Raw genomic sequence first — 72,089 nt, 5'->3', positions numbered from 1 at the left:
GGCCAGGACGTTCCTGATTGCCACACCTGATATCTCTTTCCGGTAGCTTGTGCACACCAGCTGAGGCCGCCTTTCATCAGCGCTCTGCACCACACCAAACCAGCTTGAATCACAGTGGTTACTGAGCTACTGATAAATGTTGCGCAGCGCCCAAGTAGCACGGATCACATAACTGGCACTGTGGATGTCACACTCAAGGCCCTTCAGCACAATTCTAAAGCGTGCCTTGACGCGTCCAACAGCATTTTCAACAACACGTCTGGCACTCTTCTGCCGGTAGTTAAACGTCTGTAAGGGGGACCCAGAGGAGCCTGGAAGAGGAACAGCTTTATCAGGTGCGTCTGCAAGGAGAAAGCTTGAAAACCAAGATGAATTGTGCGAAGAACTTTAAGTAGCCTACACTTTGCGATTTACTTATTTAGCGTGATCTGAAATTTGCTCATTAATTGTGAGCATAAAAAATGCACGCTTCGTCTGGATCCCAGCACAGTGGATATTTGTCAGCTTCCCCATCTACTAACTCAGTTACACTCATGGTAGAAGAAAATCATTTAGTAGTAGTAGTTCCATTAACTTAACGAAAGTGATCCCGCAAGTCCTCTCATTAGATGTCTTCATGTTTGACGAAAACATTCCAAAAGGTGAATTTAAGTTTTGCCGCTTTAACTTCGCTTCCCAGGTACCTGAGTCCACCCACATGTACTTCCGCCACTTGCGCTTGAATTTAAGTTTGCCGCCTTAAATTCGCTTCCCAGGTACTTGAGTCCACCCACATGTACTTCCGCCACTTCCGCTTCCACCACTTTAATTTTTCCGCGCAAACCGCTGACCACTGAGGCGACTGAGCAGAAGAGCCGATCAACTCACCTACCTTCGAAGAGCTCCAGCTTGTGCGCTCCGGTTGAGTCTTCTCGATCGCACTCGTTCTCATTTGGAATGCCCAGTAAGTGGCAGAAATACCGGCGGCTGAACTGGAAGGTCAGCGAATTTTTACCGCGACACTTCCTCCGCCGCCGAGGGCGACCTTGTGCCTACCTCGACGGCAAGCGAAGACAGTGAAATCGATGCCAACAATGCAGACACACGCAAAAGGCCCGAAGAATTCTCTGAGGCATCCGCAGGACGAATCGGCGTTTCTGAATGCTCTCAATTGCCAGCCGATTCTGATGAGGGTGCCGAATATTTGTGTTCGTCCTAGAAGTATCCGTCTACAGAGCAAGAAAGCACAGAAGCAAGCCTCTCAATGACAGATGCTGCATGAGAGCTAGCGGACCAATATAACTCGGAAGTATTCATTCGCCCATTCAGCAGTTAATGAGCTCTGTCTGCTTTTGCGTTGCCTTGTCCATCCGCTACCTCGTGACGCTCACACGTTACCGACGACTGAGCGAAAAGCCGCTGTTCTTACTGACTACGTGCATTTTTGGCTAAGAAGTCAGATGACTGAAAGAGTGAAAAACGGTCTTCGCGATGTTGCTAGTACTAAGGTTGACCTCCACGTGAACATCGACGGATTACCGATATTCAAGAGCTCTTCGCTGGACTTCTGGGTTTTGCGGTTTTCAGTGGCGAATGCAGTTGACAGCCGACCATTTGTTGTCTCTATTGTTGCAAAAAAGAAGCCTAAAAATATTGAACAGTTTTGGCGCTTATCTCTATAAGAATGAAAAGTATGGAAGCTTCTGGTGTCATCATCAAAGGTGTATGTCACAGTGTTGCACTTGCTGCAGTAATCTGTGATGCACTAGCCTGTTCGTATGTCAAATGTACCAAGGGACACACTGGTTATTAAGGTTGTGACCACTGCACACGGAAAGGAGAAAGAAATGAGCGCAGACAAACATTCCCCATGTGTGCTGCTTTCAGGAATCGAATTGCAGAGATGATTTTTTCCACACAATGGCCGACGTTGGCCACCACCACGCTGAAAGTCCACTTTTGGAGTTGCATGTGGACGTGGTGAAACACTTTCTGGTGGATTACATGCACACGGTGTTCTTTGGAGTGGTCCGTAAGTTCCTGCACAAGTGGACGCTGGACCATTGCCGCATCGTCTCTGCGCACAGAAGCAGAGCATTATGAGTGCAAGACTCCAGCAAGCAAGTCTGCCGTCAGAATTTGCTTGGCAGCCTAGAGGCCTTGATGAATTGGACTGATGGAAGGCAGTGGAGTTTAGGTCCTTCCTTCTCTACACTGGCCCTGTGGTGCTACGCGGATTGCTGGACGACAACCAATACAAACTTCCTGTGCCTTCATGTGACGATGTGCATTCTGCTAAGTGATGTTCTTGCGACAGAGATGAACAAGTTTGCCTCAAATCTCCTAAAGTATTTTTCACAGCAGTGTGGGGTTCTTTATGAACCTGAGTTTCTGATCTACAATGTACACATGCTGTGTCTCATTGCGGATGAAGCCTTAATTTATGGTCCGCTGGACAATGTTAGTGCTTTCCCATTTGAGAACTGTTTGGGGTAAGTTAAACGGTTGTTGCGCACCAGCAGAAAGCCACTTGTACAGGTGAGCCGCAGATTGTCCGCGTTGGCTTATTCACCGAGAGAACTCCCACCGACTGTGCGATCGACAGATGTATCATCCTTGAAAGGTGGTGTAGAGAAGGACTCGTGTTACTTACTAAGCAATGGCAGTAGTGTCAGTGTGACAGAGGTGACTCTGAAGTTTCTTTTTGGCCATGAGTTTCTTCATGCAAGCAACTTCACAGCTCCGCTTCCATCAGAACAGCTCAAGATTTTCCGCATAGAGAATGCTTCAGATGAGATAAGGATGTGGCCTGTGGTTTCATTCCGCTTGAAATGTCTGAAAGTTATGGGGAAGGCTGGGTCTATTTTGTTTCCTCTCCTTCATCATAATTAACAGCTAAGACTATATTACAGTTTATCTTGAGCATTGTGTTCAATCTTCATAGTCAGCAGAAGTCTATCATTGTAGAAGTGTATTCTCAGCGTTGTTTTTCCGCTCCATTATCATATTTAGCAGAAGTGTATCTTGGCTTAGTGTATCATAGCTTATAGCCGTGTACTTTGAGCGTTGTTATATCATAGCTGTATTATCTGAGTGTTTTGCTCAACTGGCTGTTGGGGGTTGCAGGCAGCAAAAATAGCATTTATTGTTCTGTTCAAAGACAATAGCTACTTTTGTGTATCTCCTTGAGTTGTAGTGATAATGATGGAGTACACATGTTACCTATGCTCTTTCGGTTCCAGACATGTGCTTTATGTCCTTCTAATGTCTATGGAACTGAGGACGTCTTCTGGTTAGTGTTCACAGATATGCCACCTCGGTCTGGCCTACATAGGTGTGGTTGACGTGAACATACTATACTGATGGTTTGTAGAGAAAAAAAAACCTCAACTTCAGACAGGACGCAAGACCACTTCTCCGTCTTGCGTCCTGTCTGAAGTTGCGGTTTCTTTTTCCTCTACATCATGTCTGACCAAGTGGCTCAAAACTTCCCCCTGTGAAACATGGGTCAGCTGCATAGCAAACTGAGGGGCGACACGCTGTGTAATGTGGGTTGTCTTCTTAGTGTTAACCGCGGTTGCAGGCCGACGCGCGTGGCACGTTGCTTCGCTCGAATTGCAGCACAACCGATGCATTGTTGGTGTAGCTATGAAAATCTATGAAGGTTTCACGTGCCAGGAATAAACGCCCTCCTCTCTTAGGGTTGTTATCTCCTTCTCCAGAGCTTCGGTGAGCACAACCCTAATAAATCTTGCTTCTGCTTTTATTTGCAGCATCAGTTTGCACAACATCGGTGTTCAATACCCCTTATCAGGGTTGTCAGTGCTCCTTGTGTTACTACTTTACTGTGATAGTGCCTTCTTATCTAGTACAAGTGATGTTGCATGATTTCCCCTCTTTCACTTTATGTGCTACGTGAATGAAGTGAATGAAGTGCTTTGGTGGTGCGCGTTGCCCCGTTTGGTACCCGGTGTTTTGTGCTTATTGCAAGCTCTGTGTTCTTTGCCTGTGCACTATGTCAGGGTCGTCACTGTGTCATTCGCCACTTAACCTTGTCGGTGGAACAGCCGGGTGTACGATTGCGCCATGAAGCTTGAATAGTCAGACCGGCATAGAGTCACGGAGGATGGCTAGCGCTTCTTTCGTAGTCATGGTGTCACCTTAATACCCCGGCATGTTTGGAACTGATGACACGAATATTGATGACTCGCTCTGCTCATATGTGCCAGTCATCAAGTATAACATTTGGGACCCTACTCCCATGACTGCGATAGTCATCTTTTACCTTACCGGCACTGCCAGGGTGTAATACGAAACACACGAGAATGAGCTCATGAGCCGGGACACCTGTGAGGAAAAACTACGCATATTATTTGCAAGACCTGATGCTTGGAAGGCAACTTCGAAACAACAGCTTTCGTCACGCGCCCAGTCCGCCATAGAGGGCTACATACCTATATTCTGGATGTCCTGGCGCTTCGCCACAAAGTGGACGTTGCCTTGACTAAATCAGACAACGTGGTCTGCAATGGCATTGTGGATGATGCTTTTCATTTGCTTGTCTGCAAGGACTGCACTATCATTGACACCATCAAGGAGTGCCATCGCTTCGAGCAAATTGAAAGCTGCTGTATTCCGCAGCTCTTTTCTCGGCTTCCTAACACAGCAGCAACCACTTCCTCTAAGAACCAGCAGCTACCACCAAGTCCACTCTCTGAAATGCCTGCCCTCGCAGACGCAGTCCCAAGGATTGTGTGACGTGAATTAGAGGCCTTTGTGCCTATCCCAGCCATATGCCTCTGCCTATCGTGTTGCTCATCCAGGCATTCGTGTAGCAAGAAGTTGCCAAATGGAACCTCAATCCGGCAGTGTGTGTGCTCTTGGTAGCCCAGCTGGCACTGAGGCCCACCCAAACATTCTATCCATTAAACGTTTTAACGCGACAACGTTAAGGGCACCGTGTCGCAGAAAAACATGTGTCGTCGGCTGTGAGCGAAAATTTCCGGAAGCAAATTCGTAAATAAAAATGGTTCGCACGCAGTGCCATCATGCGGCAGAACACAGAAGACCCCCTCCTCGCAATGTACGGCACTGCCCCGAAAGATGGCTCGACCATCACTCGCTTCTCCCCTTCATCTCTTTTGAGGGCATTAGGGACGTGCGGGGACCGGGGCGAGGATTCCCCACTACCCTTGCGTTGAGTAAGTTTCTCGCTCTCTTCCCTTCCAACTTCCAGCGTGTGTCACTCGAACCCTCGTGTTTATGCGACGCGGATCCTCTTTCCGCTCACAGCACGATTCCTAGGTGCCGCGTCCGATGCGGGACGCCTATGACGTGATCACTGCGTCGTAGCGCGTCTGGTGGGAAAGCGTCCCCTGCGATGTGTGCCCTGCTGCTGGCGAGTAGTCATGCGTCTGCGTGGTGCTCCCAAGCGGGATAGAGGACGATCCCATCGGGGTGTCGGCCCCGTGAATGTGTCCGCCTTCATAACGCGTTGCGACCCGGTTGTCCGGGCCGATCACGACGTTTGGCTCTCGTAGATCATTTCTCCCTCCGAGGTACCGTGTGTAATTTATATCTAGTAGTTTCCTTTACATTTGGCAATAATGCTACAACTCTAAACTTTAAAACTTTTGGGGTTCGAATAACAGCGGAAAAATCACACGGGGACAAATCTGTTTAACGATAACAAAAACATTGGCTGTATTCAAGACGCATTACACACGTCTTCTTCCGACGACAGTTCTTTTCCCACTGGCCCCGTCCACACGCTTTTTCACCCTCAATGTCCACGAGGCACTCTTTCTCTCTCACCCGCACGTGCACATGGTTTGGTGGTCGCATCCCCACCCCCACACTTGCGCCGTGTTTGACATCTGGAGTTCATTCGGGAAGGAGACCGTTTGCGGGCGTGTAGAGCTGAAGCGCCGTCTGTCGCCGACCGCGCTGCTCTCCCCTATGTCGCTGCCAATTAAAGGCGCCGGGCTGTTGGCGGTCTTTTGTCCGTCGTTCGGGTGTCTCCAAGGGCGCCCAGGTTTCTGTTGCCGTCTGTTCCTGCTTTGTGGCACTTTACCCAAGCTTGGCGCTTCTTTCGGGGAACTGCTGTTTCTGCTTCTTTCTTTCCTTGTTTCTTTACATCCTCCCCCCGCCCCCCCCCCCCTAAAAAAAAGAGTATAAACTCATTTTATGTTCGTTTCTAATGGATACCCTACAGGAAATCCTACCGAGAGCCATAGCGGAAACGTAGTGGATGGTTAGTGGCTATAGAGGAAGCAGAGTGTATTCTTGGTGGCTATAGAGGAAGCAGAGTGGATTCTTGGTGGCTTTAGATGAATCAGAGTGGATTCTTGGTGGCTATATTGGCAAAATAGTGGTACGGTCATGGATTCTGGCGCTATATTGACCACCATGATGCTGGTATAGGCGGCCATGGCAGTTTCCAGCAGAAGCTAGGGGTCAACATAATGGATTTCGTCCTTGATGCTGGCTTCGTGGCAACGTGGTGGCAGCAACTGCTGGAGAAACTTCATTCATGGCGGATGTTGGCATAATACTGGGAGTGTAGACTGCTAGCTGTGACCGATAGTGTCATGTGTTCGTCGATCATGAGAGACAACCTGCGTGGTTTGCAGAGGGCTGACGCACCCGGATGTCGAAGCGCAAAGCGCGGTCCACTCGGTGACTTCGGAAAGCTTACCCCCGAATGCAGAAATCTAAGTGTCGCGCTTGGACTTCACTACAAGAAGTCGGCTTTGAGCACCGCGGCGACCTCAAAGCGATCAAGACTGATTTCGCTTTTCGTAGAGGCAACGAGCACGGCAGGCACATACTGGTCGAGAGGACCGCTGGCACGCCCGTCTTGGCACAGAGCGAAGAGGCGAGGACTATACGAACTTATATGCGCTCCCTGGGTGCACGCTATCGTGCACCCAGAGCACGCTATCATACGAAAGCGGCCGGCCGACCAGACCCCGAGAGCCTCGGGGGCGGTCTCCAGGCAGTTAGAACACGTTTCAAGCAATCTTTGCGGCCAAAGTGCGGGCGGACTCTTAAATAACACTACCGCAGCGACGGCTAAGTCCACGAGTTCGGCTCGTGCACGGCAGCGAACGGCGCGATGCCGGGTGTGCCGCGATGCCGTGGGTGCATGGCTAGCGTGGATTTGACGGCGAAAACGAAACAGGAACCTTCAATTTTAATTCAATAAATTAAATTAGGCTTGTTTTATAGCGACACCAAAATTTTTAATTTTAAGAAAGCAGCAGCAACACAGCGTCGGTTTTCGAGCAAGGTGAACAAATATTCTGCTCAAAGGTAGAATTATTACGCTCCGCTAAGCCTATCAATTCGCTTGCAATACCACCAAGAAAAGCAGGAGCCGCGCGAAAGCCTCACCGCATGCATAACCGCACCTTCACCAACGCGAAGCACCTTAAAAGGTCTCAAACACGGCTTTTGCGCAGCAGTGAATCCCTTTTGAGCTGTATGTCCTCTTTTAAGGCTGTCTACACCGTGCTTTTATTGCTCAATCAACTGTTGAATAATCGTTCGAAGATAATTTCAATGGGTGAAGACCATTAAATGTATGTATGCAAAGCTTTTCTAGTGCGGTACCGTGTAATGTACTATATCGGCAGGAAAACGTGTATATGTATGGACCATGAAAACAACTCCAAATTATTTGCTCTGGTATACAGCCTAACACTAAGAAAATGAACGCGAAATGTGTGGTCTGGCACGCTTATACCCTGTATGGCAAACAATATTGCATTTCCAGGTTTTGGGAAGTAAAACTTTTCAGAATAATTCATTCGATATGCGGTCCATTTTTTTTTCTTGATAACACCTCAGAGAACAGCTGTCAGAACTTGGCGCTGTTGTGAATTTGAGGTGGTCCCGTAACGCTCGCCACCCGTTTTGTGACAGAGCGTCGCCAGCTCTCAGTCGGTAGCGAAGACTCCGAGTCAGGCGTCGGTGAGATCAACGAAGAACAACGAACAAATATACATTATGTACAGAGCATTATACAGGACGAGATCGGCACAAGGGCCGAGAGCTAGCAGCAAAAGCGACAGTTCTCGCACGGTGACGTCCGGCGAGGCTCCAACGCGTCACACATCACGCTCCACTCGGGAGCGGCACACTCGGCACGAGCTCGGAAGATCGGAGTCCGGAGTCCTCTCCAGGCAGCAGCGTTGGGGCTTATATAGCCCCGAGAAACGGTCGTCACACAAACGGACCAATAAAAATCCAGCACTTGACAGCCGTCCGAGAGGTCCAACCAGCGACCGCGCTGGCCACCCGCTTCAAGTTTGCCGCGCGCGGTGACTCCCAGGGGGAAAGGGAACCGGCGCCTGGCTGTCTAGCAATGTTGCAACACGTTTGGACATGTTGCTCGCGGATGCTTCTCCATAAGGCGCTGCTGTCTAGCGGCGCAGCATCAAAGCTTGTCCAGGGAGTGTTAGGGCGCGGTTGTCTTGCGGCGCAGCACCGGGCTAGTCCAAGGGGCCTGTCCAAAGGCGTTCGCAGGAGAATTTGTGCAACTTGTAAATGTGGAAACCGGGCTGGTTGTCCGGGCACAACACAGCGCCCTGAAGTGACGAAAATTTGTTAGAAAAGTGAGCTGCTATACACTGTTATTTATTGCACTACCGTGTGTACATCTGCTATTATAAACAATCGACAAATTTCGAATTTATCTGGAGCATGCATGTATAAAGACAGGGACACATTTGCTTCAGAAATATATTCTGTAATACACCATATATAAAGCAAATGAAACAGTAAACATATAATCATGCAGGACAGTTTGCACACAGTCTGTCTACTTGAAATGCAAAAACAAAAATATACTTTATGTTCACAGTATTTACAGATTTCACTAGTTACTATACAGATCTCAAGAGAAAAGAAAAAATGACATGAAGTGACGAGACAGCAGGACAGAATTTCAGCCGAATCCACATTAAGGTATTGCTTTTTTGTTGTGTACTTTCTACAAATAAGCACCAAGTAGCATAAGTGAATCCTGCTCCACTAGGATATATATAACTATTATTGTACATTCAGTGGCACAAACACATGCCAGTACATCTCCGCAGATGTTTTCAACCTGTATCAAAATCATCATTTATTGTCCCTTAAGGGTCTTTAGGTGGGGCACTACATAATGCGGAGCAAAAAAAGCAAGAGGACATTATGGTTACATAGCAAAAGAAGGAGAGCAAATTATTATAGGGCAATGCAAAAGGGTGAAGCAAACATACCTATGTACACTGTGGCCGCGCAGCAATACAAGCAACATCGAAAAGGGTGATCATAATATGAATAGGGGTGCAAGAAGTAACTTATAAAAAGATGTTAATAAGAAGTGCACTTGGGATGCATAAGGAGTAATAGGCAATGTGTGTTAATTACAGCTATTGACAAGTATGGTTGAACAGTAGATTCGAGAATTTATTCAGATCGGACTCAGTTGCCATGGGCTCTGACAGGTAACTGCTACTTCCAACGTTCTATGACTGATTGCAAAAAAGATTTATGGTAGGCATTAGTGGAACCATGTAAATGCTGCAAACTTAAATTGTTCAAAAGACGACGCGAAGTTCTATTTGGTGGAAGTAGGAATGTTTTGTGCAAGTGAGGGAAATTGTTGCCCACACCTCCACCACGTATGTGTAGGGTAGGACTTCACGAACCAGGTTTATTCCAACCCGCAAATAGCCCAAGTGATGACGATGAGTATACACAGGTGAGGAAGATGAAGTGGCATACAGATAGGGGAGATGGATGAAACTGCAGTCAGTGCTCACTCTATATCTTATGGAAAAGACAAAGTTTGGCAACTGTGTGATGAAAAGACAGTGGAGGTAAGCCGAGCGACAATTTTGTGCCTGAAACACTGATGCTGTGGTCATAACATCACACTATAATCCGGGCTGCACAGCTTTGCACTGATTCTAATGTGTAAATAAGATAAGTTTGGTGCAGGTTCCAAATAGGTGAGGCACATGTTCCAATTTTGAGCAAATGAACGTTTTGTAGGTGAGTTTGCGGAGTGATTTTGATTGATTTCGGTTGAGTGATTTTGAACTTTCAGTGACTACGTGAGGATATTCTCAGACCATGTAATTCTGGTAGCCTTGTTATTCGTAGGTACCGGTATGACTCTATTTGTGTTAGTGCTATTAGCTTAAGGAATTACGATAATTTAGATTATTACATTTGCGGCCTTTATGAGGTTGATGCTCTAAGCATGTGATCAGACGCTTGAACCCAGTTGCTGCTAGCCTCAATCCCTTTCTATCCTATTTGGCAAGTCGCAAATGAATGTCTTTTCTTGCTGCAAAAATTCAATGAAAAGGCAGCAGTCAACCACTTCCTCCGGCAGTACCACATTAAGTGCTCTGCCAGATGAGACAAAGCACTCTTTGATGTGCGGTGGTGCAGCATCCCTGTCTGCAATGATTATTGGGCTGCACATCAAGACGCAAATTTTGGCCTCTAGTAATCCTGCGAGGCATCGGTAGCAATAAGAACATGAGAGGGAAAGGACCTTAGGTTGTCCTGAAATAGACCCTGAAGAAGCGGGAAGGGCTGCAGCTTCACATTCGATGGGGAAATGTCATCGAATTCAATCTAGACAGATGATGAGTTGTTATAAAATTGGCGGACATCTGTGAAATGAATATTTATGGGATCAAGGAGGGACTGCACGTAACTTATCTGCGGGGTATGAAATTGAGACCAGGCAGCACTAAAAAAGGCTCAAGGTTGACTAAGAAATATTATACTGGAAGCGTTAAGAGGTGAGTCACACAATTTTAAAAATGTTTGAACTGTTAAAAGGCGAAACCTAGGTGATAACGATGGCATTCGCGCCTCAAGGTGCAGAACAGCATTGGCGACATATATTGGAAGCCGAAGACAAAGGCGCAACGCCTCACGCTCCAACAGCCCAAGAGGGCAAAGTTTATCGGCAGGAGCTCCTGAGAATAAAACACGCCCGAACTCCAAAATTGGGCGCACGTACATTTTATAAATCATCAGAAGTGTATGCCTTCTCATGCCTGAGCTAGCACTACAAAGCCTACGCAGGATGCCAATGGCCCGAACTCCTTTTGCAGAAAGTTGCTCAATGTGTGGCCGCCAGGAAAGAGTAGAGTCGTATATTACTCCGAGATACTTCACCGTCTGAACTTGAGGTATTATGTTATTTCTATAGACCAGGCAGATATTTAAAGGAACAGAAGCTGGAAATACTAACAATGCGCATTTCTTCACATTAAGGGACAGATGAATTCTTCCTAACCAGTTGTCAAGAACATTAAGGTAATTTTGCAGGGTTCTATAAAGAGTGTGAATGTCACCTGCTGATGCAAAAAATGCAATATCGTCAGCGTACACATGTTTTCTCATTTTGAATGCATGGAATTGAGCTTCGGAAAATGTTAAAAAGAACAGGTGAGAGAACTGATCCTTGCGGTACACCTCTTGTCTGAGGAAATCTCCTTGAGAAAACACCATTTTGGCAGCAGTAAAATTCTCTATTTTCCAAGAAAACAGAAATCCAGGCTACAAAATAGCTTGGGAAGTTCAGTTCCTGTAATCTTAGTAACAGAGTCGAGTGCTCAACGCTGTCGTATGCTTGACTGACATCCAAGGTGACAAGCGCAGCAAGCTTTTTTCTATTGCGAGCTAATTTAATACGACTCTCAAGGTCAGTATGAGCACACCAAATTGAACAACCCGGCCTGAAATCAATTTGACATGGATTCAATACAGCATTTTCTGAAATGAATGACATGACACGGCTGAGAACGACCCTTTCCACCACTTTCACTACGTTCGATGTTAACGAAATAGGGCGTATATTGTCTAAAGTCAAGCCCTCCCCTTGCTTTTTAAGCAATGGAACTATTTCAGCAAGACGCCACTCATGCGGTATCCAAGGACCTTTAATAGAATGGTTAATTAGAGCCAACAGGTCTGCAGGAGATTCATTGAACAAAACTTTGATCATAGATGAAGTGACCTTATCGGGGCCAGGAGCCGCTGGGGATAAGCGCAGAACAATTTGCGACAGCTCAGGCATAGAGACCTCAGTGAAATCACTTGAGGTGCATGTGAATATAGTAGGAGAAGGTAAAGCAGATGTAAAGCGAAGCTCTAGGCCACACCCAATATCCTCTAAGGCCTTTGCGATGTCAACAGGGGACTGAACGAGGGATTCAATGTTGGCACCTGGTTGAATCACCTTGTTGCGCCTCATGAAATTAAGCAAAGCTCGTTTATTTCCTGATTTAGAAAGAAAATCGTAATGATTTGTATTATACTCCTCCTTTGCGCGGGCGAAGGTGGGCTTTAATATTGCTGCAACATATTTATAATCCAACCAATTTTTTGGGCATTGATTGATGAGACGTTTCTTCCAAGCTGCTTTCCGACGTCTATATGCACGCGTGCACTCAGCATTCCACCAATTGTTCGCGATTGCACCCTTGGTTCTCTTAACCAAAAATTCAGACTTTTGCCTTGCATGGTCCAGTACGGAACATCGATGTGCAGCCTTGCTTTCGGCACTCGTCTGAGCGCAAGTGTCTGAAGTGATTTGGAGGGCTGATTTTAGCGTCTCTTTAAAGCAACTGTAATTTATTAACGTGCGCTGATGTCGCTCAGGAAGAGTTAATTTACACGCAAACTTGAAACTAATCGGTAGATGATCACTGTTTGTTGCATTGTCAACAGGCGCCCAAGACATAACAGAGACTCCTGCGGAGGAAAAAGTTAAATCCAAGGCAGAGCGGCATTGGCTCCGAACAAACGTAGGCAATCCGGAATTGTTGCAAATCAAGTTGTTGTCAGAAGCCCAATCAAATAGTCCAGAACCAAAGCTGCCTGTTTTAAACCCCCACGTCACATGGTGCGAATTGAAGTCTCCAAGTAATAGAACCTGAGATCTGCTACTAGAAATGAGTGAGTCAAGGGGCCGAGTGTCACGCACACCAGACGGGAAATATGCAATAGCTACCGTAAAGGGCTCTTGACCTGGGACGCTGAGGTCAACCGCAAGGGTTTCACATTCATTGTCCGCATATTGGAAAGAAATGCATGCCCTGTGGCAAAACTTTGCAGAGATGAGCACTAACAACCCTCCCCCTCGTGATGACCGGCCAAGCCGGAACGGACGGTAACTCCTGAGGTGATAATTGAAATTTGAAGTTAGCCATGTTTCCTGTAAAGCAACTAAATCTGGTAGAAGCTTATTGCATAGGCAGTTTAAATCTGTTGAAGCTGAGAATATAGATCGACAAATCCACTGTAGTACACTTAAGAACCCTATCTAGGCGGGAGTGCCGCAGCCGCGACTGCCGTTTCTAGAATCCTGGTCTTAGCATTATGACTTGCGTTACTTTTCTTTGTCTTTGACTGGCGGCAAGATGGGCCTGCAATATTCAGAGGAGACCCACTTCGTTTCTGGGCGCGGAGATCAGACTCCATATCCATACAGTCCACAGAGGATGCGTCCATAACGCTGGTCGAAGGAGAGGCCTGAGAGGTCTTTTGTTGCTCACATTGTTTTTGGCCCTGTGGAGCGGAATCGATTACTACAGAAGGCGGGGTAGCTTCCGAAGCCAAAGAAGACAAGAGCGGAGTGCTGGACGCCTGCAGAAGATTGGTCATCTGAACAGCTATGACCTGCGAAATGTACGTGGACACGGTTTCTATAATGCGATCCATTGCATTTGCCACAGCTTTCTCAGCTGCCGCTGTAATAGCCTGGGACCAACTAGAATCCATTATGGGTGGGCATTTGGCTGCCACTCTAGAGTAGCCTGAGGCTCTCTCCTTGACTGCGGCAAAAGCCTCTCTCCGCGTGCATCTGCGCTTGTCTATAACCTCGAGCACCTGAACTTCTTGTGCTCGTGCAGGACAGTCAGGTGTACCAGCAGGGTGAGCACCGCTACACAAACATTTCTCTTGCTGTTCAGGACATTCCTCTCTGCAATGGCGTTCCCCACAGGCACATCAGCGTAAGGCCGATTTGCATGCTTTGCCGCTGTGGCCAAATCGCCAGCAGTTTGGACACTGTAGGGGCCGAGAGTTAAAGGCATCTACTCAAAAAACCAATGGCCACACCTTAATCTCTGACAGGCAAAATATTCCTGCAAATGTGGCAATGACGGACTCCGTAGGAATTTTTACTCCGTCAGCCATCCTGCTGCATCGATGGACAGCAATCACTCCTGCAGGAGAGAGGTTCTCAAGCGTTTCCGCAGGGCTCAATCGAGAGTCGACCCCTCGGACCAAGCCCTTGGAACATGCTAGATGAGGCGGAATGAATGCAATCACCGTGTGGTTGGCGAATGTCGTACACTTTAGCAGGCCTTCAATACAGTCTTTGTCCGGCCACCTGCGCAAAATACCACATCTGCCGAACTGCCGGACATCGGTAATGTGCATAAAGTGCTTCTATGTGGACTGAAGGGCCGCCTGCACTGCCTCCGGGTTGTTCAGTCGGATAGCGCCTCCATCGGAAGGCACTAAAGCGACCGGAATGCTCGAAACACCGCTGCGGAAAAACAGATCAATTGGGAGCTGGTCTTGAGGAAGAGATGCCGACGAAGGGGAAAACCCCTGGCCGGGAGAAGAAGTAGACATTAAACTCTCGTTCCTCGCCCGATCACCCCAGAACAGGAGCAAGCAGGCACAGACAAAAAGAAGGAAAATTTGGGAAGCTAGCGCAACACCGCCAGGTACTTAGCCGCTGCCCCGAAGCCTGGGTTGCTGGGCCCCGTCACACGAGCACGACGGCATGGAGAGAAAGCCTGGAGGCGCTGGAGGAGGTAAGGTAGCCGCCGCCGTCCGTTGGAAGCTTCGCCGGAAGGCACTTAGAATCTTCGCTCGTGAAACTTCGTCTTCCTCGTTGCACACGTGTTGTTCGTGGTGTTGCTTATACTGTTCGTCGTTAAACACATGCTGTTCGTCGTTTTGCAAATTGCGAGCTGCAGCGCTGACAGCATTGCTTTACGCGTCGGTATTTCTGGCCACCTGCTACAGCAACAATGTAGTTAATTGAAGTTCTAGATTTTTTTCATATTTCTTTACCACGCTTCACTGTGTACTAGCAGCATCGGTGAAGTAGAATACACAGTGCAGCCTGGGAAAGATATATGAGAGAAATAAATCTAGAAATTCACTAAATACGATATTCCTAGAATGACAATAGTTCAACCATAATGCACTGTCGTGGCCTAAGTTGCAAAGCTGCAACTAGCAGGATTAAGTTTAGCAACATTGCGAATGTGAATTGCGTTCGTTAATTCGACCAGTACCTGTGCATATGCATTAGATACTTATATATGAAATTTTGACTTCCATTGAGAATCTGTACAGTAAAGCTTAATCCACTTAGACAAATGCTGTGATACAACCTTCAAATGTTTTTAGCAACACATTTATTAGCTTACATCATTTTATTTGTCCATGCAGCTGAGACGGACAGGCACTTCAACTGGGTCGCCTGGTGTCCCATGGATCTTCAACTGGCAGCTCCAGTTTCCTCGGCTGCCTTCCCATCAACGATGATCGGCGAGTCAAGGAAAGTTTAGAGGTAATTTGTGATTTATAAAATTGCGTGTTATCTGTCGTTCAGATCACTTCAAAATTTTATTGCTGCTAATTTCTCAGTGTGGAACTTATACTCATTATAAAATGCTGGTCAACAACAGATAATAAAAAAACTCAAGCAGTTGTATAAACCACGCCCACAAACTTGGGCACTGGCCTCCACGTCTACATTTTTGCCTTATGCTGTTGTTCTTTGTAATGAAGCGTGAACCAACTAGATAAGCAACTCCCACTGCTCGTCCATATATAGTTGTTTTTTTTTCCAGCAATTCTACATATCGGTAGTTAGGTGTTTGCCTCCCTATATGTTACTATGCTAGAGTAAATTCCGCTTTGCTGTAAAGGAAGTTCAGTGCGCATTGCTAGTTTAGGTTACGTCCTTTTTCTTCAGGTGTGAATCATATGTCCAAAGGGACACAGACACACTACAGATGGATACGACTTAAGTCTCTGTAAGACGAAATTATGGCACGCACCAGAATTTTGGTACCTTGATTTGCGTGATATATTAATATTGCGAGTGCTGTATGACAATTCATCTTTCACACCTGTGCACATGCAGTATCACTTTCATCCTTCTCTCTTGTAGATACCCATCGTCATCGATTGATTTCATCAGAAACTGGGCTTGATTACAGTGGAGTATAGCAGCAACCTGTGGACCATAAGCTGTTATTGTGAACTGATGTTTCTCTGCAGGGACACTGAAGGGAAGTAGCAAAGTAGATAATAAATTTCTATATGATATCTGTAATGATCAAGTAATTCAATAAAACAATGTGGTGGGCTAGTTGGTTATTCATACTTGGAACCAACGACAGCGTAAAAAAGGACAAGCACAGAAGAGAAGCGTTCTTTGTGTCATGTCCTCTTCTGTGGTTGCCCTTTTTCGCGCTGTCTTCGTTGGAAGTACATAAGTAATATCTGTATTGTATTGCGTTTTTGTCTATACGCTCTTTGTGAATGCTTTCTGTATTTATTGTCATTTCACATAAAATGCACTCAATTCCAGGTTCAGTGCTGTCTATTGGCTCTTTCTGTATCATCCCATTTTTCATTCCATTTTTAAGCCTTGAATGACGAACCAACTGACCCAGCAATCCTTCCTTTGGAATCATTTTGACGTTGATCAGGGCTTACCATTGGACAGATTAAGGGGGCGGGGGGTAGGTAGAGCAAACTACTCCCATAAACACTGGTATTAATGGCAATGGGGAGCGGAAATGGCACTTGCGTCTTCAAATCGGAGCGCCTTGTCTTGCCAGAGTTCGCACCTCACCTCCCACGTACTTTTGTTCAACTCAACCTCATCAGCTGTGTTTACCCTTGGTCAAGCATGCCGCACATGCTTGCACATGTTTAAAATATTGCTTGTTATTGACTTTGATCAGCTTGGTATACTTACTGTCTTGTTCAGCTGTTCATTCATTCATTTATTTATTTGTACTTACTGGGAGCCATAAATTTGGCCCCAAGCAGGAGGGGCACACAATTATAAAAGCCATAAAACCATTAGCTGCAACAACCACAAGTCATATAAAGGGCATAAATTCCAACATTCATCACAACACCAACACTAGGAGCCGTACAAAAATCCTACAACTCCTTCACAATATATTTCGATTCACATAAACCCAAAGGAAGGCGATTGCACTCCGCAACAGTATTCAGGAAAAAACTGAACTGAACCCATTGGTTCATGTGAAACTTGGTGCTACGGAATGCTGATGTACATGTCGGGATCTTCATATATCTATTTAGTTATGTTCAGGAAAACAATAGTTCGAACCGCTGCCTTCTTTCCAGTTTGGCCATCACAAGTTTGTATTTTTGTATTATACTGTGCAAGCAGATGATCGCATTATATTAGGACACATCTAACCTCTGTTCTGAGATGGTAACATGCTGTCTTGTATGTTTCATTATGTGCAGCTGCCAGTTGTCAATGAGGCACCAGACGGCTCAGAAGCGCTCCTGTCATGGGAGGACAGCCTGACTGAAGGAAGCAGCAGAGACGACCTCTCACATATTGCGGCCAGCTCCCCCATTTGCAGTGCCAGTGCTGCTGTACCTGTACTGCAAAGCACAGGCAACACAAGCAGCGACACAAGCAGAGCCAGTGCTGGCGAAAGCAGCAGTGCCGGTGCTGGCGCACGCGCCAAAAGAAGGGTACCCGAAAAGAGCCGCCACAAGCGACAAGGATCTGCTAAAGAGTAGCTAGCTGTCCTCCTTAAAGGAGAAAGCGAGGCAGCAGCAAAGGCAGACCGCAAGGCACACAAAGTACGCAAGAAAACGGTCGCCTCCAGAACGAAGTGAATGCCATTATTGCAAGCATGGTGCAACTGCCTGCAAACTTTCCAGGCAACAAAGAAAATAATGACTCGCTCAGTAAAGAGTGATCAGAAGAGCTGGAAGTTATTTGATTTTCCATGATATTACAGCATGTGATGAGATGAACTCAGATCTTTTGCTGCTGAAAGTTTTGTATTGTGTTTTAAACAGTGAATTGTGTAGAGCAGGCCGGCTACCGCGGAAGCTTGCAATATTAGTTATTAACAGAGCACATTCATACACTACAGGGACAAAAGTCTGTTGCAAGTATATTGCTGCTGCTCTCGCAGTAACACTCCACCTGCTTCTCCACTCAGAACCACTGTCTTTTGCATGTTCACCAAGAACGGATTGCTGCAAGGCAGATAATTTTCTTGCAACATAACTGGTTTTTGGTGGGCAAGTGATAGAACAGTGGGGAATTTTGACAGCAGCAAAATAGTAATGACATGAAATTGTTCACAGAAGGTGTACTTTGGTTTAACTAGTTGGAATGGGAATGTAATGAAATTTATCACGCTTCGAGTCTTTCAAAGCTCTAACCATTGGGCCACATTTACATCACATTTTGTGTTTGCTTTGTGTGTAGATGGTGTGTGCAAAAATATGAATCTTCCACCTGTGACCGACATGATTTCGGTACCTTCATGAGCAAAAGGAAAAAAAAAATTTCTCGCAACTGTTGCTTGATCTTCGACTTGGCATGAAATGTTCACTCTAATATGATTGTAAGCACCAGTAGCTTTTTTGGTCAGAAGCATCCGCTACCACTGGGCTAGCATCAGGTGCATGCAACAACCTAGCAAAAAATTATGGTGATAGTCAGGGGGCCCCTATGGGAAATTTCTATACAGTGAATGCACTTCATTCACTATACTGCTTTCAGAATAACGTAGAATGGCGCAAAGGAACAAACACAGGAAGACGCAGAGACAGCAAGAGCGCCGTTGCTGTGTCTCCCTGTGTTTGTTCCTTTGCGCCATTCAACTTTTTGATGAACCAACTAGCCCAACAGCAAGTACTTCTGCTTTCAGAAGTATGAGTGCAAGACCAGAAGCTTGTACTGCTTGACAAGTTACCAACAATTTGCTGATTGGCAATGTGGCAAGGCGATGGCCTGTTATACACGAAAATATAAGCAAACAGCAAATGATAGAGTAGCAGGCAATACGCAGACCTTGTGACACAAACACAACTATGAGAAGGGTAGTACAATGGAAAAGATTCAGCAACGTAAACAGCAGTGCCAAACAAGAATGAATCATATAGAAATGGAAGGCTAATGCTGGCATTTTGCTATTGTCTGCGAGAAAAACTGTTTGAAGAAAGATATTTGTTTACAGGAAGGAATGAAATCTTCATTATTAGTTCATTAGAGATGGTTGCATGTAGGCGAAGGTTTGTCGTAAGGAGTACTAGTAGTTGGCACGAACCACATCGTTTTGTAGCGTAACAAGAACCAATAATTAGCGTTAGCTCTATAATGCATGTGTATTTTCTGAAAGCCTGCCCACGACGGCGGCTTTTCGATGGAGGTGTAAAGCAAGACACTCGGGTAGTGTGCAATGTCAGTGCATGTTAACGAACCCCAGGTGGTCGAAAATTCTGCAGCCCTCCACTACGGCATCACTCATAGCCCAAGTCACTTTGGAACGTTAAACCCCACAAACCAAACCAAACATATTTATTTACGCGCATGTAGGTTTCGAAAACTACACTAGTTGTAACCCTCATAACCTTCGCCCCAGTAGGGAGTATGCATCATGCGTATGCAATGCTAGCCATTTAAGGTTAGTCGAACCCAGAGTCAGGTCCTTCAATAATGTTTGTGTAGCTCTGTTCAGGGCTGTTCCCTCTTGGCAGCGGTGTTCTTGTTAGCTGCTCTTGAGATTCCCAACGACTGGATTCTAGCTCAAGGTAAGGTGCTTGGCCAGGACGTTCCTGATTGCCACACCTGATATCTCTTTCCGGTAGCTTGTGCACACCAGCTGAGGCCGCCTTTCATCAGCGCTCTGCACCACACCAAACCAGCTTGAATCACAGTGGTTACTGAGCTACTGATAAATGTTGCGCAGCGCCCAAGTAGCACGGATCACATAACTGGCACTGTGGATGTCACACTCAAGGCCCTTCAGCACAATTCTAAAGCGTGCCTTGACGCGTCCAACAGCATTTTCAACAACACGTCTGGCACTCTTCTGCCGGTAGTTAAACGTCTGTAAGGGGGACCCAGAGGAGCCTGGAAGAGGAACAGCTTTATCAGGTGCGTCTGCAAGGAGAAAGCTTGAAAACCAAGATGAATTGTGCGAAGAACTTTAAGTAGCCTACACTTTGCGATTTACTTATTTAGCGTGATCTGAAATTTGCTCATTAATTGTGAGCATAAAAAATGCACGCTTCGTCTGGATCCCAGCACAGTGGATATTTGTCAGCTTCCTCATCTACTAACTCAGTTACACTCATGGTAGAAGAAAATCATTTAGTAGTAGTAGTTCCATTAACTTAACGAAAGTGATCCCGCAAGTCCTCTCATTAGATGTCTTCATGTTTGACGAAAACATTCCAAAAGGTGAATTTAAGTTTTGCCGCTTTAACTTCGCTTCCCAGGTACCTGAGTCCACCCACATGTACTTCCGCCACTTGCGCTTGAATTTAAGTTTGCCGCCTTAAATTCGCTTCCCAGGTACTTGAGTCCACCCACATGTACTTCCGCCACTTCCGCTTCCACCACTTTAATTTTTCCGCGCAAACCGCTGACCACTGAGGCGACTGAGCAGAAGAGCCGATCAACTCACCTACCTTCGAAGAGCTCCAGCTTGTGCGCTCCGGTTGAGTCTTCTCGATCGCACTCGTTCTCATTTGGAATGCCCAGTAAGTGGCAGAAATACCGGCGGCTGAACTGGAAGGTCAGCGAATTTTTACCGCGACACTTCCTCCGCCGCCGAGGGCGACCTTGTGCCTACCTCGACGGCAAGCGAAGACAGTGAAATCGATGCCAACAATGCAGACACACGCAAAAGGCCCGAAGAATTCTCTGAGGCATCCGCAGGACGAATCGGCGTTTCTGAATGCTCTCAATTGCCAGCCGATTCTGATGAGGGTGCCGAATATTTGTGTTCGTCCTAGAAGGATCCGTCTACAGAGCAAGAAAGCACAGAAGCAAGCCTCTCAATGACAGATGCTGCATGAGAGCTAGCGGACCAATATAACTCGGAAGTATTCATTCGCCCATTCAGCAGTTAATTACCTCTGTCTGCTTTTGCGTTGCCTTGTCCATCCGCTACCTCGTGACGCTCACACGTTACCGACGACTGAGCGAAAAGCCGCTGTTCTTACTGACTACGTGCATTTTTGGCTAAGAAGTCAGATGACTGAAAGAGTGAAAAACGGTCTTCGCGATGTTGCTAGTACTAAGGTTGACCTCCACGTGAACATCGACGGATTACCGATATTCAAGAGCTCTTCGCTGGACTTCTGGGTTTTGCGGTTTTCAGTGGCGAATGCAGTTGACAGCCGACCATTTGTTGTCTCTATTGTTGCAAAAAAGAAGCCTAAAAATATTGAACAGTTTTGGCGCTTATCTCTATAAGAATGAAAAGTATGGAGGCTTCTGGTGTCATCATCAAAGGTGTATGTCACAGTGTTGCACTTGCTGCAGTAATCTGTGATGCACTAGCCTGTTCGTATGTCAAATGTACCAAGGGACACACTGGTTATTAAGGTTGTGACCACTGCACACGGAAAGGAGAAAGAAATGAGCGCAGACAAACATTCCCCATGTGTGCTGCTTTCAGGAATCGAATTGCAGAGATGATTTTTTCCACACAATGGCCGACGTTGGCCACCACCACGCTGAAAGTCCACTTTTGGAGTTGCATGTGGACGTGGTGAAACACTTTCTGGTGGATTACATGCACACGGTGTTCTTTGGAGTGGTCCGTAAGTTCCTGCACAAGTGGACGCTGGACCATTGCCGCATCGTCTCTGCGCACAGAAGCAGAGCATTATGAGTGCAAGACTCCAGCAAGCAAGTCTGCCGTCAGAATTTGCTTGGCAGCCTAGAGGCCTTGATGAATTGGACTGATGGAAGGCAGTGGAGTTTAGGTCCTTCCTTCTCTACACTGGCCCTGTGGTGCTACGCGGATTGCTGGACGACAACCAATACAAACTTCCTGTGCCTTCATGTGACGATGTGCATTCTGCTAAGTGATGTTCTTGCGACAGAGATGAACAAGTTTGCCTCAAATCTCCTAAAGTATTTTTCACAGCAGTGTGGGGTTCTTTATGAACCTGAGTTTCTGATCTACAATGTACACATGCTGTGTCTCATTGCGGATGAAGCCTTAATTTATGGTCCGCTGGACAATGTTAGTGCTTTCCCATTTGAGAACTGTTTGGGGTAAGTTAAACGGTTGTTGCGCACCAGCAGAAAGCCACTTGTACAGGTGAGCCGCAGATTGTCCGCGTTGGCTTATTCACCGAGAGAACTCCCACCGACTGTGCGATCGACAGATGTATCATCCTTGAAAGGTGGTGTAGAGAAGGACTCGTGTTACTTACTAAGCAATGGCAGCAGTGTCAGTGTGACAGAGGTGACTCTGAAGTTTCTTTTTGGCCATGAGTTTCTTCATGCAAGCAACTTCACAGCTCCGCTTCCATCAGAACAGCTCAAGATTTTCCGCATAGAGAATGCTTCAGATGAGATAAGGATGTGGCCTGTGGTTTCATTCCGCTTGAAATGTCTGAAAGTTATGGGGAAGGCTGGGTCTATTTTGTTTCCTCTCCTTCATCATAATTAACAGCTAAGACTATATTACAGTTTATCTTGAGCATTGTGTTCAATCTTCATAGTCAGAAGAAGTCTATCATTGTAGAAGTGTATTCTCAGCGTTGTTTTTCCGCTCCATTATCATATTTAGCAGAAGTGTATCTTGGCTTAGTGTATCATAGCTTATAGCCGTGTACTTTGAGCGTTGTTATATCATAGCTGTATTATCTGAGTGTTTTGCTCAACTGGCTGTTGGGGGTTGCAGGCAGCAAAAATAGCATTTATTGTTCTGTTCAAAGACAATAGCTACTTTTGTGTATCTCCTTGAGTTGTAGTGATAATGATGGAGTACACATGTTACCTATGCTCTTTCGGTTCCAGACATGTGCTTTATGTCCTTCTAATGTCTATGGAACTGAGGACGTCTTCTGGTTAGTGTTCACAGATATGCCACCTCGGTCTGGCCTACATAGGTGTGGTTGACGTGAACATACTATACTGATGGTTTGTAGAGAAAAAAAAACCTCAACTTCAGACAGGACGCAAGACCACTTCTCCGTCTTGCGTCCTGTCTGAAGTTGCGGTTTCTTTTTCCTCTACATCATGTCTGACCAAGTGGCTCAAAACTTCCCCCTGTGAAACATGGGTCAGCTGCATAGCAAACTGAGGGGCGACACGCTGTGTAATGTGGGTTGTCTTCTTAGTGTTAACCGCGGTTGCAGGCCGACGCGCGTGGCACGTTGCTTCGCTCGAATTGCAGCACAACCGATGCATTGTTGGTGTAGCTATGAAAATCTATGAAGGTTTCACGTGCCAGGAATAAACGCCCTCCTCTCTTAGGGTTGTTATCTCCTTCTCCAGAGCTTCGGTGAGCACAACCCTAATAAATCTTGCTTCTGCTTTTATTTGCAGCATCAGTTTGCACAACATCGGTGTTCAATACCCCTTATCACGGTTGTCAGTGCTCCTTGTGTTACTACTTTACTGTGATAGTGCCTTCTTATCTAGTACAAGTGATGTTGCATGATTTCCCCTCTTTCACTTTATGTGCTACGTGAATGAAGTGAATGAAGTGCTTTGGTGGTGCGCGTTGCCCCGTTTGGTACCCGGTGTTTTGTGCTTATTGCAAGCTCTGTGTTCTTTGCCTGTGCACTATGTCAGGGTCGTCACTGTGTCATTCGCCACTTAACCTTGTCGGTGGAACAGCCGGGTGTACGATTGCGCCATGAAGCTTGAATAGTCAGACCGGCATAGAGTCACGGAGGATGGCTAGCGCTTCTTTCGTAGTCATGGTGTCACCTTAATACCCCGGCATGTTTGGAACTGATGACACGAATATTGATGACTCGCTCTGCTCATATGTGCCAGTCATCAAGTATAACATTTGGGACCCTACTCCCATGACTGCGATAGTCATCTTTTACCTTACCGGCACTGCCAGGGTGTAATACGAAACACACGAGAATGAGCTCATGAGCCGGGACACCTGTGAGGAAAAACTACGCATATTATTTGCAAGACCTGATGCTTGGAAGGCAACTTCGAAACAACAGCTTTCGTCACGCGCCCAGTCCACCATAGAGGGCTACATACCTATATTCTGGATGTCCTGGCGCTTCGCCACAAAGTGGACGTTGGCTTGACTAAATCAGACAACGCGGTCTGCAATGGCATTGTGGATGATGCTTTTCATTTGCTTGTCTGCAAGGACTGCACTATCATTGACATCATCAAGGAGTGCCATCGCTTCGAGCAAATTGAAAGCTGCTGTATTCCGCAGCTGTTTTCTCGGCTTCCTAACACAGCAGCAACCACTTCCTCTAAGAACCAGCAGCTACCACCAAGTCCACTCTCTGAAATGCCTGCCCTCGCAGACGCAGTCCCAAGGATTGTGTGACGTGAATTAGAGGCCTTTGTGCCTATCCCAGTCATATGCCTCTGCCTATCGTGTTGCTCATCCAGGCATTCGTGTAGCAAGAAGTTGCCAAATGGAACCTCAATCCGGCAGTGTGTGTGCTCTTGGTAGCCCAGCTGGCACTGAGGCCCACCCAAACATTCTATCCATTAAACCTTTTAACGCGACAACGTTAAGGGCACCGTGTCGCAGAAAAACATGTGTCGTCGGCTGTGAGCGAAAATTTCCGGAAGCAAATTCGTAAATAAAAATGGTTCGCACGCAGTGCCATCATGCGGCAGAACACAGAAGACCCCCTCCTCGCAATGTACGGCACTGCCCCGAAAGATGGCTCGACCATCACTCGCTTCTCCCCTTCATCTCTTTTGAGGGCATTGGGGACGTGCGGGGACCGGGGCGAGGATTCCCCACTACCCTTGCGTTGAGTAAGTTTCTCGCTCTCTTCCCTTCCAACTTCCAGCGTGTGTCACTCGAACCCTCGTGTTTATGCGACGCGGATCCTCTTTCCGCTCACAGCACGATTCCTAGGTGCCGCGTCCGATGCGGGACGCCTATGACGTGATCACTGCGTCGTAGCGCGTCTGGTGGGAAAGCGTCCCCTGCGATGTGTGCCCTGCTGCTGGCGAGTAGTCATGCGTCTGCGTGGTGCTCCCAAGCGGGATAGAGGACGATCCCATCGGGGTGTCGGCCCCGTGAATGTGTCCGCCTTCATAACGCGTTGCGACCCGGTTGTCCGGGCCGATCACGACGTTTGGCTCTCGTAGATCGTTTCTCCCTCCGAGGTACCGTGTGTAATTTATATCTAGTAGTTTCCTTTACATTTGGCAATAATGCTACAACTCTAAACTTTAAAACTTTTGGGGTTCGAATAACAGCGGAAAAATCACACGGGGACAAATCTGTTTAACGATAACAAAAACATTGGCTGTATTCAAGACGCATTACACACGTCTTCTTCCGACGACAGTTCTTTTCCCACTGGCCCCGTCCACACGCTTTTTCACCCTCAATGTCCACGAGGCACTCTTTCTCTCTCACCCGCACGTGCACATGGTTTGGTGGTCGCATCCCCACCCCCACACTTGCGCCGTGTTTGACATCTGGAGTTCATTCGGGAAGGAGACCGTTTGCGGGCGTGTAGAGCTGAAGCGCCGTCTGTCGCCGACCGCGCTGCTCTCCCCTATGTCGCTGCCAATTAAAGGCGCCGGGCTGTTGGCGGTCTTTTGTCCGTCGTTCGGGTGTCTCCAAGGGCGCCCAGGTTTCTGTTGCCGTCTGTTCCTGCTTTGTGGCACTTTACCCAAGCTTGGCGCTTCTTTCGGGGAACTGCTGTTTCTGCTTCTTTCTTTCCTTGTTTCTTTACATCCTCCCCCCGCCCCCCCCCCCTAAAAAAAAGAGTATAAACTCATTTTATGTTCGTTTCTAATGGATACCCTACAGGAAATCCTACCGAGAGCCATAGCGGAAACGTAGTGGATGGTTAGTGGCTATAGAGGAAGCAGAGTGTATTCTTGGTGGCTATAGAGGAAGCAGAGTGGATTCTTGGTGGCTTTAGATGAATCAGAGTGGATTCTTGGTGGCTATATTGGCAAAATAGTGGTACGGTCATGGATTCTGGCGCTATATTGACCACCATGATGCTGGTATAGGCGGCCATGGCAGTTTCCAGCAGAAGCTAGGGGTCAACATAATGGATTTCGTCCTTGATGCTGGCTTCGTGGCAACGTGGTGGCAGCAACTGCTGGAGAAACTTCATTCATGGCGGATGTTGGCATAATACTGGGAGTGTAGACTGCTAGCTGTGAGCGATAGTGTCATGTGTTCGTCGATCATGCGAGGCAACCTGCGTGGTTTGCAGAGGGCTGACGCACCCGGATGTCGAAGCGCAAAGCGCGGTCCACTCGGTGACTTCGGAAAGCTTACCCCCGAATGCAGAAATCTAAGTGTCGCGCTTGGACTTCACTACAAGAAGTCCGCTTTGAGCACCGCGGCGACCTCAAAGCGATCAAGACTGATTTCGCTTTTCGTAGAGGCAACGAGCACGGCAGGCACATACTGGTCGAGAGGACCGCTGGCACGCCCGTCTTGGCACAGAGCGAAGAGGCGAGGACTATACGAACTTATATGCGCTCCCTGGGTGCACGCTATCGTGCACCCAGAGCACGCTATCATACGAAAGCGGCCGGCCGACCAGACCCCGAGAGCCTCGGGGGCTGTCTCCAGGCAGTTAGAACACGTTTCAAGCAATCTTTGCGGCCAAAGTGCGGGCGGACTCTTAAATAACACTACCGCAGCGACGGCTAAGTCCACGAGTTCGGCTCGTGCACGGCAGCGAACGGCGCGATGCCGGGTGTGCCGCGATGCCGTGGGTGCATGGCTAGCGTGGATTTGACGGCGAAAACGAAACAGGAACCTTCAATTTTAATTCAATAAATTAAATTAGGCTTGTTTTATAGCGACACCAAAATTTTTAATTTTAAGAAAGCAGCAGCAACACAGCGTCGGTTTTCGAGCAAGGTGAACAAATATTCTGCTCAAAGGTAGAATTATTACGCTCCGCTAAGCCTATCAATTCGCTTGCAATACCACCAAGAAAAGCAGGAGCCGCGCGAAAGCCTCACCGCATGCATAACTGCACCTTCACCAACGCGAAGCACCTTAAAAGGTCTCAAACACGGCTTTTGCGCAGCAGTGAATCCCCTTTGAGCTGTATGTCTGCTTTTAAGGCTGTCTACACCGTGCTTTTATTGCTCAATCAACTGTTGAATAATCGTTTGAAGATAATTTCAATGGGTGAAGACCATTAAATGTATGTATGCAAAGCTTTTCTAGTGCGGTACCGTGTAATGTACTATATCGGCAGGAAAACGTGTATATGTATGGACCATGAAAACAACTCCAAATTATTTGCTCTGGTATACAGCCTAACACTAAGAAAATGAACGCGAAATGTGTGGTCTGGCACGCTTATACCCTGTATGGCAAACAATATTGCATTTCCAGGTTTTGGGAAGTAAAACTTTTCAGAATAATTCATTCGATATGCGGTCCATTTTTTTTTCTTGATAACACCTCAGAGAACAGCTGTCAGAACTTGGCGCTGTTGTGAATTTGAGGTGGTCCCGTAACGCTCGCCACCCGTTTTGTGACAGAGCGTCGCCAGCTCTCAGTCGGTAGCGAAGACTCCGAGTCAGGCGTCGGTGAGATCAACGAAGAACAACGAACAAATATACATTATGTACAGAGCATTATACAGGACGAGATCGGCACAAGGGCCGAGAGCTAGCAGCAAAAGCGACAGTTCTCGCACGGTGACGTCCGGCGAGGCTCCAACGCGTCACACATCACGCTCCACTCGGGAGCGGCACACTCGGCACGAGCTCGGAAGATCGGAGTCCGGAGTCCTCTCCAGGCAGCAGCGTTGGGGCTTATATAGCCCCGAGAAACGGTCGTCACACAAACGGACCAATAAAAATCCAGCACTTGACAGCCGTCCGAGAGGTCCAACCAGCGACCGCGCTGGCCACCCGCTTCAAGTTTGCCGCGCGCGGTGACTCCCAGGGGGAAAGGGAACCGGCGCCTGGCTGTCTAGCAATGTTGCAACACGTTTGGACATGTTGCTCGCGGATGCTTCTCCATAAGGCGCTGCTGTCTAGCGGCGCAGCATCAAAGCTTGTCCAGGGAGTGTTAGGGCGCGGTTGTCTTGCGGCGCAGCACCGGGCTAGTCCAAGGGGCCTGTCCAAAGGCGTTCGCAGGAAAATTTGTGCAACTTGTAAATGTGGAAACCGGGCTGGTTGTCCGGGCACAACACAGCGCCCTGAAGTGACGAAAATTTGTTAGAAAAGTGAGCTGCTATACACTGTTATTTATTGCACTACCGTGTGTACATCTGCTATTATAAACAATCGACAAATTTCGAATTTATCTGGAGCATGCATGTATAAAGACAGGGACACATTTGCTTCAGAAATATATTCTGTAATACACCATATATAAAGCAAATGAAACAGTAAACATATAATCATGCAGGACAGTTTGCACACAGTCTGTCTACTTGAAATGCAAAAACAAAAATATACTTTATGTTCACAGTATTTACAGATTTCACTAGTTACTATACAGATCTCAAGAGAAAAGAAAAAATGACATGAAGTGACGAGACAGCAGGACAGAATTTCAGCCGAATCCACATTAAGGTATTGCTTTTTTGTTGTGTACTTTCTACAAATAAGCACCAAGTAGCATAAGTGAATCCTGCTCCACTAGGATATATATAACTATTATTGTACATTCAGTGGCACAAACACATGCCAGTACATCTCCGCAGATGTTTTCAACCTGTATCAAAATCATCATTTATTGTCCCTTAAGGGTCTTTAGGTGGGGCACTACATAATGCGGAGCAAAAAAAGCAAGAGGACATTATGGTTACATAGCAAAAGAAGGCGAGCAAATTATTATAGGGCAATGCAAAAGGGTGAAGCAAACATACCTATGTACACTGTGGCCGCGCAGCAATACAAGCAACATCGAAAAGGGTGATCATAATATGAATAGGGGTGCAAGAAGTAACTTATAAAAAGATGTTAATAAGAAGTGCACTTGGGATGCATAAGGAGTAATAGGCAATGTGTGTTAATTACAGCTATTGACAAGTATGGTTGAACAGTAGATTCGAGAATTTATTCAGATCGGACTCAGTTGCCATGGGCTCTGACAGGTAACTGCTACTTCCATCGTTCTATGGCTGATGACAAGAAAGATTTATGGTAGGCATTAGTGGAACCATGTAAATGCTGCAAATATAAATTGTTGAAAAGACGACGCGATGTTCTATTTGGTGGAAGTAGGAATGTTTTGTGCAAGTGAGGGAAATCGTAGCCCACACCTCCACCACGTATGTGTAGGGCAGGACTTCACGAACCAGGTTTATTCCAACCCGCAAACAGCCCAAGTGATGACGATGAGTATACAGAGGTGAGGAAGATGAAGTGGCATACAGATAGGGGAGATGGTTGAAACTGCAGTCAGTGCTCACTCTATAGCTTATGGAAAAGACAAAGTTTGGCAACTGTGTGATGAAAAGACAGTGGAGGTAAGCCGAGCGACAATTTTGTGCCTGAAACACTGATGCTGTGGTCATAACATCACACTATAATCCGGGCTGCACAGCTTTGCACTGATTTTAATGTGTAAATAAGATAAGTTTGGTGCAGGTTCCCAATAGGTGAGGCACATGTTCCAATTTTGAGCAAATGAACGTTTTGTAGGTGAGTTTGCGGAGTGATTTTGATTGATTTCGGTTGAGTGATTTTGAACTTTCAGTGACTACGTGAGGATATTCTCAGACCATGTAATTCTGGTAGCCTTGTTATTCGTAGGTACCGGTATGACTCTATTTGTGTTAGTGCTATTAGCTTAAGGAATTACGATAATTTAGATTATTACATTTGCGGCCTTTATGAGGTTGATGCTCTAAGCATGTGATCAGACGCTTGAACCCAGTTGCTGCTAGCCTCAATCCCTTTCTATCCTATTTGGCAAGTCGCAAATGAATGTCTTTTCTTGCTGCAAAAATTCAATGAAAAGGCAGCAGTCAACCACTTCCTCCGGCAGTACCACATTAAGTGCTCTGCCAGATGAGACAAATCACTCTTTGATGTGCGGTGGTGCAGCATCCCTGTCTGCAATGATTATTGGGCTGCACATCAAGACGCAAATTTTGGCCTCTAGTAATAATATTTTTTCGATGCGCTCGTACGAGCCACTGCATGTTTTGATGAATGTTGAGTCAGAACGGGATGGTCGCTTGTATGCAGTGCTATGAAAGACCTGCTTTGCTTGTACAAAGCGCTCGTACTGAAGTGCTGTGAATGCACTCGTGCCTAAGCGATTATTCACAGCATCCTGCTCTTCAGCGCTTAGAGCAACGTCTTTTCCCTTGCCTAAAAGGCACAACTTGCCAACATGCGTAGCCTTCTGTAAAAGGGGATACCCAAAGGTCTCCATGCAAAACTCTTTCTCGTGGAGACACAGAAAGCTGCTGCTCATCACCTTGTGCAGTTGTTGATGCATAATAATGTGTTAAACAATTTGCTGAGGGATGCCATTTGCAGCGGACACCTGCCGAACTATGTGTCCATTTCCACCTTCAAAAACGAAAGCAGAATGTGCCCACAGTGGCCCAAGTGACCGAGCACGATTTGCCAAATGAAGAAGCACATGAATATTAAATGTCAAGCTGGCAACCCCATATAATCTCTTGCACTGAATGACGAAGCTCTCCAGAAGCAGCTCTGAAAATCAAAAGTAACAAATATTAGGGGAAGTTTAGAGCCATAAAAATTTTCTCCACAAACACAGTCAAGTTATTCTCAATCCACCTCATTGCAATATTTTTTTTCTTCAAGTTTACTATGCGAAGGTTCATTGAAAACAAGCAGTTCCATATTCAGGAACATGAACTCTCTCTTCCAGAAAGAACACACCATAAGATTGCATGACACAAGCTCACAAGCAAAAGCTGCACACGGCTACGCCAACATAATTCGTCTTTAAAGGGGGCTCCTACCTCTAATTTGGCCCTGTATTACAGAGAAAGCAAACTTAACAATTCTAACCCGTTGGACAAAAATGCATGTGTACCTGTGTTCAATAGTACAAACATTCTGTATAGACATTCCAATCAACTAAAAAGGGAATTATCAGAGGCATATCATATTCACAAAAACTCTGACATATGCGTCAGCACACCATGTGTTGTAATCCATGATTGTGAAATTCGGTATCTTAATTCAACACAGTGATTCGTTTTGTCATTTTGGGAGTAGGGGCATGCGCTGCTGGCTGCCTTGCGTGAGCTATTTAACCTTGTGTTTTTTCCCATAAACTTCAGTTGATAGTAGCGCTTGTCCTTCGTGTCTTTCTCTTTGGGTCTCCTGTCGCAGCTCTTTCGAAATTTTTCAAAGATGTACCAACTAGCTCAATTGTCTGTGTTACTGCAAAAGAATCATTACCCAATTTACCACATCACAACTTTTAACAGGTAAGCAATGGACAATGTTTCAGGAGTGTTGTAGTTAACTATAAGAACAAATAGCACAAAAACAGAACTATATATCTAACATGACGAATACTATGACATCGGAGAATATGAAAGGCACTCTATAAAAGAGGAAAAGGGGTTACAAGATGGCAGGAGTTATTTTTGAAGTTTATGCACCAACCAGTTTGTGCCTTCTGTGAATATTTTAGAACCACAGTTCACAAAATTAACTATTCTTAAAGGGAAGCTGAAAAGGTTTTCAAATCGCATCAAACGCTGTGGTTGGGAAGAAAGGACCTTGAAAATCATGTGTGTAATTTTTTTCCCGATTCTATCAGCAAACAGAGCTGCAATCGCTTCTTAAAAACCCGCCGCCGGCACGCCCTCGTCGCTTCCGGAAGAGCCGGGTGGGGGACGGCAGAGAGGGAGAACTGGCGGAAGTGACGCCATTCACGTAGAGTCGGCCGGCCGGCTGCGCTTGCTTCGCTGCGGCCCGCGCTTTGGCGAACCACAGATCAACGCAATCTTCTGCCAGTGTCGTTTACTTTCTCTCGTTCGGCCGTTCCGTGTAATGCTTGAAGCCTGTATATTAACCAGTTTTGTTATGGTACTTCTTTCGAACAGCGCTCAGCCCACAGCTTGGCAGAATCCGTCGGTTGTTCTCCGTCAGCCTCTTGCACGTTAAGCAGACAATCTGGTGGTACGCAACATGCCGAAACTGCCTGCACAGAATATGTGCAGCAATATTTTTCTTTTCGTTATATTACTTTCTTACCTCTTTGTAAACTCTTTGCCTTTCCCAGCTGGTTCACATCCATGCTGAGCTAAAGCCACTTCCAGCAATGCTTTACTGAGGCACACAGTCTTGAACTTTTTGAGCTCGTTACGCACTGCGTGCCTTTTTGCTTTTTCCTGATTGCTTGAACCTCGTGGCAGCACAAGCAATTCTCTTAATCTTTCATCAGCGCGCAGCACATGCAGCCGCACCTAACTGAACAAAAAACCGATTATATAGGCCTAGTATACTTGAGAAAAGCAAGCATTTGCATTCATGAGCGCTTGGTCATGGCTGACGATCGACAATGGGGCCAGAATTCATACAAATTTGCCCTTGAGTCAGAACGGCAAAGTGGTCGAGCAGCGGTACGCATATATCTGCCACAAGCAATTCTGCCGGTTATCTCGATACGAAACAGCAGCAACTATATCTCTTAGCACACTAGTTTTGATGAGCAGCACTGCGAGCTCCGAAACGCAGCCATAATTATTTTCAAAAACATGTTCAGCATGAAAAAAAAAAAACAACGCACGGGGGTAAGTGCAAAAGTTTCATGGTTGAACAGTAGCCCGAACAAGCGACAGAAGGAAAGCGGACAAGGGAGCTTCCTCCCGATTGCCTCGTCTCTTCGCGCTGTAGTACAGCAGTGCACCCACTCCAACTCATGCAGTTTTGCATTCTTTTGTAGTTCGAAAAGGCCTTGGGGGGTAATTAGGCAAGTAACCATAAATAAATGAACAAACAAATGCTTTACCTCGCGCGACTCGTGTAAGCGTGCCGGTGATCTGATTTAGATCATGTTTACAGGCGTTACAAGAATTTGGTGGCCAGGCTTTTATGCAGCAGCGGTACACAGAAACGTTTCGATGCAATTTACTTTTTTTTTTACTGCCACTTGCACCTACACAAAACATATGCACACGCATGCACCTACGCAAAACATACGTATCAGTCGATATTTGGTTTTCGTGTTACCCTGGTAGGACGTCAAAGGCCCATACTGGGTTAACGAAATTTCCGACTTGCAGGCGCCGCCATGCGGTGACTTCTCTATTAGCTTCTTATCAGGCGGTGGCGCCAGTTTTGTGTTTACTCGGTAGTTCTCAACGATTTCGGAATAGTTTTGCACGCGCTCGTCCAGATCCCGACAGTCCGGCGGTTCCATGGTTACCCGGAAGCAAAGAATATGGGAATGCGCTGACTACCCCTGAGGCGACGAAGATATTGATAGCAGAGAAAGCTGGGAAGCCCTGCTGCGCAGCGAAGAACCCGCTCGGCAGAAACAAGCCAATCCGCCTGGCGGCTGATGCCGCGAAGAGATAAAGTCTCTTTGTTTGCCTTTAGTCACGGAGGCTCCGACCCCCGTCCTCGAGGCCTGCGTGCTGGGGGCGGTGAGTAGTAAGGCTTCTCCATTTCCGGTGGAAATAAAAGCTATCATCCGCCCGTCCATCAAGTCGAGATTTCCAACACGTGAACATGACGCTACTTGACTTTCGCTGCCGGCGCACTCCGCGGCGTCGTTGGTTCCGCCGTTTTCTGAAGCTGCTGATGGCTCGAACATGCATGGTGAAAGTGCAAACTGTTCAGCACTGCTTGAATTATCCATAATTTCCAGAACGTAGTCCTTAAAAGCCCTCTGAAGCAACGCGCTACGCAGCAACGCCGTTGGTGCCGGCCGGAGATCCCCGTTGATGACGTCACGACGGTCCCTACCAATCGCGGGCAAGAGCGGCGTTCGCTCGGCGCCCTGAGGCGATGGGGCGCGTTTTCTTCTAAAAAACATCTTTTTGCGTTTATTTCCGCTCTTTTTGAATGAGATATTCTGTTTCAGTGGACTAAAACTATAAAATGACGTAGAAATCTCTTTTTTTCGAAAAGTGCTTCGGCTTCTCTTTAATATACTATGCAGGAAAAACATTTATGATTGTAAATAATATTTCAAAATGGTTTGCAGACAGTTGTACAAGAGTGTAAAACAGTCAAAATCTTCCATAGTGAAAAAAATTATATGATTACCTCAGTTACTTTACAGCTATGCTATATTCACAAATGAGACCTGTAATAAGTTACCTGCTTTGGCAATTTCAGACAGAGTGAGCTCCTCTCGCAAAAGGATGTGGAGAGCCTCTGACAGTTGGCAGAGGTGCCTCCAATAGTCCGGGAGCTGGATACCTTCAAGGCACGGCAGAGCATAAAACAGTATCCACTGCCTCCACTCAAATGCTTTCCAATGTCCTCGTTCTCTAATTGGCCTAGGCAGCCTTGTCACACAGTGTGGAGGTTTGATGGCCGACAGCCGTAAATCAATGTCTTCAAGTGTAGAAGGATGACTTGCAAAATAAATGTGCATACTTTTGTTGTGAGCAGAGAGAATAAGGCAAGGTGATAATACCCTGTAGAATACAAAAATCCCAACAGATGAAAGTGAAAAAATTGAAGCCTGAAGCACTGCTATACACACTATATAAATATCTGTACATGCATATGGTTGCAACTTGCTTCTACCAATTAAAATAAGATTAAATGCTGAGTACACTGTAAAGAAGATTCAGCATTTTATTTTATGCAGCACGTTTTCTTACCCAGCAGTTACCAGCAGCCTACTAGCCCCTAAGTGTGCCGGTTGATAATGAAATATGCTACCACCATCTTATGTCATCATGGTTTCTCAAAATATGTCCACTAGGAAGCCAGCCTAGTAGTAAGTACTAAACGGCTGCATCATACTATTTCACCACATTTTGTACACTATGTAGAGGCACCATCAACAGTGCCTTCCACTAATCATACTCAGTAAAGCCAAGGCCACAGATTATAGCATGTGCATGGTCTACAATCTCTCAGCTGCAATTTCCCTGCAATAAGATGCACATTTGAAAAAGTGACGATAATCAGTAATAAATGCAGTGCCACAAAAGGCAGTAATATTTCAGCAACTTTCACTAGTAAGTTTTAGTTTTAGTTTATAGAGGTTTAACGTCCCAAAGTGACTCACGCTATGAGAGACGCCGTAGTGAAGGGCTCCAGAAATTTCGACCACCTGGGGTTCTTTAATGTGCACTGTCACTAGTAAGTGAATCACGAATGAACCGCTTTGTGTGCATTGTCTTACCAATATAGAAGTGTTGACCTGAATTCGACGTTGACAAAATTGTCTCGGTCACTTGTCTTACAACGCCTAGCAGGACGGAGTGCATATATTCCACACTGAACCCATTGATAAGGTCTAGACCTGAAATAAAAGAGAACGATTAATATCAGTAAAAATACAGCACAATTCCATGAGATAAAGTACAGGAATGAGTAAAATACTGATGTAGGCACGGAAGGTGGATAAAATGAGACCAAATAATACCAAAAATTACTTGCAAAAAAATTATCATATTGCAGGGGTTGTAGAAACTAAATACTGGAAGCAACAAATTTTGCATTAAGTGTTGCACTGTTTAATAAACAAGGCAGCAGCCTAGTGCTATCGTTTTATAGCTGACGAAAACCATGGCCTGGTGGAGACATTTGGAATGTGTAGAAAACCCCGGGGATAAAAAGCAAGTGAAACTCCTCCTTCTTGAGGTAGAAAGTCTGGAGCATTGGGAAAGCATGCAGGCCAAATCTCTTGTGCTTATGTAAATGCTGCACTGATCTAGGCTTGTGTATATGACAGGCTTGGCTGCCTTGGTGCACCACAAATCCGACATAATGACGTGGAAAAATGGCACATATCATTGCAAGCATTGCCACCGAAGGGAGTTTCCATGAGTAACTAAGGAAAGAATTCGCAGGCTACACATTAACTCTCACCACCTAAACGGATGTGGTTTGCATCACTGTTCTTAATGCTGAAAATAAGAAATGAACTTGATCATGCAGGAATTTAAATGTATAGTGAGGGCGATTAACCTTATTTTCCTTTTTACTAAACGACCATTCATACCTCGGACATGTTTTGCCACATATTTAGTAGTTGTGACATCGGTCAGTCCATGCCAGCTAGAGAAGAAAGGAAGAAAGGAGAAAGATGCCCTTACCTCCCAAATTCATGAGTGCAGATGGCCCTTTGGAGGAAAAACGGTAAGGCGCCCGTGTGCTGTGCGATGTCAGTGCACGTTAAAGATCCCCAGGTGGTCGAAATTATTCCGGAGCCCTCCACTACGGCACCTCCTTCTCCCTTTCTTCTTTCAGTCCCTCCTTTATCCCTTCCCTTACGGCGCGGTTCAGGTGTCCAACGATATATGAGATAGATACTGCGCCATTTCCTTTCCCCCCAAAACCAATTATTATTATTATGGCCCTTTGAAGCCATTGATTATGTCATCATAACCTTCTGCAAGCTTCATGTCGCGTATAACCATGTACGTGGTTCTGGCTTCTGGCTGTTCTTTTATGATGTACCGCATGCTCCCTTCAGGCAAAAAGATAATACAGCACTTAAGCACATGAACAGTAGTTTCCATAAGCTGGCACCCTTCAAAAAAAAATAAGGCTCTTCTGATTTCGGTTCTGCTGATAGCCCTGATAACTGTTCAGTGTTCAGCAATCACCCAAACCACTGTCGAGCTGTTAAGAACCATCCGGTACTGCTCACCTTCAACATGCTCCCCTCGGACGAAGCACCAGGGGCGTCCAAAGTACCCGTTGAAGGGGACCATATTCAGTACCGCTGCCCTTGCTGGCGCATCGACTGAGCAACACAACACAGCTGGTTTAGAGTAGTGTGTAGTTGTCAGATATGTTCACCTAACTACTTCGGTAGTGTTGACTTCAATTACAAACTTCAAGAAAAGTTGCATGTTCGGATGTTTCTTGCCGACCCAGAGCCCAGCAAATACAGGATGCTTAAACCGCAAGTGCGGTGGCAGTTCATTCACAATGAACTGTAAGGGCCACACTGAGGTCTTTGACGATTTCTAAACTGGACTCCCGTCAGTGTTGATAGTGAGAGGGAGGTCATCTTTCGGAAGTCTTTCCCGCATTCTGCTGTAGCACTGAGCACTTGTAACGTCAGAAATGGCAGACTGTGGCTCTTGCAGCTTCTCGAGGTTTTCATGAAGCTGGACCTTCGTGCTTTCAATTGCAAAGCTGAGTTGCTTATGCAAATTCAGAATGATGAAAAATGAGCCGCAGTCCTTGAGCTTCTGCAGGGCACTGGTGTACCGGCAGTTGGGGCACTGTGCTGACTTCTCAATCACATTTAGAAGAGCACCGCATGTCTCGCAAAAATAGTGGTACTGCACAATGTCTTGTTTTTCCTTGCACCACAGTTTGCGAAAAGTATATGTGCTTTGGGGCAAGGCATTTTGTCCAATTAGGAAATTTATTAGCTTTATTAAGTCCCCTAAAGCAGCCCATGTTAGGCCATGTGATACTGCATATGCCATAACAGCTGCTATAGCGCCCATCTTGGTCACCTCTGTATTTGGCAACTTTTCGTTACTGAATTGTGCAAAGGATGACGGCAACCCATCATCTTAATCTTCAGAACTCTCAGATTCTTCAGTGAGACTGCCACTGCAGAGGCCAATGTCACCACCCACATCAGAACTGGCTCTGCTGCAGGTGTCACTTTCTGGTTGCAGCTCATCATTTTCAAAGTCGTAGTCACTGTTCATGCCAACGTCACCACTCATATTAGAACTGGCGTCGGTGCAAGAATCACTTTCTGGTTTCAACTCGGCATTTTGAAAGTCGTAGCTTGGAGGCTCTGCGTCGGCCGCTGCACCACTGGCTCCGTTTTGCGCGGCACCTTCAATGGGCAGAAGGTCTGGGTAGTCAGTGGAGTGCACTTCATCCCTCGGCTCCGTACTGCCCGCTGCGTCGTCCGTGTTGTCCCACGCGGTGCTTTCAGTGGAAGGTGCGCTTGGTTGACCGCTGGAGACACTTCCATCACTTGTAGGTTTGACCGTGAGCACGGTGGCACCCAACAACCCGACAACGGCCAACGGCTGCCCCAAAATGGCCCTTTTGACGCCTGTAGAGAGTTGTGCTCGGCACGTCAAAGTAAGCGCCGGGCACCAGATACTGCTTACGCCGTTTCTTCGGAGCAGATCCCGACATCGTGAACGTCAGTAAACCTCAGGTACGTATGACCAGCAGAGTACGATCTCGGTGGATTTCGCAATCGCGGATGTTGAGAGTTCGCACCGGCGGAAGGCGACTGGCAACCAGCAGACGCTTTTATACAACACAGCTTCGGCCACGAAATAGTAGCCGCCAGCACGTTTCGTACACGACCGGCTTTTCCAGCTCGCCTGCACTCAATACTCAATCGCGATGGCGTAATGGGTGCTTTCTAATGTGAGCAGTACACCATTGAACGCAGTTTTTCAATTGTTTCAAAGGATTAATTTTATCAGTTATACGCACTAAAATTTTAATTAGCATCATCATGCTTTTCAACCTCCCTTTTTATAATACTTATTTTATTTTTAATTAATCAAATAAAAACAATGACTTCATTAACTTGTCATCGCCCATCACTTGGCAATCAATCATCTAACACTAGAGCCGCCAGTTACCATGATGCGTTTTTTTTTACGCAGTCCCCGAATATAGGGCGCTAGTTCGAATCCCTGACGCAAGCTATAGGCTCTAACTTGACTAGTAACTTTATGCTGCACGAAACGCTGAATCGTATGACGCCATCCGGAACAGCAGACTGTTAGCATGATTCGAGTTTTTTTTTAAGCACCACCCGATTATTTGCAACACGCACTCGCGCCGACAGCTTTTCGACGAAGCGATCGCTCCCGTCACGTAATATGAAAATTTGTCTGCGTGTATTTAAAGCACCCTTGTTGTCAAAAATGCCAAGAATGGTTGAATAACTACAGTTCACACTTCACGCACAGCGCCTTCTTCCACGCTCAAGGAAGGAACTGCAGCACATTTATGCGAAGTTAATTTCAGTATCATTCCAAGCTGTTTTCGCAAAAAAAAAAATCACCTGCAGAGTCCTTTACTAAATCATTCCGTCACGTTAGAGAGGAAAGAAGTTACTCCGACAGACAGCACTCATTTTTATTACCTGAGTACAGGTGAATAGCCACCCGATTCTTGGCCGATCCCGCAGTGTGGGTATGTGCCATCTTTTGATAGGCTAACAACAACAACACTTCCAACAACAGCAGCACTTCCCAGGCGTGCTGCAGGAATTTGTGGCGTCCGTCTAATTTGCTTTGGAAAGGCATTTCAATAGTGCTCTAGAATACTTTGTGTCCAGCAGACATTTTAAACGCAGGCGGCACCACCGACTTCGTGAAAATGACGCTAGGCTCTTCGAGAAAACATGTGAACAGTTGCTTGCACTAACGCAGACACCGTGCCACAAAGGGCTACAGAGTTGCGGCGCGAGCACTGCGTTATTTAATATGATCACCGCGGTAAAGTCCTCGTACTGCACTGCATTTGAAACCGGGAGAATGGCCATACTCCAGCAAATAAATTAATTCCCAGTCACTCCAGTCACTCCAGCAAATAAATTAATTGCCGCACCGCGCTGCTATGCTCACGGATACCGACACACAGCCCCTATTTGCTACATATATGGGAGCCAAAGTGGCCTGATTAGGTCGGTATAAAGGTGCCGACTAAACTACACTGTCTCGGACCTCGAGTGTGATTAACGTATATTTCCCCATTTCCCCTCACAGGCTTTGTGCCTTCCTCTCAAAATAAAGGACGTTCAATCAGTTATTATTAACGAATTATTAGAGTATAGCATGCCTCCTCTCTTTGCTCTATCTCTGCGGTTCAACGTACCCCAAAGTTCTTTGAAGGCTCAGCCTCTGTGGGGTTATTTAGAGCACACTGACATATGTACCCCTGTCCAAGGCAAGAATCATGTTCAGGAAATGAGTCATTAATTGTACCAGCGCACGAGTAAAATCCTCTCTTTACCTAGAATCAGTATGCATGTTGTCGTGGACATACTGGACTCGTTAAGGACTCGTGTGGACTCGTTTTCATGTCATGCAATGTATACATGGGACGCTCCCTTGTACTTATGGCTAATTCCACTAGTTGATCTGAAATGAGGCGCTCGAATCGCAAAAGCGCGCCCCAAACCGCCTCGGAGCACAGCGACCGTTGTCGACCAGCGCTCCGTATGGAACGGAGTTGTTCCAAACGACCAGCGGAATTCGCGCGGTCGGTCCAGGTCGACCAGTGGAACTCGAATTTGTCGTCGCTGAGCAAGAAAAGCTGCTCCAGCACGACCAGTGGAAATCGCCATTAGATGATTTGATATCTACAAGGAGTAGAATTTTCTGTGTGTCAACCTGACTATGTACTGCACTGATATTCGTGACGAATGTACCGGAGCTTTATTGATAATGTTCAGTCCGCGTATCAATACTAGCAAAGCGGAACCGAATTGAGGTATGGGTACAGTAGCCACTGCAGTGTGGTTCCAAATACCGAACGCAGCCATTCAGGGATGAAGCCGTAGCCATGCCGTAGCCGAAACGCATTGTCGCCGTCGTTCAGAGGCAACGACACTCGTGCTTTTTCTTTCATAATGCTTGCATTTGTGAGATACGAGGACAGAATGAAAGCAATAGTGCCGGTGGCACTAATTAAGCGATTTTCGCCTACGAATGAAGGCGACTTCAATAGTGAGAAAAAACATGAAATATATTGGTGTAGTGAAGACGGAGTGGTACTAGGGTACTACCCAGCGTACGTTCTCGCGCTTGCAGGTAAGCCTGCCTTTGTATGATTTGCTTAACCGTATCCGGAGAGAGCTTAGCCTGCGCCAGCACTTGTTTAGAGCGCGCGAGCTGTTTGCTCCGGCCCTGAGTAGCATTCGCCGTTGGCCGCAAATGTGCATTGAACATGCCTGGCACCTGCCGTCCTGCGGTTGGCTGTGTGCACTTTGCTTCTGTTGGCTGTGCAGACTCAATCAGAGGTACTCAATCAGACTCAATCAGAGCACATAAGGTTCTTCTCTCCCACATGCCGACTCCGCCCAATTTTCCCATCGTCGCACTGTCACGGTAGCTGTGTGACCTCTGAAAGAATCTTAACAATAGCCATTTCTTAGCAGAGATACGCAGATGCATGAAATAGAGGAGGGCGCGAGTTTGAAAAAAATGGTGAATGATGTAGCGTGGTTAGGCCAAATTCAAATTAGCTGCACTAGCCCTCCTGTTTTTAGTTTCGTTTCAAGGCTCGGATTTCAAGGTCAAGGAGGCATAAGTGAAAGATAGGCGAAATTGTTGAGTGAGGGCCTATTGCTAGCGTACTAAAACTGGTGGAGACACTTAAGCTCTGCAATAAGGGTATGACACGACAGTGCTAATGAGTTAACGCCCAAATATGCGGATTGTTTGAACTATATTTTACATTCATAGATCACTAGGAATCTTGATACCATTCCTGGCACAGTGGTTAAGCAATGCGCCACTGCCTTGTGATAGCACATGCTGACACTGGTGGAGCTTGAGAGCCCCAGAGCAACTTCTCGTGACAAATCATTAATGGAATTGCCACGGTAGGCATGATGGGATTGGGACTGACAGTGGCCAAACCAGCGAGTAGATTCTGTATTGGTAGCACACTACAAGTTACCGGAACTGGCTTGCAAACTTTGGCAGTCTCAAGAAGTTTTAGGGGGAAAAGCCTCCGAAACAACAACCCAAACACTGGGGCCTCGCGGAGGGCTTCTCAGCTGGCGATTTATGATCACGGCTTTCGTCAATTTAGTTCCTTCGTTAGCACTTGGATGTCTGCTGTGCGATGGGCGCGGAAGGCTCAAGGTACAGCCACAAAGACTCTGCTTATGGAAAAAAGGACCGTTTCCTCTGAGATGGGAAAAATAACACATGCCTTGGAAGAACAGGAAATAGAAGTTGTGTTTCTCAACTTGCTCGGACAGATGCAGTAGTTGCTTCTAGCCTGAGTACTCGCTTTGTCATAAACATTTCAGTATTCACGAGGCCCTGCAAGTGTAAATATAAAGTGCAGCAAATTTTTGGCATTTTTTGGCCTAGATTGCTTTAATATTCCTGGGAATGCTCAAACTATGCTCCCCTCTTTATCTCAATCTTGCTTCATGCAAACAAACTTGCGGACATTTAGTGGCATATTAGAAGGGACACTGAGGACAACTTGAAGTTGGCCTCTATGAATAGATTGCTGAATTCTAATGACAAAGATGCACTTTCACTGTAAAAGGAGCTTTCATGAGCTAGGAAGGGAGAAATAGAAGCCATTTGCGGACACTGTTGTACCTTTTATGTAACAAGGGCCTTTCTCTGCCGCACTTCATTGTCGTTCCACAGTGCTCATTTTTTATGTATTTCAATAATCGCAGATGAAATAGCGAGCTATGTTCGAAGGGGCCAGCAGCGTGGTGAGGTCATTGCAGAATATATTATGCCTCCCTCTCTGGACCCAGGTAACACTTATGATAATCCCGAATATCTTGTCAAATTAGAGCAAACTGTAATCAATGTTTCGTTTGATATGTTTGCAGGCGCACAACTTCCCGAGGTGATGCTGACGCCCACGACAAGTGCTACAGGTGCTACAGGTAAATTTTTAACTGCTAATTTTTATTTCCGGCTCCCTGAAACATCACCAGTACAGGCATATGAGAACAGGTGAATTAGCTGAGGCCAGTTCTTAGGGCCAGTATTCTTACTTTATCCCTTGAGCAGTGGATAACAATATTATTAAAACAATAATAAAAAAGGAATACATTATGCGTCCCTCTTTGGAACCAGGTAACACTTATGATATTCCCGAATATCTTGTCAAATTAGAGCAAACTGTAATCAATGTTTCGTTTGATATATTTGCAGGCGCACAACTTCCAGAGGCGATGCTGACGGCCACGACAAGTGCTACAGGTGCTAAAGGTAAATTTTTAACTGCTAATTTTTATTTCCGGCTCCCTGAAACATCACCAGTACAGGCATATGAGAACAGGTGAATTAGCTGAGGCCAGATCTTAGGGCCAGTATTCTTACTTTATCCCTTGAGCAGTGGATAACGATAATAATAAAACAATATTGAAAAAGGAATAAATTATGCCTCCCTCTTTGGACCCAGGTAACACTTACGCTTTTCCCGAATATCTTGTCAAATTAGAGCAAACTGTAATCAATGTTTTGTTTGATATATTTGCAGGCGCACAACTTCCCGAGGCGATGCTGACGGCCACGACAAGTGCTACCGGTGCTACAGGTAAATTTTTAACTGCTAATTTTTATTTCCGGCTCTCTTGAACATCACCAGTACAGGCGTATGAGAACAGGTGAATTAGCTGAGGCCAGTCCTTAGGGCCAGTATTCTTACTCTATCCCCTGAGTAGTGGATCCCTCAAAGCATTCGCTGATTTTCTGAAGCAGTATAAGGAGGTGTTGAATGCAGGTGCAAACCAAAGCTTTCTTAAATCAGCTGTGAAAACTCCAGGGGGCCATTTTTGGTCAACTTTTCTGGGAAAAAAGGTGCACATTAGAATCAAGTAAGTATGATAATTGGGCAACAGTGAAGTATAACAGCAAATGAACGAACACCCGCCAAATTATAAAAAAGGAAACGGCTGACGTTTTGGGCCTGTCTGGGTTCAATGCTCACCGGGAATACTATAGCACATGGTTGGCTAAGGAACGAAATTCAAAGAGTGACTGCCTAGAGTGTTTTGGGAGCCATTTCCAATCTCTCACGGGAAATAAGAGGACTGATCTGTAGCAGGCAGTGTGCGGTATGGAGGAAGGGAAGCTCAAGAGAGGCCCTTTCTCACTGAGTTGCACGATAAAAAGTGTGCTGGAAGTCGCATGTTTTTCTAAGGACTACTGGGATTCTTTGACCGGCGGCACAGCCAATAATGTTGAGCGTAGCATTGTCTTTTTCAACATTGTCTGCTGTGCATACACACTGAAACAGTGGCCAACAAGCAAGGAGGAGCACTCATGTTCGGCATCAAAAAATGTGACTTAACGGCCTCTCAAATTCTTTTTTTGCTCCATCTTGTGTGGTAAGGCCCGATATGGCAATAAAGGCATTCATGCTCCCATTGAGCAAGAGACGCATGCGGGCATGGCGAAAGGCTGCGCACATCACTAATCCTATGCCTACCTGCTCCAGTCTTCACTGCTGAAGCTTTGTGCTGTACAGTGAAGCGAATATCCTCTCTAAAGGGGTAATGATACAGGCACGAGGCATTAACTTTCTTCTGGAACTTTGCACTGCGGTCGTGATGTGCTCAGTAAACGTTCTGTATTTGTGAAGGCAATGCATAGATCGCTGGGACATTTGCATTTCAGGTTTTAATTGCCAAAGTGCTTGCCTGTGTTTAATTTGCTATATTTTCATCAGCCAGAAATGCAGTGAAGTGGTCTACAGTATTTTTTTTTACAATGGTTTTGTTTGTTTAGATGTTGACTTGGCCCTGGCTTGCGTATCTCCAACTGAAACTGATGTACATTGTGGTGAGTGTTGGATTTTTCTCGATCCATTATTGACCAGTTCTGAGATTGGTTTTGTTTCATGGTGATTCAGCCCCGCCTTCTACATCTCCAGAGGAAGTTGCTGTACCTTGTGGTGAGTCTAGTATTTTGCTCATTCATTAGAGACCCATTCATCCAGCAAATTTCGGAAGAAAAAACAATTGTGCAATTGTTCACCATAAAATGAATTCCCAACTATGCAGAAAAAAAGCTCTGTGATCCATTAAAATCAAGCACACATGCTTGTTTTCATTTATTTGCATCATTTTCTTTTACAATGAAAGCTCGTTAAATCTAACCCGAAGGGGACTAGAAAATTGTTCGAATTAAGCGAAGTTAGAATTATCGCGTGGCAGCAGGAATGAGCGGTTATTGCACCCTATCACACGGGCTGAATTCTAAGCAGTCGCACCTAGACTCATTATCACGATCTAGGCGCTACTTTAAGTTTGTGGCGGGCAATTCTGAGAATAAAATTCATGCAGTCCTGATGGCAAATAAAATTGATTGGCCAGTTATGCACCAGAAACAAGTACTAGAATGCATACGCTTACGTAAGCAGCAAGCTTTAGTGCTAGAATATAGGACACTATTTATGCTCCAAAGCATGTTTATTTATGGGGAAGGGTTTTCAAAATTAAAAGTAATCGGTGATGTGCATTTGTTTGTGTTCCTTCTGCTGAGACTCCATCAGCATCATTTGGGGCTTGCCCAAGAGCTCCAGTGCAACGTCAGAGTTCTCACTGGCAGAGAAGTAGCGTGCTGCAACATCGAGTGCCGACACTACTTCACATATGAGTAGAACCTAGAAAGCTTTTTTCCTTTTCTCCTTTTTTTACTGGAAGAGCACTGCCCGCATCCTGCACAATGGGCGAGTTACAGAAATCTTGAAGTCTGCTACCGTGCACAGTGAATACTCCTTAACCATGGTGACTAGACCTGTTTTGGCTGAAGAAATTGGGTGCAGCACTGGAGACTTGGGGAGGCACAGAAACGTTGCACATCTTTTCTGCACGCTCCTGCTGTATGTTGTGATAAAAGGACTAAGCACACCCGTGCTGAGCCATTACTTGCGATGGGAGATGAAGCAGAGCTGTTCCTACTTGCTGCTTGTCACATGCAATGTGGGGCATAAGGCGATCATCTCCAGCACTGCACCCAACTTCGGCGTGCAGGGCAACACGTGCCATGACGGAGTTCTTGCTTTGCTGGGTAGCTGACTTCCAGATTTCTGCAGCCCATCATCGAGTTATGTTCATGGTTTCTGAGTTGGCCAAACTGCGTTTCATGTCAAAAGTGTGATGTCTTCTGACCTCAATATGTGCAGAGGACACTACTCAAGCAAAGACTCCTGCTACCCTGTCACTAAACACACTTGATGCCGTTAATGGACAGGTGAGCATGTACATGTTTATTTCAGTAGCAAGAGATTGCAAGTTGCATATCATACTAAACACATTTCATAATAAGTCGTTAAGACATCTTTGTTTTGTTGCATAGGGGTGCATAAAAAAATGATTTCTTTCCTGGAAGCACAGCTGACTATTCTGTTGGGTCTGGCAGCTTTTGCATAAAGGCACACTAGGCTGGCTACAGTCTCTTGCCACTGTCATTCCTTGATGAGAAAGAAGACGCACAACATTATTCTGGCATGTTTGTTGCTGCAGCCACAGAATGGCTTGCCTTGGGGCGAACACAGTGATTGCTGCCTAAGCGGCCACTAGGTGGTATTTTGGCTACCAGCGATACAAAGGAAAGACAGTTGCTGTTTGATTAAAACTTCTTTCTGGGCGAGTTGGTGCATTCTGAACCTAAGAAATGTAACAGCCCTAACTCATGCATCCACAGAAATAGAGGAGAAATACGAGGCACAAATGCCGACTGTCAACTTAAATTTTATTGATGGAAGGCAGGCACCTTATAAAGGCGAGGAACAGGTGGGAAAAGGATGGCAGCGATACAGCTGGGGATAACTACAGCATCGAAGAATGCACACGCTAGCAAGCAGTATAAGAAAATCAATACATACCAAAACACGCGCAAAAAAGAAATTATTGGCCTCTTGTCAAAAGTTGACCTCTGGAGCAAAGAACAATAAAGAGTGGTGCTAATGCACCTACTGCCATATTTCTTTACATGGTATGCTTCCAGGCTGACATGTGCTGTCTTGTCGGCACTCTTACTGAGAATCTTGGTCTCTGAGCCGAGCCACGCACCCTTTGCACTTCCTAACCTGCATGCATAACCAAATGTGCGTACTTGTCCTTTAAATCATTTAAATTTCGGGCATGCACCCCAAGACGTTCCCCGATGCACCAGCCAGTTTGGCTGACAAAGCTTTCCACATGTCAAGGCAATAGCGTAGACCACTCATGTGGAACACTTGAACTGAGTTTCATGTTTTACCTGGCATCCACATTTTTTGGAACTGAAGCGATTTAAAGGGGCGAGTACATAGGTTTGGTTGTGCACATTGGTTAGTGCAAAGGATGCATGGCTTGGTTGGGAGAGATCAGGATTCTCTGCAATAGTGCAGACAAAATGGCGTGTCAGCTTTGAAGTATACCATGTAAGGCAGTAGGCGCATTAGCAGCCTGTCTTTATAACTTTTTGCAGGAGATGTCGGCTTTTAGAAGTGGCCAACAAAATGAGTTTTTTCCTTTGTTTTGGTTTTTCTTATGTTGCTTGCTTGTGCTTACATTTTTTGTTGCTGTTGTTATCCCCTATTGTATCGCTCCCATTTTTTCACCATCTGTTCCTCACTGCTATAAGGCGTCTGCCTTCCATCAATAAAATTTCAGTTGACAGCCAGCGCTTCTCTCTCGTATTCCTCCTCTCATTCTGTAAATTCATGTGTTAGCACTGTTATATTTCTTAGACAGTTGCTGTGGCTGGTGCAGCAGAAATGTCAAATTTGCATGTTGCAGGCACGTAACCAAAATTGTCAACACATTTACATGCAACTCATGTCTTTAATGAAGTTTTTGCCATCTCCAACCACGTGTTAACATGCGCTGTGGAGAAAAATTTCCATGAGGACTGACAGACAGAAAAACTTTATTTCTACAAGTGAGTTTTAGACCCTGCTGGGTCCCTAGGCCACTGCGCGGTCCCGCACTGCATCATGTAAATCATGTCGGGACTCGACGTTGGCAGCCCGAGTCACCGCAGCAAGCTGCGATGTCAAGTCTGCAGACGTGAGCAGGACCTCCCAGTCCTCTCAGCTCGAGATGCCGTGCTGTCCCTGCGGGGGAGGGTCAGTAGGGCAGCCGAAAAGGATGTGGGGGAGTGTGGCCTAAGGGTCACCGCATAGGGAGCATGCAGGGGACGTGCCACAATAGTGGGATAACAGCTGAGGGGATGACGGAGAGCGGGTCTGGAGGCGTCTGAAGACGATCTGTTGGAAGCACGGTGCAAGAATACTGAGGTACTGTGCCGCTGGAGTGTGCCGGTTATGGTCGGCCACGGCGGAGTGCGCCATTCAGTTTGGCTGCAAGCCGACAGATGGCGCCGATGTCAGCGGGCACTCGCTCTCGTGACACCGTCGGAGGCGGACGCTTTTTTTCGGAGCTCCAGCGACTACGTCTGAAGCTAAGTGCCTTTTGGTGTTTGCGCTTGTACATGCCTTCGGGCAGTAGTTTTAAACCGAGTTAAGGGTAGAAAGGCTAGCGGAAGTGTGTGTGCCGAAGGCTTTTGCGTAGAAATTTTGGAAGGCTTTTACCTTGCGTATTGCTGAAAGTTTTTGGTGTAGGATTTTTGGCTGGCGTTTACGTTGCGTAGTGCCGAAGGTTTATGAGTAGGAATTTTGGTGGGCTTTTACGTTGTGTAGTGCCGAAGGTTTTTTGTGTAGGAATTTTGGCGGGCTTTTACGTTGCGCAGTGCCGAAGGTTTTTGTGCAGGAGTTTTAGCGGGCTCTTACGTTGACTAGTGCCGAAGGTTTCTTCTCTAGGAATTTTGGCGGGCTTTTACGTTGCGTAGTGCCGAAGTTTTGTGTAATATTCTTGGCGGGTTTTTACGCATAGGAATTTTGGCGGGCTTTCACAAGGCGTAGTCGGCCGGACAATGGGTCGGCAAGCTAGGAAAGTTAAGGAGGACAAGGACGGGGAGTTAGTACAGTGCCAGGAGTTCGACCGTTGGTGTTACTTAGATGAGACAGGGTTCGGGAGCTTAGCCGAGGCGGGTGAGACTAGCTTCGTGTGTAAGATGTCCAAGCGGTTTAGGGACGCCGTTCATGCGTTAAAAGGGGAATGGGAAGCTGAGTTTAATGCACTTAATGCGGACCGGCAGGTCGAACGAGAGGCACGGATTAAGCTGGAAGCTCAGGTCGCCGATTTGATTAAAAAGGAGGAGAGTAATGCCGCCCTGTTGAAGCGAATGGTGGGCGAGATTAAAGAAGAGCGGGAAAAGCGGACCCAGCTAGAAAAACAGGTTGAAGCGCTCGGGTCGCGGCCGGCTGGGCACCCCAGTTCGGAGAAGTGTCAGGTGGGGGACGAGGCTCGTCGATCGTACAGTGCTGTAGTGCAGCGAGCATTGAGTGAGAAAAATGAGAACAAAATGAAAAAGGTTAAAGCGGGCATGGAAACTCGCGACAATAGCGTACAGCGGCAGGAGAGTCAGCTAGAGCGATCCGGAGGCCAACAGATGGAATTAGGAAGCGAACGTTTGGGGCACAGGAGAGTTCTGGTGGTCGGGGATTCGAATGTAGCGAGGGTTGAGGGAGGCGTTCTGACGGCAGTGAAGGCAGACAGGCGGGTGCAGGTGGAGGCTCAGTCGGGAAAGTGCCTGGTGGATGCAATGGCCAGCGCCCGGGAGGTGGTGGTGGGCAGCATGGATGGCGAACACCTTGTGGTCATCCATGCTGGTCTCAATGATGTACTGCAGGGGAGGAGCCAGAATCTTGAGACGCAGTTGGAGGTGGGGATGCGTAGGCTTAGAGAGGCCTCTGAGAGTGTGCATGTGACCATATGCACAATCCCAGAGGTCCAGAGGCAGGCTCGTGAAACGGAAAGGAGGGTCGTGGAGACTAATCGGGTAATTAGGATATTGAGTCGACGACTAAGATACGAGGTGATGGAGGTCAACAGGGAAGTGTACGAGGTTAGGCCCCACCCTTTTGCACAGGATGGCATCCACTACGGTGGTGCCACTGGCAAGAAGGTGGGTAGTAGGATAGGTCGCCAGGCAACAGCTTTTTTGGGGGGACCCAGAGCTCTGAAGGAACCAGTGTAGAGAAGGAAGAATTAAGATCAAACGGACAATGGAACCATAGGGGAAGAAAGAGACGCAAGCGCCAGGGCCAAGTAAATTCAGATATAGGTTTCATTAACATACAAGGTGGCAGGAATAGACTGAAATGGGAGGAAATAGAAGAACAGTTAAGACAGGAGGAATTAATGGTATATGGTTTAGCGGAAACACATCTTAGAGACATGGAGCAACTACCCTGTAACCCAGACTACGCATAGGAATATTGCAATAGAACAGAGGGCAGCAGAAAGGGAGGTGGAATTGGGGCATTCATTCATAAAAGTATGAATTTTCAAAGGGTTAGACTGGGATGCAGGGAACATTTATGGCTAAAAGGAACAGTGGCAGGCAAGCAAACACTCCTTGGCTTTGTATACCTGTGGACAGGGGTTAATGCCAAAGAGGAAAACAGGAAAATGTTAGAATGTATTGCAAGCGACATTGATGAGCTAGAAGGACAGGGCGAGATAATTATATTAGGCGACATGAATGCACACATAGAAGACCTGGATGGGTACACGGATTCGACAGGAAGCATGCTGCAGGACATGTGTGACAGGCATGATTTAGTTGTATGCAACAGCACCGAGAAGTGTGAAGGGCTCATAACATGGGAGGCGGGGAGTCTGCACTCGACGATAGAGTATGCACTAATGTCACAGAGGATGTATAACAGATTAGGGTTAATGAGCATAGATGAAGATGGTTCCAGAAGTCTAGGTAGTGACCACAAGCGTATCAAGTTGAGCTTCAGAAGAAAAAGCAATGTAGGACTGAATCAAGATAAACAATCGGGGGGAAAATTTTACTCAGAAAAGCAATTGGAAGTAGCAGCCAAACAAATCGAGAAAGTAATTTTTGAGGATAGTGAAACAGAATGGACTTATACCAAATTAACTCGATTACTGGAGCTAGAGCTAGCTAAGGTGCGAGTAAAGCTAAAAGGGAAAAGATGCAAACCCAAGAGTTGGTGGGATGAGGAGGTCAAGAGGGCAATAGAAAAGCGCAAGGAAGCATCCAGGGAACACAGATATTCCAAGAATAGAGGGGAACCAAAACCCGAAGTAGACAGAAAATGGGATACCTTCATAAAGTGTAGAAGGGACGCATCCTATTTGATTAATGAGAAAATTAGAAGAAAGGGTGCCCAATGGATGTCAAAAGTAAATAAAAAGGATAGAAAAGCAGCCCAAAAATTCTGGAAACATCTAAATGCAATGAGTAATAAAACTAGGCTAGAACAAAGGTTTATTGTTACAGATGAGGGTATTCGACTAGAAGGGGATGAAGCAATAAAACACATAGGAACAAGGATGACGGAAAAATTTTCAGCAAAGCACGTGGTACATAATTTATCGAAGGACGATAGACCGGTTACAGCAATAGCTTCACTTGAGCAAGGAGAGTGGGAAAGGGCAGAGAAGAAGGTTCCTAGTGGCACATACACAGGACCAGATGGTATCCCGATTATGTTGATAAAGAAGTTAGGACCAAAATCCAAGCAAACATTAATACAGGTAGTGAACAAAATGATAGTGGATGAGAAAGTCCCCGATGAATGGCGATTAAGTAGAATGAACATGATATATAAGGGAAAGGGGGACAAAACAGACATAAGTAACTATCGCCCCATAACAGTGACGTCTGTGGTTTACAGGGTGGTGATGCAAATTATAAAGGATAGACTGCAGGCTTGGGTGGAGAACGAGGGGCTGCTAGGGGAACTACAGAATGGGTTCCGGAAACAAAGGAGGTTGGAGGACAATCTATTTTCATTGACACAGTGTATAGAAATTGCGGAAAAGGAACATAGGCCCTTATTGCTAGCATTTCTGGATATTAGGGGAGCCTATGACAACGTTACTCAGGAGCATTTGTGGGACATATTGGGCACATTGGATGTGGAAAATGGAGTAATTAATCTTTTAAAAGATATATATAGAGGTAACAGAGTGCTCATAAAATGGAAAAAAAATGTATCAGGGCCTGTAGAGATACAGCAGGGGCTTAGACAAGGATGTCCTCTGTCCCCTTTGTTGTTCATGTTGTACCTGCAAAGTTTGGAGGCCAAGCTAGAGGGGAGCGGACTAGGTTTCAACCTATCTTTTTTCAAGCAAGGGGAATTGATTAAACAGACATTACCGGGACTAATATCTGCGGACGATATAGTGATAATGGCTGACAACAAGGAAGACCTGCAGAAGTTGTTAGACTTATGCAGTACAGAGGGAGATAGATTAGGCTTCAAGCATAGTAAGGAAAAATCTGCAGTCATGACATTTAATGAAGAGGGCGGCGAGCATAGAATACAAGAGTTCGTCCTAAAAGTAGTGAATGAGTACAAGTATCTTGGGGTGTAGATAAATAACAGTGTTGAGTATCTGACAGAGCATGAAAAATATGTAATGAATAAAGCTAGTAGGAATGCAGCTGTCATGAAAAATAGGGCACTGTGGAATTACAATAGGTATGAGGTGGTAAGAGGGATCTAGAAAGGGGTGATGGTCCCTAGCCTGACCTTCGGGAATGCGGTCCTGTGTATGAGGCCAGATGTTCAAGCAAGGCTGGAAATTAGGCAACGGGGAGTAGGGAGGTTAGCTTTGGGAGCACATGGCAATACACCAAATCAGGGGGTACAGGGTGATATGGGATGGGCGTCTTTCGAGAGCAGAGAGGCTAGCAGTAAGATAGCATTTGAGGTACGATTGAGAAGGATGGAGGAAAAGCGGTGGGCTAGGAAAGTTTTCAGATACCTGTACATAAAGAATGTTGACACGAAATGGAGAAAGCGAACTAGAAAATTGACAAGCAAATATCTGGACAGCAGTAAGGGGGCAAATCAGCAATTATCGGTTAAGAAAAAGGTTAAAGAAACAGAGAGAGCTTTGTGGAAAACAGGGGTGCTGACGAAATCGGCACTAGAAACATACCGGACCTTTAAACAGGAAATTGTCAAAGAAAATATCTATGATAATTGTAGGGGAAGTTCTTTGTTGTTTGAGGCCAGGACTGGAGTTTTGCGGACTAAGACGTATAGAGTTAGGTACCAGGAGATAGACACTTTGTGCATTGCGTGCGGAGAGGAGGAGGAAACAGCTGAACACTTGATACTTTTCTGTAAAGGGCTTCACCCTACAGTGGAAGGCAGCGGGGCTGACTTACCCAAGGCATTGGGGTTTAGGGATAGTGAAGGGAAAGTGGATTTTAAGAGGTTAGAAGTAACCAAGCGGAGATTATCTGATTGGTGGCTAAAAGCAAGACAGGAGTAAAATTTCACAAGACATGGCTAGGTGGCTTGAGCCACCGCCCGATGTAAAGGGTTCAGCCGTATCCATCCATCCATCCATCCCAGTTGAGCGGTTCTGGTGCCTTGAGATTCCGCTGCCCAAGCTCGATTTTCGCTTTGGTGGCGTGAATTGAATTCAAAACACAAAAGAAATTCGTTGCTTAAAATTAAAATCAATAGTGTAGCAGTCCTAAAATTTTGTCTGCATGAAATTATCTTGTTCAAAGCGGTTAATGATATGGGCTCAGTCAAGCAGCACTCGAAGCTCATTCACGTTTCGCTTCCTCGCTCAATTCATGTTTCAGTCGACCTAATCATAGATCTAAGCATAATAAAGATAAGTGGGGGTCTTCGTGCCCTTTTACGCTTATTGCACCAGAAAATTATTGCACCAGAATGTTTTTGCTTGACGCTTATCGTCGCTTCTTCACTCTGTATGAAGACCGTGCAAACATTGTTTTGTTGAGTGGGCTAATTTTCAAGATGCAGAGCACTAGTATAGCGAAGCTATTTACAACTCGTTTTAGGTAAAAACTTTCTCACGCTGGAAATGTATCAGACGGGATGAAAGGGCGCGTCGGATCGTGTACCATAACCCAACGCGAAAGCTTGAGAAAAAAACATTTTTATTCCGATGCAAATTATCATGGAACGGGCACAATTTTCAATAAGCTCCTTTGCACTGGATGCTAAATGGCGATGCGGTGTACTTGTTGAAGCACCATCAAGTGCAGGCATCAGAGTGGCAGAGTCAGAGTCAAATTGCTGTCGCTTAACCGATGGCTACAAGGCTGTTCCCTTATCTGCAGGCATCACAGCAGGCAAGGAAGCTTTGGAGAGGGTGCATCGCCCTGTTGTTGTCGACCTTCGGCTGACGTAGCTTGGATGCTTGCGCAGGAGGTTTCCTCTTCCGGGGTGGTTTTCTATGTCTCTGTGGCCGTGTAAGATGTCCTGTGGCCGTGTGTTATACTTCTGACAGTTTGGAAACACAGTCACCGACCGATTTTTCTGAATCGAAGGTACCCAGAAAATGGTCCGAATAATCGAACAGACCAAAATATCCGTGAAGTACAAAAAAACCCCACTTTACTGAGATTAAATCGGCTTAAAAACGTCACTGATTTTACCTCGCGACAAATTTTCTTGCTGGCGACGATTCGCGCCTGTATTTGCTCCAAACTTTTGCTTTCACTGTACACGCTAGGCATCAAGGTCACTACATTTAGTTGGAATACTTCCCACACTTCTTTGATGGACCCGGCAGGGCCATGTTGTCCCCAACCCGAGTGTGCACCACACTGCTCGTCAAACACACGCAAACATAAGGCACTTTCATTCAAAGAGGCGGAACCGCCGGACGCAATCACAAAACGGCGAACGGATGTAACTTCGGGAAGACTGAGTGCCACTCGGTCGACGCGGTCAGAGAAACCTAAGTGACAAAACGACGAATGGCAAACGTATGAGACCCGCCACGGTGGCTTAGTGGTTAGGGCGCTCGGCTACTGATCCGGAGTACTTGGGTTGGATCGCGGCCGCGGTGGCCGCGTTTCGATGGAGGCGAAACGCTAAGGCGCCTGTGTGCTGTGCGATGTTAAAGATCCCCAGGTAGTCTAAATTATTCCGGAGCCCTCCATTACGGCACCTCTTCCTTCCTTCCTTCTTTCAGTCCCTCCTTTATTCCTTCCGGCTGAGATGCAAGATAGCTCCTGCACAATTTCCTTCCCCAAAAACCAATTTTCAACGTATGGGACAAGCAATAACTGCCCGCGACAACGTCGGTGACAGAAACAAGTTGACAGCGATGACAATCTGGCTGCAACCTCGAAGTGTCACAGATCGCAGGGACCTCTACTGGCAACAATGAGGTACCGAAAGTATGTCAAGCCAATCCAACTGCAGCGTAAATCCACCTCAATCCAAGACGGCACCTTTTGCGCCGGCGAAAAGCCCATAAGATGGCCGATTTTGGCCCGCAGGTGACTGCAATTAGTCCGAAAAATCGAGCTTTTGGACTTTTGATATCCGAAATATCCGTCGCGAATATGTATGTGCTTCTATGGGGTGACTGACGGCGCCTGATTGAGGTCCGACATATCCTACAAGACCGAATTTTTGGAGTCCGAATTACCCGTCGGCTACTGTAATGTAGGAACTGCATCTCTGGAAAGCACGGGCATTTCTTCCGCGTAAAGTAGCACTTTTATCGAGCTCCGCATAATATGCCCGGGATATCGCATCCTCTGCAAAATGCTTGGCGCAGACATGATCAGTGGGCATTAATGTCTGGTCTGCCCTAGGAATCGCACGGCGCCTCTTCTCCGAACGAACATTGTCGGATGGAGCTTTGAATAATGGCACACGATCCGCACATGCCTGGTAGCCCGAATTGCAGTTCAGCACGAAGCACTTTCTTCCCATTGCGCTGCGCTCGGCTGCTGTGGGCTACTCTGCCGACGATAGCCAAACACAAGGTCTTGGTGCAAAATAAAACAACTTGTTAAAAACAGCACAGCACCACAGCTGCACACTCCGAAATGTGCCAAATTCACGTGCTCAGTGCCGCGCCACGGCGGACCGAGCCGCCCAGCGTGGGCCCGCCTTTCGCATCACCCTCTAAGTTAGCGACCGGTTCCCATGCCAACACTTCCCTCTCCCCCCGAACATATTGTGGCCGCGAGTGGGCGGTGCTCTTGGGCACGGCGGGGGGAGAGTGTCGACACCTCCATATGCAATTCTTAAACGGTGGTTGGGAGTGTGTAAGAGAGGGGTGGGGAGACGGGTAAGTGTGACGGTCCAAACGCGGTATTTGCGTGAGCTCCGCAAAGGTGTGCGCCCACTCCCTTGATTGATTGTTGTGGAAGTGCAGCCTTTTCTGGCTTCATTGCTGGTTTTTCACGGCTGTGTTGCTGAACTAGGATGTGTTTTCACGGTCAATATTGCTTTTCGTTGTTCCCTCTTCCTTACTGTTGTGACCTCTAAATTGGTGTCCCCAAATTAACATGTATGGAAAATACTGATAAGGTAGGTGAGCATCTGGAATATGGAAGGTGGCTGAACGTTCTGGCATTAGGTGTGCCCCAAAAGATCGTGGCAGGACTCCTGTACCATGTTTCCTCCCATTATTCCGTGTCGCCGTGGATATCACAGCCAGTGAACTGCTTCTGCGAAAAGGTGCATACACGTTGAATAGGTAGCATGCTTTCACTGTCACTTTGTGCATCGTCCTCTTGATTGATGTCTGTTTGTTTCTGTCATTTGTGTTTTATTCAGACCTGGCCATCGGCTGTTACCATTCACAAGGTACACTGGCAGACTGCTTCAATGCTCTCGCACTGTGCTTGTGACTGTGACTGTGTCAGCGTTTTCAAAACCTCTGTACAATTGTCATAAAGGGCTGTAAGGAAAAATGCCACTGATTGTTCTTTAATGACTGCAGGTGCAGGTACTCCTGGTACTTTCCATCACGGAGGCCAAATGGAATTTCCTGCTGCAAAATCGCTCCGATGCGAAATTCACAATTGAAATGGCACTTGTAGTTTGGTCGCGGCAGGAGGCTGCTTCACGCAGTCTCACCGGCGAAGCATGCAGGAGCATGGCAGGCTCGTTGAGAAAAATGCCTGCCACACCGGAGAAGGTAGAGGCAGTTGCAAGTAAGCACACTTTGTAAGTTGAAGTCATAACTCTGTGGGCACCATTGCATCTTTGTCCCCCTTTTTTATTGTTTTTACTCAATCTTTCTCTTCAATCTGTACAGCTTTTTCTGATGTCACAATGCATTCTTTATAAGAATATTGTGATGGAACCTTGGAAATAATTTTTAGTGTGTGCGTGTGTCGTCCTTTCTGAGAATAATAATTGGTTTTTTGGGGAAAGGAAATGGCGCAGTATCTGTCTCATATATCTTTGGACACCTGAACCGCGCCGTAAGGGAAGGGATAAAGGAGGGAGTGAAAGAAGAAAGGAAGAATAGGTGCCGTAGTGGAGGGCTCCGGAATAATTTCGACCACCTGGGGATCTTTAACGTGCACTGACATCGCACAGCACACGGGCGCCTTAGCGTTTTTCCTCCATAAAAACGCAGCCGCCGCGGTCGGGTTCGAACCCGGGAACTCCGGATCAGTAGTCGAGCGCCCTAACCACTGAGCCACCGCGGCAGGAATCCTCCTTTCTGAGAAAAATTAATAATTCATGCAGTGATCGAGGAACTAGCCATTGACTGCGAAAGCATTAGTGAGTAGTGCCAAATCTATTATCATTCTGGTAAAATAAAAAGCCTCCGTGCACAGTAGTCTAGTGCAGTAACATCATATTTTTTGTCTTTCTAATCGCTCCCTGCATGTATGTTGCCTTCCATGTTGATACATTTGTTATTTTGCACGTGGTTGTGCCGTGTCCTGTGTAGTTCCATGTTGACAAAATTTGCCCAAAATGTGCCAATGTGGCTGCGTAAAAATAATAGTTTGATTCAGTTACAATTGGTGTTTGAGCACTCTGTTAGACCTCATTCTATTCTGCTCGTGATACAGTAAGAGCTCGTTAATTCAAACTCTGGTTCATTCGAACTGTTGCCTGGGTTCTGGCACAGCCCTGTGTATTTTCAGTGGGGGAAACTCGATATTTCGAACAAGTTGGCATCTGCAAAAATTAATTCGAACAAGGAGCTCATGGCTGACATCGCTCCTCATAGCTAGAAGTTGACCCACAGTGGTTACAGTGCGCTGCAAATTTACTAGAGATGTAAAGCAATGAAAAATTTAAAAAAGCCAAGCGCACGATGCTGCGCAGCCCGCACTCTGGTGCTTGCCATAGCAGGTTTTCGCTGCAGGGGCACTCGCCCGTGCTGCTAATGCTTCGGCACAAGCCGTTCCTGGTTTTATTTGTGCCGCAGTCCCTGCGTCACTATCACATGGTGTGCACAAAGCAGTTCGGCCGCCGCTGTCATGCTCTTTGTGCCGCAAACTACACGGACAGCGGTGTGGAGACATTGAAACCCTTGAGTGACGCCGATATAATTGAGACTGCATGCGGTCAGCAGACGCCACAGGGCTCACCGGCGGTGAGAAGGACCGACAGTGATGAGTCAGACAGGAGCGACGGCCTATGCCACTGTCAGGTGCATGTGAACAATGTCAGTGCTTGATGTTGCAGCATGCTACTTCTCTGCCAGTGAGAACTTGGAGTTGCGCTGGAGCTCTTGGGCAAGCTGCAGTTGATGCTGAAGGCGTCTCAGCAGAAGAAACACTAGCAAATGCTGATCAGTTATTACTTTTAATAGTGACAACCCTTCCCTGTAAATAAACATGTTTTGGAGCATAGATGCTGTCATCTTTTCCAGCACTAAAGCTCACTACTCACGTGAATGCATCCCAATACTTGTTCCTGGTGCATAACGCATGAATTCTCAGAATCGCTTCCACTAACGTGTAGGAGCGGCTAGCTCGCGATGTGTGACTGCGCGTGTCTGCTTCGGGTGCTACCTGTGTAGTGTGCGCAACGACCGCTGACTGTAGCGCCCATTTGATAATTGGAACTTCGCTTAATTTGGACATTTTTTCCGTTCTTCTTCGAGTTCGAATTCATGAGATTTTACTGTATTTCACTCTAAATGCCATTATGATACAGCCGCACATTCCTTTCCAATGAGCACTGCATGTTTTGATGCTGTTTACTGCTAATTTTTGTCCTGTGTGCGTTATGTTATTCATAGGCCACATTTTCTGAAAAAAATGAAGTTGAGACCCAATTTGTGTATCTGCATTGCTCTTTCAGATTGCTTGCAGAAATACGTGGAACTGCATCCTGCTGCCGAACCACCTGTACATTCCAGGGTTGGGGCAGCAAGAAAGTATTTGCGCAGCTTCTTCACAGAAGCCGGTCGACAGGGAAAGCGCGGCAAAGCAGTAAAAACCAAATCCGCTGCTGAAGTTTTGGAAAATGCATAACTCTTTTGCAGTCATGTGGTAGTGCTCGGATGGTACCTCATAGAAAATTTATAATAAACCAGCCGTGAGCTCTGAACCTCAAAAATTGGTGTGCTTCCTTTTACTGCTATATGCCACATCAAGAACAATCACATCCAATGGCTGCAGTGCGGCTAGTCCGTCAGTATTCCAGCATTCAGCTTGCCGGCATATTGGCTTGCCATTATGCTGGCAACATGGCTTGCCATTATGCCACCAACCAGCTTGCTACTATACCGGCAACCAGCTTGCCATATGTTGGCATAATGGTTTGCCATTATGCCAACATCCGGCAGTTCCCAATACTATAATCCATCAAGATGGTGGTTTCCACTTCATCCACCATTGGCCAGATTTCTGACAGGGTAGAGGAGCTGTACCGATCGTCTTATGATGACCCCAGACGGCATCTTGACGGTGCATGATCGGATATGTCCATCTCGCCCCTTAAAGACCTCCACAAGGCGACCAGTCTGCTACATATGCATCGGCGCATTTTCTTTGTGCACGATCACCAAGTCGTCCACGGCAATGACTCTCGCAGGGCTTGAAGAGGCGAAGGGGGCTGGCCGTAACTGGAGGATGTACTGCTTCAACCATCGCTTCCAAAATGAATTCATTATAGTTTGCCGGTATTTCCATCTCTACCTATGTCTGTTGCAGTGGCCGAATGAATGGACGCTGTCCTTGCTTCGGGCAAAGCGATCAGCCGTTTGCCCGTGATGAGATGAGAAGGCGTCAGGACCGATGGTTCTCTTCGGTACTCTTTCTGCATGCCCAGCTCCCATGTAACTTCTGATAGCCGAGTCGTGCTGTTCCAAAAGTTCTTTGTTCCGCCCAAGTCGCCTCGCCAATCTGTTTATCCGTTGCACCGCCATGTGACTGTTGTCACTGAGTTCTTGCTATGGGTCTTTCCATAGCAGTGCAACTTCATAACGCTGACCTTTTCCAAATGTATTTTGTCTAGTGGTCGTGCGTTCGGCGTCTCTGGGGAATCTTTTATGCCAATGGCGTCCAACTCCCAGAAGTTCTGCAACGTAGTGTGGACATTTTCAGCCGTCTCCAAACCTATTCGTAATATGCAAACATTGTTTGCTAGTGTGAGGTAGGAGGTCACACTGAACGGCCCCTGGATGGTCCAACCAAGCCTGGTGTTAACGGCTGCCAACCCTTCGTTTTCGTCGCTTCGCTGCCCTTCACCAGTTTGGATTTTCCAGAGGTGATCGGGCCAATTAATAATCCAATTCCTGGGACCGATACCAAGCCGGGATAGAGAAATTTGTCTGCGATTAATGCACCTCCGAGTTCCACCTTTTGCACAAAACTGTGATCTGCGGGAACCTGCCGGACATCCTTGCATATAAAGAGCACCTCAATAGCCTCTACTCTGGTTTCTTGGCCGCTATACTGGCTCCGAAGGCGAAGTCCACTCTCTGAAATGCCTGCCCTCGCAGACGCAGTCCCAAGGATTGTGTGACGTGAATTAGAGGCCTTTGTGCCTATCCCAGTCGTATGCCTCTGCCTATCGTGTTGCTCATCCAGGAATTCGTGTAGCAAGAAGTTGCCAAATGGAACCTCAATCCGGCAGTGTGTGTGCTCTTGGTAGCCCAGCTGGCACTGAGGTTCCAACCACCACTATCTGTTCCCACTGTTTCTCCGGAATTCCGCAGACAACCGACCAAACCGCTTTCACTACTCTCACATAGGCTACATTGCTCGGCACTGCTGCAGCCCCTAGTCGCATCCCCACGGCAACTCCACTAGTCGCTCTCCATGCTTTTCACCTCCCCACAGTGCCTTCACCTCTAGCTCCCACCCAGACTTTTCTTGCCGCTTCTCATCACACTCTCCACCACAGACCTCCGAGGCATGCTTCTCGCTGATTTTTCCTCTTGTTCCTGTTGCTGTTGCTCTTAATCCCCACAGTCGCCTCAAGTCGCTCTGATCTGGAAAACTAGCCGATGCAGACCCCAAAGGTGACGCTGCATATTTGCTTTCACCAACACTGGCGTGCATGAGTCCGTGATGAGCTCCAACCTTCGCCCCTGCCATCGCAATGTCCTTAGTTCTGCGACATCTTGTCTGTGTGTTGTGGATACTGGCATTTTTGTTGCTGATGGCCAATGCAGCGCTCTTGTTGCTCCTGCTGGCCACGGCACCCCGGCTTGTTTTACCGTTCGACACATGTGCACCCATGATCTGGTTCTCGGTTTAGATTTCCTCTCGGAACATTCACTCCTCATTGGCTGCTTATAGGAGGACCATCTTGAGGTCTCATTCTTCGATAACTGCCTTGTGGGTTTCCCACATCTATTATTCTCTGAAGATAATGTTTTCCTGCCATCTCAAACTGCATCCTTTGTTGCCCTGTACCCATTGCTGCCGGTTCATGATGGTGACTACATGGTTGCAGCTATTCTCGATATACTGCTTATCTGCAACGTTGCACTGCCCCTTACGTTTGCTGCTGTCAAGGCAAACACACTGTTTCTACCGGTTCTGAATTTCAGCTTCTGCCCTTTAATACTTCCATCCGGAATCTGTGTGACCATGCTTTCTCGCCTTCCTTGGTGCCAAGTCGCTGCATTAGATGCTACCCTAATTCTTGTCCGCGATGCCATCCGCCAGCATTTTCCTTTCTCAACAGACGTTTTCACTACCATGTAAGCTACTGAGCCCTCACCTGCCTAATCTGCAGAGCTTTTCACACGTCTCGTCTTTTTTAGACATTTTTAATCTGCACACAGCTGCCCTCGGTCAAGCTGTCACACATGACATAGGAACTGGTGGTGCCTTTCCTGACTGCTGGCACTCTTTCTGTATGTCCCATCCCATGCGCAGGTTATCCGAAACGAGGTAGCAGGAATGCTTGCCAAGGATATTATTGAGCCTTGCCGCAGCCCTTGGGACTAACCAATCATCCTCTAAAAAATATGGCTCTTGGCAGTTCTGCTTGGATTATCGACACCTCTGTAAGATAAGATGTTTAGCCATTGCCACGAATCAATGACACCCTTGATTGTCTCTAAGGTGCCAAATTTTTTCTCCTCCACCGGCCTGCGCTCTGGCTGTAGCAAATTGCCATCGATAGACAAGACCGTGAGAAGACGGCATTTGTTGTGCCTGCTGAACTGTATGAATTTAAGGTTATACCTTTCAACTCATGCAATGCCCCTGCCACCTTCGAACACATAATAGGCGCATATAGCCCCACCTAGCGCCTTAGCAGCACTCTTACCGATATGCTCGCAATATACGTTTCACTGGATCTTCGTGACGGAGATATTGCTTTTCCTTACGTTACATTTGCAAAGAACTCTTCCCTTCATTGCACTGTTGTTGCTCCCTAGTCTATCTTTTGTACGACTAAGAGCCCCCGTTACCTGTGGAGACTGCTTCCTACCTTTACTCCTCTACTCTCTCAATATGTCCACGACGTGACTGCCTGTTCCGACCAATCCCACCATCTAGCATTCTCCCAACTACTCGCCTCACAGAAATCACAGCACGACTATTACAGCCGCCTTCACCACATGGTTTCCTCAACCCCTAGCTACCTTGTCCTGCTTTGGTCACCATCTCGCTGCATCAGGCTCTCTGTGCGGTGCTAGGTCACTGCCGTTTACCTATGAGATCACTCCGGGCTTCTTGGAGACTACCTTCGACCCACCTGAGCCTGATATTGTGCACCTCTTGCGTCTCAGACCCTACCAATCACTGTGCCCTGATGTGCCCCAATCTGACTACACTGCGACTATGTTTTGTGCCCGGGGGGCCGTACTGCGGATAATCAGTGACTTCGAAGTGACCGATGTGTTTCAGTGGTCCATGTTCCTGCTCTCTGTGCTCGCTGCTTTTGTGCTCAGTGCGGGTTCTTTGTTCATTGCGTGTTCACCATGTCCAAATCATAACTGCATCTTTCGCCACGTACCGTGTTTACTGTTGTAAGTCAACTTGAATGTAAGTCGACCTCCGCCGCGAAATACAATGTCCGAAACAAAAAGGACAAGTTCCACAATGAAAATTTATTATCCAGAAGCTCCCCACTTGCGTCGTTCTCCTCACTGGTGGTGCTGTTGTCATCACTGCTGCGGCCCACAACAAATTCGGCATCGAGTGAAATTACACACTTTGCAAACAACTGCATCATGACATCACGTGGAACAGCCGCCCGAGAGGGTGTATTCACGCACCCTGTTGGCGTAAGTTCCCTGCCTTACAAAGAGCGTCCACATTTTGTCCCATGGAAATCTCTTCGCTTGGCATCACAGTCGAAAATTTTGCGCCGCTGCCGTCGCCACTCCCACGCACCACCCATTCAGAAACGTTGAACTGGTGGCCACTCGTGAAGTTTTTGTTTCATCGACAAAATTAATGGGCGGCCTGTAGTGAATAAACAACAAATGCTTATTGTACCGGAGATCGTATGATGATTGTCGAAGCACGTTGCTGGCACTCAAGTCAAACGTGCCAACACCAAGAACTGAAGAACAAACGTAACGCTTGAAAAACGCGTATTCTGGACACACCTTAAATCATGGACTCCGAGAACTCAGCACAGGCATTGAACCGTTAACAACGTGTGGATTTCTGGCAAAAAATTGCAGGTATTATGAGTTTGAGCTGACCAACGGTGCTACTCATCTGCTTGGTAGGGGAGGCGCCTAGTTATAATAGGAAATCTGTAAAACTTTCCACATTATAGGGAAGGGGAAAATTGTTTATCAAGCGATATATTACTTTCTCACGAAAGGAGCTGGGATATGTCAGTGGCAGTCTTTTTTCCTGTTTTTCTGTCAATTCCAGTGCAGTGTACACATGTTCTATTGAACTCTTCTTGTGCGTCTTTCATCAAGGTAATAAATTGAGTTATCTTTTTACTGCACCTCCTGTCTGTATTTCTTCGTTCCCATCTGAAGTTTTAATCTTTCATTATAGAATAATATTTATGCTATTCAGATATATGCAATATGGGCAGCTTTGCTATCCCAAAAATGATGCTTAGTCTATGAAGGATATTGTAGTAAAGGGTTCCAGACAAAACCAGCTGGAGCCCTATAAGGTGCATCAAAATTTCCGGGCAAAGAGTTGCTATTGGATTTTGCCTCTATAAAAATGCTGCTATCATATCTGGACTCCATCCCACGATCTTAAGCTTTTCTACTACATGACATACACGGGTAAAATTAACCTTTTAGGATAGTAGTTAGGCGAGACAACTGCACATGTGAACTAACCTGCACTCTTTCTACCTTCTTTCGATCCATCTTTTCTTTCCGGGAAGTATTTACTCGTGAAAGAGGTGACTATAATCAATGATTTGCAAACTGACAAGCACATGTTCATCGCAAATGCAGCCTTGAGTTAATTTTTAATTTGTGATCTGGTTTGGCTCCACTGCACAGCAAATTTAGCAAATTATAGACAATTTTTGGGGGGACAAAACTTTTTCATGTATTTTTGCCGCGTTAATATGAAAATTTGCAGTGTAGACCATGGCAAAGTGGAAATTCAAAGATCCTAGTGGTGCTAATTTATTCTTGCCATGTCACTATCGGCAATGATCAAGACAAAACCTCGTTTTCCCTATCCATATGTTTCCTTTCCTGTACTTTGAAATTTTAATGAAAGTATGTATAAATACCACGACGATGCCTTTATTTTTTCTTTTGTGCTTTCTAATGCTTAGTGCTCCTTCGATGCGCCTTACCATTCGTTACATTGTATGAATGACTGTGAAGGAGACTTTCTGTGCAGAATCTGCCATATCAAAAGCCACCTTCAGCACGTATTGGTCGACTGAGTACAAATATGTAGTACCAGCTAGCTTACAGTACATTAGCATTCATACAAGAAAATACATATGTTACGTCATGAGACGCCATTATGCATCTTATAACCCGCTCAGCACGTCAGAGAATATCAAATTATGATAAATAAAATGACTGTCTGGATGACGCAGTTGGGCCTTCCAAAACTTTAACAAATTACAACTTCACTGCAAGCTACTCTAAACAGAAGCGACCTGAACATTTGATTTCTGAGCATATTTATTGTTTTCTCCTAACAATTATTTATTGCAGACAACATGATTTATGAGCAGTTTTGCTGAGGAACCTTGTGTACATATTAACAAGCCACAACTGTTTATAATATTTATTATGCTTACAGTAGAAACAGTTATTTGTTTCGCTGCTGCCTTTACAACTTTTTCTTTATTTTTTGTTCACATCTATGTCATGGCTTCGCAGTGCCATTACCTTGCTATGCCTTTGCCAGCCTTATCTAAATATTCTTGATGGTTTGAAGCAGACTGCGCATTGCAAATCTAGAAACTCACTGAAACACCCAGGTCAGCAAAATTCATACTTAGGTATAATATATAGTTTGGTGCCAGCAGCTCTTGAGAAATATGACTATAGCTGTCTTGCGATCTATGACAGTGTAGCGGCACTGAATTGTCATCATAAGTGCTGGGCCGTCCAGGCTTGCAACACGCGCTGGCTCCGGTTGCGTGGAACCACGCGCTAAGGAAAATAAGAGCAGTTTCACACCTGGATTCTACCTTGTTTTCTTCGTCCGCGCCTCACTCGTCTAATTTGTAGGGTACTCTACAGTCTCCGCCGTTCTAAACTATATATGGATGGACTCTCCAACACAACTGTCACAGTGGTTTTCTTGGATAAATTTTAACATAGAATATGATTCACATTTTGGTTATCTATACTGTGAACATCACTGAGTGCATTCTAAATATAAAGAGTGAACTAGCCTCGAAGTACATTAATTGTCACGCAATTGAGTGCTGCAAACTGAGCTGTTCATTCTGCACTTTTGCCATGAATGGTATGCTTATGTTCTTTCTTTTGTAAAAATTTACTCAAGCAGATTAGCATCTACCGCGCAGTCTTTCTAAGCACTTTATGCTGTAGTGAATGTAACAGTAATCATCTGCGCCACCCCAAGGGGCATCCTATCCGCTTCTGTTCATCTGCTCTTTTTGTTTAGTTGCTGCACTATTATTGCGGAATCTTTTACTCACAGATTTTGTCAGCTCTGATTGGTCATTAAAATTCTGAGTAGTGGAGTACACTCTTGTTGACAACCACAAAAGACTAAAAAATCACAGCTGAATTGAGATCATGCTAAAGATTTTTGCATTATTACTCTGTGCATTTACTTAATGGCTTATCGTGTCAACTGTTGACGAAGGAAATATGGCCGTTATCTAACATCTTTGAGCAGAGTTACTGCATGATCCTGCAAACTGCCGGGATTCTGCAAATAGCATGCAAAATGAATTCGTGGCCCCATTCAAAGCAGTGCATAGTCAACAAAATTTGCATGTTGGCGTATGAGCGAGGTGCTTGCTACAAAATTGGTGTTTCAGTCAATCTAACATGCTAAAAGATCGTAGGCAAGCCCAACTTGGGCGGCCCATTGTAATACCCCAGCGGGTGCCACATGGGCTCTGCACGGGATATACAAGCTGGGCTGGAGCCCTGTAATACCCGCATGGGGTCTCGGTGAAGTAGCTGGGCTACCTGCAGAACGAACGCGGGCAGACCAAACTTGGGTGGCCCACTTAATATCCTAGTTGGTCGCATTCTGGAGGTGCAAACCGGTGCACGTGCCCATGTAATACGTATACATGGCGCTTTGGTAGGTATATGCGTGGGCTAACTAGGTGTAGACCAGAGCTATGGGAATAAATTCCATGAGCAAGCCGAGCTTGGGCAGTTCATTTGGGTTCTAGATGAGTCCCAGAGAGGCCAGTTAAACCACTAAAAGTTCCCATATAATCGCACGTGGCGCCCCAGAGGGTAAGCAAGGGCTGGTTATGCGCCTGAAGATATTGCGAGCAGGACCACCTTGGAAGGATATGTATTACCCTAGCAGGCCTAAACGGGCCCTAAACGCTGTGCTACATGGGAAGGGCGCAAGAGAGGGAGGTATTCCGCGATGCGCAGCGGTCGAACGAGAGCCTGGCCGATGCCTGGCGTCAGGGCAAAGCGGGCAGTCACGGGATGTTCGTGCGGGATGGGCTGCTCTATCACAGAGACAAAATTGATGGCATGCTCTACGAGCAGCTAGTGCTGCCGAGGGAGACGAGAAGGGAAGTAATGATTCTGGCGCATGCGTCCGCGTGGGGAGGGCACCTCGGGAAGAGGAAAACGGCCAACAGGGTTGAGATGAGCTTCTACTGGTCAGGAGTTAATGCGGATATCAACGAGCACTGTCGATATGACCTGTCATGGGTGCCAAATGAGCGGCGACCGCCGAACAACAGGCCGAGTCCCTATCACACCGCTCACGCGACCTAATTATCCCGTTCAGGTAGTGAACGTCGATGTGGTCGGAGCGCTGAGTCCCCCATCAGGAAGGGGACACAAATGCGCACTTTGCGTCACTGACCTGCACACACTATGGACAGAAGTAGTGTATTTTGCTTCTGACTATATTACTTTATATGCTACTTTCTGCTAGTTGCTATTCAGAAACAATACTTACAGCACGCAAAACGTGTGACGCGCTTCTCGAGATTTTCTCACGCACTGGCGTACCAGAGACGATATGCAGTCACCAGGGCACTAATTTTGCGGCGCAGATGACGCAATTGTTCTGTGAGAAAATCGGCAACTCGCTGCCGTTCTCTACTGCGGAGCACCCCGAAAGCAACAGTTTCATAGACAGATGGAACCGCGTTTTCAAAAAAATTGGTGGTGCTTTAGCATTAGTTAAACCTGGATGACGCGATACCTACACCTGGCCGATTGGAACTTGGTTGCATGACCGACCACGTGACGAACCACGTGATCAGCCACGGCGCCGCGCCGCCGGCAGCTGCTCATCACCACGTGACCAACCACGTGAGAGCGTTGCGGCGCAGCCACATTGTGGCGGCACCGCTACAGGGTTGCAGCGCCCCCACAGAGTTTCCGCGCCGCCACAGGGTAGCAGCGCGCCTAAGGGCGGCGGCGCCGCCACCGATGTGGCCCTACCACGCTGACGTCTCGAAATGGTACCGTAATGTAGCTATCGCTACAAAAGATGTTTCTAGCCGCTGCATCCGTCATCGAAACATGAAGCACCTGAGCTGCAGCTAGCGTGAGTAAAATTTTCGTTTAGTTTATATGGGTTTAACGTCCCAAAGTGACTCAGGCTATGAGAGAGGCCGTAGTCAAAGGCTCAGGAAATTTCGACCACCTGGGGTTCTTTAACCTGCACCGACATCGCACAGTACACGGGCCTCTTGAATTTCGCATTCTCGTCTCTCATAGCCTGTGTCGCTTTGGGCGGTTAAACCACCATAAACTAAACCAATTTCGCTTTCATCGAATTTAGACCGACCCGGCCAGGATCGAACCCGCGTCTTTCGGGCAAGCAGCCGTGCGCCATAAGCACATAAGCACTCAGCCACCTCGGCGGCTGCCGTGACTAAAAGGAGAGGGAGGATAGAGTGAAAGGGAAAGAAAGAGGGGAGCGAGAATCTGACCCCTGGTCAACTCGGTGTTGCTCTGCAGCCAACGATGGGCAGGAAAACGAAGCGGCGTCTGTTCATTTGTCACTGCGCCAAGTATTCCGGCCTCTAAACAAGTGTTAATTCTTTTTAGCTCAATTCTTTCTTCGTGAGTCCCCTGCCACTTTGTCACTACAACGGCATTAGAGAATCAGGTTCTTTATTGGCTAACGGCGCACATCAACACGGCTCAAGTATTGCGCTTTTGCTGCAGAGGGTCTTGGCGCCAAAGGCCCTTTGCAGCCCTTTAAATCCCAAAGGAGCGTCCTTCGACAAGCGGCGACCGCCACGCCATCGAACTAGAACACTAAATGCAAAGTTAAGAAAATCTACGCAGTTAAAAATATTAGAACAGATCTTAAAATAACATCTTAAAACACCTAAAACTAAATTGCAATCGAATACTTACAAACATTCTATCAAATTAAGCTATATACGCAACAACAATGAAATATTATCAGTTGTGTACCGCCCACCCAGCGGCAATATACTGTGCTTTCTGAACTTTGAAGAGTTTTTGGAATATGTCTCAGCAATGATATTACAACTTATATGTTCTGGAGATTTTAACATAGATGTGCTAGTAGAGATTAACAAAGCTTTAGACTTTATAACCAGGCTGTCTTCAACAGGTTTCATGAACATAATTTCTACGGCCACTCGTATCACACTTTCAATCGCGTCTGCACTAGATCTAATTATCACGAACATCGAAACAACTGCTCAGTATGCCGGCTCAGTCTCGTCTGATGTGAGTGATCATTGTCCTGTATTCATGTCTTATTCCAGCCACACTAATGCCAAAAAAGATTCATCTGCGGAAATGTTCTTTTTTCAGTGCATAACACCCGATCCAATGGAATCGTTTAGAAGGGAGATAAATGCTTGGGATTGGTCTTTTGTACTCGAAAAAACGAACGCGGCAGACGCATATTTGGTTTTTATCAAAACGTTTGCACGTATATACTCAGAGCACTTTCCCTTTAAAGCTGGTAAACCATCGAAGAAAATAAAGAAAGCGTGGCTGACGAGATGTCACGCATGAATGATAAAGCATAAATACACTCTATATCACGCTTTTTTTGCGCATGGGCACTGCAGAATCATCGAAAATTTCAAGAAATTCACAAATAAACTCAGTGCTGGCCTAAGGCGGGCTAAGTACACCTATTATCACCAGCTATTCTCTAATGTTTCAAGCAAACACCGTAACGTTGCCTGGAATGTCATAAACAAAATCTTGGGCCGAAGTGGTTCGCACTCAAACTCCGATAGCATCGTTGTTGACAGGCAAGAATACACTGGCCAGTCGCTCGCTGATTACTTTAACCAACACTTCATGAGTATAAGTCATACAATGTCCCCCGCGACACAGAAACAGGATATAGTCTTCAACACAATTGACAGATTTTTCCTCGAACCAACTGACTTAACGGAAGTGTTCACAGCATTCAGTCAGCTAAATAACTGCGGCTTTAGACAGCGATAACTTACAAACAAAGCCCATAAAATATATTTTAGATTTGCTTCTGCCTGTACTTGTGGACATTTTAATTTAATGTTTGAAACTGGAATTTTTCTCGATGAAATGAAGCGATCCAGAGCCTATGTCATATACAAAGGTGGTGACAGAAACGCCGTAAGTAATTACAGAACAATAAGTATTATTTCGGTTTTTTCGAAACGAGCAGAAAGAAATATGTTCGCTTGTCTTTTAAAGTATTTTACAGCCAGAAATATTTTCTACCAAGAATTACATGGCTATAGAGCCGGAAGACCTACCGAAACTGCGCTACTGACAATTAAGGAATTTGTTGTGGAAAATATTGAGAAAAACTACTTCACACTTGGCCTCTGTAGATTTCACAAAAGCATTTGACTGCCTAAACCACAGCATCCTCTTAACTAAACTATCACGATATGGAATTCGCGGACCACCTATTGAACTAATGAAGTCGTATTTAATGAACAGAACACAAACGGTATGTATGGGGAAACACCAATCAAATTTTCTGCCAGTTAGTAAGGGTGTACCACAAGGAAGCCTCTTAGGACCTCTCATATGTAATATTTTTATAAATGACAATTTCCTCATCAGTAGGTCAGCAAAATTTGTCATATACGCCTATGACTGTTCTATACTTACGGCTGGTCCGAATACAGGCCTGTTAATTAGGCAATGTGAAGACTTTCGTATTAACTTAATCTCCTGGTCACAATCCAATGGACTGAAAAAAAATCCCAGAAAGATTAAAATAATGGTATTACGAGCAAACATTAAGACGTTTCAATCAAATCATGTCATAACATATGAAGCACAGAATATTGATATAGTAGAATTTCTTAAAATACTGGCAGTGACATTCAGCAGCACATTAAGCTGGGATTTGCATGTTACCATTATATGTAAAAAAATCTCCGTTGTAGCTGGAGTCGTCTCGCGTTGTCGCACTATCCTTCCAACACGCGTTAAGCTCCAAATATACCATGCCTTATTTGCTTCACATATCAACAATTGTTACCTTGTCTGGAGCACCACAATTAACACAAATAAACAAAAAAAATTACAATCCAAAAAAGAATTTTACGATACATCGGGAATCATGAACGCTTAGCACATACCGGCCCGCTTTTCGCAACCTATAAAGTCATTCCTGTCTTTTCATTACACGATTTCCTCATATTGCGTACATATCTGCATAATTCATTTCGTGACTTTTTAATTGTCGCCGCTTCACTACAACCCTTCGAACCAGTCGTATTCACACGAAACACAGAAAACTGGCACGTTCCCCTTTCCAAACAAATTATAAGAACCAGTCATTGAAACATAACCTCCCGTCACTGTTAAACAAGTTTAAATTTAACGCTAAGCCCACAATAAACGACTTGCGGGAACAATTTCTAAATGCATTGTGAAAACCTAAATGTCTATCCAGCTTTTGATCACATTGTGTTTCTTTATCAGATACTGATGTCCATCGCATGATTACGTCGCCTACGATAGTTGGTTTTTGAACATGTTATATGCTCAGTTCTATATAGCGTAAATTATTGTATTGTATACACAAGATGTGTTTTCCATGGATATAACAATGCATATAATATTGTTTTCTTGTCATATTGCAATCCTGTATCTGCACAGCTCTACCTTGTTGTGGTCTCTTGGGCCTCGTCA

General features: G+C 46.2%; 1 protein-coding gene and 1 pseudogene across 1 annotated transcript; one reads left to right on the top strand and one right to left on the bottom strand.

The window, feature by feature from the left end:
• Positions 1 to 30,137: 30,137 nt before the first annotated feature.
• Positions 30,138 to 38,497, bottom strand: LOC144126386 (uncharacterized; annotated as a pseudogene).
• A 2,461-nt stretch (positions 38,498 to 40,958) lies between these two features.
• Positions 40,959 to 59,373, top strand: LOC144126376 (uncharacterized). Its single transcript, XM_077660432.1, has 7 exons — positions 40,959 to 41,139; positions 42,918 to 42,974; positions 43,574 to 43,630; positions 44,948 to 44,989; positions 46,223 to 46,290; positions 56,868 to 57,081; positions 59,201 to 59,373. The coding sequence occupies exons 1-7, from the start codon at positions 40,959 to 40,961 to the stop codon at positions 59,371 to 59,373; spliced, it is 792 nt and encodes a 263-aa protein (XP_077516558.1).
• Positions 59,374 to 72,089: the final 12,716 nt, after the last annotated feature.

The sequence above is a fragment of the Amblyomma americanum genome, chromosome 1 (genome assembly GCF_052857255.1).
Source record: "Amblyomma americanum isolate KBUSLIRL-KWMA chromosome 1, ASM5285725v1, whole genome shotgun sequence".
Taxonomy (NCBI): Eukaryota; Metazoa; Arthropoda; class Arachnida; order Ixodida; family Ixodidae; genus Amblyomma; species Amblyomma americanum.
The sequence above is the reverse complement of the archived record's forward strand: the minus strand, read 5'-3'. Positions and strand labels throughout refer to the sequence as shown.

What these genes read in the sequence shown, in the direction of transcription:
- LOC144126376 (XM_077660432.1), top strand. Translation starts at nt 40,959, where the DNA reads ATGCTTGCATTTGTGAGATACGAGGACAGAATGAAAGCAATAGTGCCG. An exon ending in GTACGTTCTCGCGCTTGCAG is followed by an intron (nt 41,140 to 42,917) that starts GTAAGCCTGCCT and finishes ATATGTTTGCAG; the next exon opens with GCGCACAACTTCCCGAGGTG. An exon ending in TTGATGCCGTTAATGGACAG is followed by an intron (nt 46,291 to 56,867) that starts GTGAGCATGTAC and finishes TAATGACTGCAG; the next exon opens with GTGCAGGTACTCCTGGTACT.